General features: G+C 34.1%; 1 protein-coding gene and 1 long non-coding RNA gene across 2 annotated transcripts; one reads left to right on the forward strand and one right to left on the reverse strand.

The window, feature by feature from the left end:
• The first annotated feature begins 14,209 nt into the window (after positions 1-14,209).
• Positions 14,210-31,330, forward strand: LOC112657520 (uncharacterized). Its single transcript, XR_003135076.2, has 3 exons — positions 14,210-14,817; positions 24,300-24,353; positions 30,643-31,330. It is a non-coding gene; the product is annotated as an uncharacterized LOC112657520 (long non-coding RNA).
• A 32,210-nt stretch (positions 31,331-63,540) lies between these two features.
• RPL10L (ribosomal protein L10 like) lies at positions 63,541-64,668 on the reverse strand. Its single transcript, XM_025443685.3, has one exon. The coding sequence runs from the start codon at positions 64,610-64,612 to the stop codon at positions 63,968-63,970; it is 645 nt and encodes a 214-aa protein (XP_025299470.1). The 5' UTR covers positions 64,613-64,668; the 3' UTR covers positions 63,541-63,967.
• Positions 64,669-72,089: the final 7,421 nt, after the last annotated feature.

Consider the following 72,089-nt stretch of genomic DNA (forward strand, 5'->3'; position numbering starts at 1 on the left):
TCCCTTAGTATAATTAGCACCATCTAAAAATTTTTAAAAAACTATAGAAACTATATTATTCTTTAAAATTGAGAATAAAATAAAAACACTAAAATCCTGAGGTTAAAGAATGAATAAATCTATAAACATGGCCCTGAACACATGAAGATATTCAAAATTCAATTATAACAAAAGGAATCAAAATTAGAACTACTCAATCATATTTTATGTATCAAAAAACTAAAACTTCAAAAGCTAGAAAACATACTTTGTTGCTTAAGTTGTAGAGAAGTTGGCACTCTTTTACCATTGGGCCCTCAGAATATTCATTGTAGTGAAGAACCCTGATTTTTTTGTGATTTTATCTATGACCATCTAATTTGCATATGCCTCACTAAGGCATCTAAAATACTTGTCACTTGCTTCTCATGAGACTATCAAAGTAATGTTATCCATGTAGTCCATACAGTGTAGTATGGAATGACAAAGCTATTGAACTACTGTTCTTTGTTTTTTAGCCATCATCTAAAAAGCATTGCCTAAACCTAAAAAGCATTGCCTAAACTTACCCCTTTTCTGCCTATCAGGTTGGACCCTTAAATCCATTTCTTAACTGATTACTATCATTATTCTTTCTTGGTCCTGGAGTGTTATTTGCTTCATCATCACTATTTCCATAATACTTTAGCATTTTATAATTATTGTTTTTGTTTTATTTGCCTTTTCAATAACCTGGTTAACCTCTTTATATGGCTAAATTCTTCATATTAAATTCTCTCTATTACAATATCTGATGTATTTCCTGACTCCTGTATAGATATTGACTGGCACAATCAGGAATGATAACACATTACATTCTTTTTAAAACATCAGTCCATAAAGCCAAAGTGCTACAAATAAAATGGAACAGTGGTAGAAAAGCAATTATTTTCAGATTATGCTAACCAATAAATGTAGAATAATGATGCATTATAAAAATTACCATTTGCCACTGCCACAGTAATAACAAATGTAGAGAAATATCATTAATAAATATTAAACCACTAGATACAAAGCTATTGAGTTAGAGGGTTTTTGTCATTTTTCAAGATATCATTTGGTAGATTATGTGTTATATAAAAAGAGTTAAAGTTACCTTTTCTATGGATAGATTTGGCATATACCACCACAATGGGACTAACTGATATAATGTACTTCTTGATATGTCTCCTCCTTTTTCCTTCTTTTTTTAAAGATTTACTTATTTATTTGAAAGAGAGACAGTGTGTCCATTGGGGGGAGGGGCAGAGGTATAGAATCTTCAAGCAGACTCCCTGCTGAGCACTGAGCAGGTTACCTAACACAGTGCTCAATCCCATGACCCATGAGATCTCAACCTGAGCCAAAACCAAAAGTTGGCACTTACATGACTGAGGTGACCCTGTCTCCTTTTCTTTTCTTTTCTTTTCTTTTCTTTTCTTTTCTTTTCTTTTCTTTTCTTTTCTTTTCTTTTCTTTTCTTTTCTTTTCTTTCTTTTCTTTTCTTTTTTCTTTTCTTTTTTCTTTTCTTTTCTTTCTTTTCTTTTCTCTTTTTTTTTGAAGATTTTATTTATTTATTCATGAGACACTCACAGAGAGAGGCAGAGACACAGGCAGAAGGAGAAGCAGGCTCCCCCCTGGTAGCCTGATGTGGGACTCAATCCCCAGACCAGGATCACACCCTGAGCCAAAGGCAGATGCTCAACCGCTAAGCCCCCCAGGCATCCATCTCCTCCTTTCAATGAGAAGTTCACAACATTACTTATTTTAGCATTTTTTGCCAAACTCTTCAACCTTAATTTAGTCATAAGGAAATAACCAAGCAGTTCTAGATTAAGGAATATTTTATTTTAAAAATTGTACAAATATTCAAATAAAAAGGAAGGAAAACTTTTTTTCTACTAAAAACACACTACATTCAAATGCGATGCATTATCTTGCTATATTCTGTTACATTTTAGATCTAAAATACATATAAAGAACTTTGAGCAATTTGAGACACTTGAAAACAGATTATTTGGCAATATAATTGTGTCAGTGCTAAATTTCTTGGGTATGATAATGGTATTATGGTTATGTAGAAGAATGTCCTTGTTCTTAATTAATACATGCTGCAAAATTGATTATAATGATGGCTGCAACTTACTTAGAAATGATTCAGAGTGATCCTGGGGTCTTGGAATTGAGTCCCACATTGGGCTTCCTGTGGGAAGCCTGCTTCTCATTCTACCTATGTCTCTGCCCCTCTCTCTGTGTCTCTCATGAATACATAAATAAAATCTTTAAAAAATGGTTCAGAAATACACATATATTCTACTCATACATACATATATGAGTACAATATAGTGAAAGATAAAATAATGTTGCAAAAATTTAATAATTGATAAATCTAGGTTAATTTTATATGCATAATATGTTTATTTAATTTTTCTGTAGATTATAATGATTTTTCATAATAAGTTAGTGTGGGAGAAGGGCACAATGTGATTTCATTTCAGATTTTTTTAAAGATTTATTTATTTATTCATGAGAGATACAGAGAGAGAGAGAGTGAGGCAGAGACACAAGCAGAAGAAGAAGCAGGCTCCGTGCAGGGAACCTGACACGGGACTCCATCCGGGGTGTCCAAGATCAGGCCCTGGGCTGAAGGCGGCGCTAAACCGCTGGGCCACCCGGGCTGCCCTCATTTCAGATTTAAAGGATAGGTCTCACTATAGTGTTATAATAAAATTTTAAAGGACCAAAACTGAAAGTGGAAGGCTAATTAGATGGCTATTTCAGTAATCCCAATGACATGAGCAAGTGGCTTGGAATGGCATGGTAGAAGTTAAAGTTGTGAGAAATTGTAAAGTCTTGGTCAATTTAGAAGATAAATCATTGGAAAATAAAATTAGAAAATAAAATCTCCCAATACAGAAATCCTCCCCACAAAGGTAGTGGAGAAAAGAAGCAATTTATTATTGAATAAGCATTAAAGTAGCATGTAGTAATCTGCTAAGCAATCTGCTAAGACATTGCAGACAGAAAGACATCTCACTTTTTTTTTTTAATTTTTATTTATTTATGATAGTCACACACAGATAGAGAGAGAGGCAGAGACACAGGCAGAGGGAGCAGCAGGCTCCATGCACCGGGAGCCCGACGTGGGATTCGATCCTGGGTCTCCAGTATCGTGCCCTGGGCCAAAGGCAGGCGCCAAACCACTGCACCACCCAGGGATCCCTCACCTTTTCATATATTAAAGAAGACACAACTCATTACATATATGATCTCAAGACAAACAATAACTAATCTTTAAGTAAAAGGACTTGACAGCAGCATTGGTCACATATAGTTTACCCTAAATTTACCTGGTAATCCAGATGACCATCTATGTTATTAATCAGCCCTACCTAGAGGAGATAAAAGATTCTTCTATCTTTATGACAGGAAGTAGTTTTGCAACTTGAACAATGTGTCCACTGAAGTCAGACTCCTAACTTCCCATAGAAATGTTACATTTCAAAGAGATGGCTCCTGGGTCCTAAAAAAATATATTTCTGGGTCATAAAACTGATAATAGGCTTATATCTAGTTTTCAAAATATATATATATATATATATATACACATTTTTTTTAAAAAAAAGTAAGGTTACAGGATTTTCTGAAGGAAATGCTCTAAGAAAAGTGGTGGAAATGGAAGAAGTCTCTTTTCTGACTTTCCATAGGGTGAATTAAGACTCTGCTTTTTTCATTTTTGTTTGTCCTTACAGTGGCTTCCAGGGTTTAGTACTAGATTAAATGTAGGAAAAGAGAGAAAAGAGGAAATAAAGTTCTAAGACTAAACAACTGAAAGAAAAGACTTACTTAGATGGAGAAAGCTTGAGGAGAAGCAGAATTGGGGAAGGGGTTTTGGTGTATTAAGTTGGAAATGGCTTTTGTACTTCCTAGTTGTCATGCCAAGCAGACAGATAGGTATATAAGTTTAGAATTTAAAGGAAAGGTCTGGTTTAGAGTTGTAATTTTTGGGTCTTCACTGTATAGAAGGCATTTAAAGTGGCTAATGAGACCAAAGCCCATCAGCCACTTGATCTATATTCATTAGAGATCCAAAGTCTGCCCTGAAGCATAACAAAGGAAATGACTGGGGAGATAGTAGGAATCTGTGTAAAAGAGACTGTGAAGAAGTAGTCTGTGAAGTAAAGCAAAACAAAACAAAAAACCTGTGAAAGCAAGCATTCTGTACAGGAAGTGAAGAATATATTTCAGGGAACAGATTGATCATGTGTGTCAAACGCTGCTAAATCAAGCCAGATGGAAACTGGGAAATAAGTACTGGATTTATCAATGTGGAAGACATTGGTGACATCCAAAACAACATTTTTCTGTGGAGTCGTGAGGTTGAAAGCCTGGCTGGTATAAGTTTTAAGAAAGAAGGGGAAGAAAAATTAAGACAGTGAATATAGAACTACTCTTTCCAAGGGAATTGGTGTAAATAGGAGCACAGATGTGTAACTGTAGTCAAATGGGAAATAAAGCATATTTTTTTGAATGGAAGAAATTGAAGGATATATGTATGCTGGTGGAAATGACCCAGTGAAAAGGAGAAGCAATCAGTAATACATGAGGGAGAGGAATTGCCAATCAATATTCTTGAGTAGATGAGAGGGCGCAAGTCGAGGAGTTGGTATAAGAACAGTGTTCATCTATGGTACAGAAAGGAAAGGGCACAGATGCTGATTGGTAGCTATGATGGTGGGAATTTAGAATATTCTCTTTTGATTACTCTATACTCTCAGAAAAACTGCAAGAGGGGCACCTGGGTGGCTCAGTCAGTTAAGCATCTGCCTTCAGCTCAGGTCATGATCCCGGGGTCATCCTAGAGGGAGTCTGCCTCTTCCTCTCCCTCTGTCTCTGTCCATCACTCGTGCTCACTCTTTCTCTCTCAAATAAACAAATAAATAGAATCTTTTTTTAAGAAAGAAAAGTTTAAAGATTATCACGATGGAGTGGGGAAAGTGTGAGCAGTTAAAAAAAAAGAGCAGAAAGTGTGTGTAGCTGTCTACGAAAATGGGAGAATATTGAATAAGAGTATGCTTGCTGGGCAGCCTGAAGAGCTCTTTGAGGCTATTGCCCTTGAATGTGAAGCAAAAGCATTTAGCATGGCTGTGTGTGTGTGTGTGTGTGTGTGTGTGTGTGTGTGTGTTTCACCTTAAAGATTGAGGGTACAAAATGGGTCTTCTCCCTCTGCCAAAACAAACATGACAAGACAGTTGAGAATATGTGTAAGGGGGCTATTATAGTAATTGGCCATGGAATTTAAGCTGGCTTAGGAAGGAAATGAAAAGGTGATAAAATCAATGGGTTATAGTTATTGAGGACTATGCCATCAGAGGTTGAAGAATTTTTTTTTTGAGGTTGAAGAATTTAATATAGCTCTGGACACTTGAGATTGCTTCCATAAGGAACTCCACAAGATAAACCCCAGAACTAATATATACAGTAGACATATTGAATACTGGAGAAGATCAAGAAGCCATACAGTGTTGGAACAGGTAACAGTTCAATTTTTTCTTGATTTCAAAATAATTGCAAAATGTAAACTTTTATACTGATTACAGTTTAACAGTTTATCCTTCATTGTAATTGAATTATGATTGTGCCCATTGACAGTTATATCTAATACAATAGAAAAACTTGTACACGTCAGTTGTGATGTAGCCAAAACAGTTATTTTATTATTTAAGACATTCATGTGAATAATTCAGATAGCTTTTTCATAATAAGCTGATTTATATTTATGTCAATATTATTTTCTGAATAAATAAGGAGCAAAGGCCTTTAAACTTTATGACCAAAGTTTACATTCAAGAATTTTTAAAGTAGTATTTGCCAAATTTGCTATAGTAACAATCTGCCAGTACAAGATTCCCTTCTCTCTTATTAGGTAAGACTTAAAGGAAAAAATCCTCTTTGGAACTAAAGTTCAGGCAGTAAATATAAGCTAGTTCAAAATTCCTCATGAATCATGGCATATTTCTGTAAACATCAGGCAAGCATGTTAGGGAGGTATTAGTATTACTGCATAAACTAAAAATTACATGAGCTTTGACTTTGTCTTGGATTATTGGCTTTTTCTGTTACAAAAGGAAAATAAATCTTTTCCTGAAGATAGTTGGAATTGAAATAACCTAAATATATCATTGTTTTCTGTAGAATGGGATTAATTTATAGACCTGCAGCAATGTGGTGGAACTATACCAAGAAACTAATCTAATGTCTATAATTTTCAGTAACGATGACAACAACAACAGCAACAACAACATTTGAAATATGGTATCAGACTGCTGGGTGTGGCATGTCAGAGGGAGGCATGGGACTGATTTGTGTTAGTGTCTGGGTACTGGCCAAATAAGGAACTCAAGTGACTCTTGGGAAGCCAGTTAGGATATGTTCTTCAAAACCATGAAGGTGGGACACCTGAGTGGCTCAGTGGTTGAGTGTCTGCCTTTGGCTCAGGGTGTGATCCTGAGGTCCTGGGATTGAGTCCTGCATCAGGCTCCCAACAGGAAGCCTGCTTCTCCCTCTGCCCATGTCTCTGCCTCTATCTGTGTGTCTCTCATGAATAAATCAATTTTTAAAACCTAAGGAAAAAAAAAAACATGAAGGAGACCACAGATGAATCCATCCAGGATCTTTGCTCTCAGGAATTGATCTTACTGATATTACCAATTGTAATATATTTTACTAAGTGAAAACTGCCATAACTAGAATGTTATTACATGACTGGGTCTTTCAAACATAGAGTGTCACGTTAAGGATCCCCAGCATTTGTTTATGTTATTGTGGTTAAGTAAAATGTATTTGAGTATTCAGATAAGTGTCAGAAAATAATTTGTAGGGAGTTATTTTTGTTAATTGTGTCATGGTAGAATAATATATTTTTAAAGAACCATACATAGCTTAAAAAAGCCTTCTCTACAAAAATAAAATTAATTCCTTTTCTCATGAAACAAACATTTATTGTCAACCCAATTTGTACAAGAGCCTCACAATAAAATTCTCAAATCTGGTGTCTTAACTTCACTGAAAATATACATCTGTGTATACATTTTATTTATTTATTTATTTTTTAAATATATATTTTTTAAGATTTTTATTTATTCATTCATAGAGAGAGAGAGAGGGAGAGACACAGGCAGAGGGAGAAGCAGGCTCCATGCAGGGAGCCCAATGTGGGGACTCGATCCCGGGTCCCCAGGATCACACCCCAGGCTGCAGGCAGCACCAAACCACTGTGCCACCAGGGCTGCCCTGTGTATACATTTTAGCTACAGAGACTTTCTTAGCCACGGGAGAAAGGAATGTGTTAAACACTATCAGTGTTTATATTCCCATGACTTTAGGTAGTAAGAATTCCCAAATCTGGATCCACAAGCCAGACATTGCCACTGAAATTGAAACAATCTGCCCGACATTTCCACTTGAATGTCTAATTGAGACCATACATTCAATGTTTCCAAAATAAACTGATTTCATCTACCAGAACATGTCATTCTTCCCACCTTTATAGTTCAGTAAATGATCCAAGGTGCTTGTTGCCTCCTTGCCCTCACTTTCTGTAACCACCAGATAATCATGACATCCATTCACATTCATCTCAAAATCACCCAACTATTTCCCTCTCTATAGTTCCACACCATCTTTTCTTGGACTATTGTAGAATTGTCTTAACCAAACTTATTTTCCACTTTTGCTTCTACCTTTCAACCTTTCTTCCATAGACCACTCAGACTGATCTTATTAAAATGTAAATCTAATCATGTCTCTCCTCGCTAAATCCTTCAGTGACTTCCAATTACACATTGAGTAAAATCCAAACACTGTGTTGTGGCTGCAAAGTCTCTGAATTACTTGGTCTTTGCCCATATTTCTTACTTCAGCTCCTTTTACTCTCTCCTAAAGCACTGATACCCACTCTATTTACTACTAGGAATCTTCCTTAAATGTGCCACTGCTGTACAGACTCTGAACCTTTGTACCTGATTCCTTGAAATTCTTCTCTCAGCCTATATGCCGTTTAATGAATGGCTTTCTTTGGTTGTTACAGAATTTACATCAATTTGTAAGAATCTCCTCTGTTATTTCATTATTTATTATACAATAATATGTCCAGTAAGATTGCAGGATCCAAGAAAACAGGAACCTTGATTGCCTTGTTTATTATTACCACCAGCACAAATAGTTAATGATTTTTTATTAGAATAGTAATCCAAATACTTCCATTATTCCTTATTTTTTTCAGTCTCTACTTATTTAATAGAAAATACATATTTACATGTATTATATATGGGTACATAATTATAATCATAAAATATTATAATCAGTATGTAGAACTTTTTTTTAACATGATATTTTATATAGACATTTCCAGTATCATCGTAATTGGTTCCATTTAATAAATAGGTGTTGTCTACCTACCATGTATGAGGCTTTGTATTAGGCCCTAATAACAAATATAATACAGTATGGTCCACCAAAATAATATTAGTGCTTATATTTTTTGAGAATTCATAAATTATTTCATTCAACTTTTCTGCATTTATTCTTCATAGTTTATTTATTGTTTTCATTCTAGCTGTTTTTATTTTTTTAAGAGTTTATTTATTTATTCATGAAAGACACAGAAAGAGAGAGAGGCAGAGACACAGGCAAAGGGAGAAGCAAGCTCCCCACAAGGAGCCTGATGCAGGACTCCATCCCGAATCCCGGGATCACACCCTGAGTCAAAGGCAGACACTCAACAGCTGAGGCACCTAGGCGTCCCATCATTCTAGCTGTTTTTAATGATAAAATCATTTTTGTATTTACTGATTGTAAAAAATATTAGATGCTTATCATGAAAATTAAAACAATCAGATGTGTATGTTAAAGAACGTCAAAAGTTCTACATATTCTGTATCAACCAGAAATTACATTATTTTGGTTTTATATCTTCAAATCCATTCATCCTAGGCCCATTGCTATATAATGTTTTAAACTTGTAGTATATTATTGATATCTTTCCATGTCTGTACATGTAGTTGTAACTGGATTTTAATAAAAGCTGTGTAGTATTCTATCATTAATTATTTCATTTATTATTTAATCTAGCCACTATTGATAGGATTTTGCAAAAATAACAAGTAAAAGTAAGTTTGCACAATTCATCAATTATTTTTGCAGGATGAATTCATATCTTTGATTATCTTTTTTAAATCCTTGCTTTATGTTTCTTTGTGCAATATGAGTCACTTGTTTCATGTCATAAATGGATTTTATACTTGTCATGGCTAAGTGACAATGAATAATAAATATGTGGGCAAAAATAACATTACTTATCTGCATTTAAGAAATCCAGTTATTGCCAAGTGTGTCCACACTCTTACTGCAAATTACTCAAGTTCCTTGAGTTTCAGGTCATCTGAGCCAGCCAGGGCAAAATGATAAAGTAGATAAAATTTGCCTTGATGTAGAACTCCTCCTTCTCCTGCTGTTAGTAGGGCTTCTGTCCTAATTAATGAGTCATGTTTTTTTAAAAAAGTATTTAACCTCTGTACATTTGTTGTAACTACACATGTTTGGTAGTATTTCCTCTATCATTTCCAGTCCTTTGTATTTATTCTCTTTTCTTTATATTTTCTCTTTTCTTAACTTTTTTCTGATTTGACAATTTTTTTCTTATAATTTTTTTCTCATTTGATCCTTATTACACTTGTTTTCAACTATTGTACCAGAATTTCTTACACTGCTATTGTTCAAAAATGTATTCCAAGAGTATGTTTTTCTCAATCGCTTATTCTGGATTAATTTTGTAACATTTTGACCACACCAAAATCCATATTCAATTATTAAATTATCTTCTGCACTCTGCTTCAACTCTCTTTCTCTGGAGACTACAACTTTTATACTGGCTAAGTTTAATGTTTCTGTTTTGAATCTCCATTTCATTTCATGAGTCTTCTGTTTTTTTTTTTTTGTTATCTGCTATGGTTGTAAATGATACACTCTACCAATAATCTATATCAATAATTGGATTGCAATCTATATCAATTGAAACCAATAATCTATATCAATCTATGTCAATAGTTTTCAAAATACCTTGTGCTTCATAATCATGTCCTGAGATTTTTTTTTCTAAAAATACATACAACTGACATATCCTGAATCTGAACCAGAAAGCTCAGAGAAGCCCATGATCCAGTATATTTTGAGAATTCTTGTGCACACCTCTGATTAAGGAAAGCTGGATCATATTGACATATTGATGGCTTCTTTGGACTCCCTCAGCAATTGTATAGATCACGAGTTCATTGATTTTCCTTTGTGGGCTTTAAAACCATTTCATCCATCTTCAGGGAGCAGCAATGAGTCTTGTTTACTATTAAAATTCAATTTGTTCAATATCCTTTCCTTAATAAGTAAAACAGGGGAGAAAATACCAGTTAGGTCCCCTGGTGGCCAAGTTCTAAGAAATTTTCTAAATTCATTTAGTTTTCTCCCTGCCAACCCCCCCCCGCAAACACCTATGGTCTCTGCTCTGGTGTCCTAGTGATTGCCTTCAGTAAGAGCTGTACTTATCATGGGAAAGTTATACTAAAAGCTGATCGTCTTCATGGCTTTCACCGCTGAGTGTTTCAACAAGATGAAATTGCCTCCTCACCTTCTTTCATTTTCCTATTAGCAATATTAGGAGCTTTTAACAGCTAATTCCTTACTTTACCTTTTGAGAGGTTCAATAAAATCTGAGGATGCATTTGCTGATGTCATACAATATTCTTCAGCTTTTCACCTCCTAATTGTCACGGATGCTTATGAGGCCATAAGCCCACTGGAAGTGAGACTACCTTGTATTACCCATATAATTGAAAAGAAAAAAAAAAACAAACATACAACCAATCGTTTAAAAGAAGAAAATAAAATAACAAAGCTGGAGCCCTCTTTTTTTGAGGGGCTTTCACTGTTTAAATAATTAACATTTTATATAGTGCAGAATATACATAAGTTATTTATTCACATCTTATTATTGGCCATTTGAGTGTGTTTTTTAAAAATATTTACAGTGATAAATACCTCATCTAGGAATGTTTTAATATAATAAGGGACAGAGGCAGTGGAGGATAAATTCCTTAGAGTACATTTTCCAAGTAGCATTTTATTAGTGAACTATGTGAGTGATTTTATAGCTCGTATTACATATAATAAATTTGCTCTCCTAAAAGACTAAGGCAATTTACTATCAACATACAAGTACACTTATTCTTCCATATTGCAACACTAAATTTTATATAATTTACTTCTATATTTTAATAGGTTTGTAATGGTGTCTGTACTTGACCTTTATTGCTTTGAGCTATCCATTTTCCTTCCCATTGTTCTAGCAATAGTCAGATGTTTTGCAGAATTCGTCTTCTACTTTGAGTTCATGTGGTCTTAGAAGACAGACCTACTACTGGCTCTTTCCTAAATATTAAACATTAAGTTAAAGTCTAAAAAATGACTTCAGCTGATTCATCTTGACAACTGCACACTCTGGTAAGATTATTCTTTACTTTGGACACCTAGATCCCCTGAGCTGCATTACTCTGCTTATGCTGAGCCTGTGTCAGCAGCTTTTCCTTTGAATAAACAAATATTTCTCTGAATATAGAAAATAATCCATTATTCACTTAAATTTGTCAGAGTAACTTTCCATTGCTTGAAAGAAGATTACCTAATCATATATATATGTATATATATATATATACACATATGTTTTTAATTTGAATTGCTAATGAAGATATGAATATAATTTATATTCTGACTTTTTCACTTTATTTACTCAATTCAATTAGTTTATTTAGGGCACCTAGTGTGACACAACATTCCATTAATTTTGGGGGGATAAAAGCACTCATATGATAGAAATTCTAACTGGAAGATTGTAGGATATCTGTATAGTCAGGAATACAAATATAAACAATAATTAGCACATTCCAACTAAATACTTCTTTTTCTTTTTTTTCTTTTTCTTTTTTAATTTATGATAGTCAGAGAGAGAGAGAGAGAGAGAGAGAGAGGCAGAGACACAGGCAGAGGGAGAAGCAGGCTCCATGCACCGGGAGCCTGATGTGGGATTCGATCCCGGGTCTCCAGGATCGCGCCCTGGGCCAAAGGCAGGCACTAAACCGCTGTGCCACCCAGGGATCCCAACACTTCTTTTTCTACTTTTCAAATATAATTTGTCCTTTATGCCAAGACATTTGGACACATTTTTTACATTTTGGATAATAGCTTTTCTGTTATGTTTGTAACATATTTTTTTCATTTTCTTGCTTTCTTTTCAGTACTTGTTTTCATTATATTTTATTGTATGTATTTTTACCAGAATATAATAATGTATCACCATCCTTCTGATTTATTAAAAAATACTATATGCATCTCCAGCTGCTATAGAATGTTTTTGATAAGCTCTTTTTAACATACAAATTATATATTCATTCAATATATATAATTGACACATGGTATGATATCTCTTTCACGTTGTCTTCATTCTTACATTTAATGATGATAATATTGGTTTAATGAAACCTTCTCATTGTTTGTTTACTTTTAGTTCTTCATTTAATTTTAGTAGAAAACTTTGAATTAATATCTGGAAACATAAGTTTTTGGAAAATATAGATTGTTGCTTATTCTGTTTAAATACAATACCACACATGTTAGATAAATTAAGTTTGTAATATATTTCAAATTTTTTGAAAGGCAAGGCTAACGTAATACTCTGAAGAAAAACTTTTGCTGACTTTTCCAGTTTACTTTCCTTGATGAAAATTTTATTGAAATACCCCACAGGGACTTAATTAGAACAGGCTTGTCTATATATCAACTTAGAAGTGGTGTCATCTTTATTTACTATGTTAGTATTTCAGCAAGAATCAAAACTTCCACATTTATGCATGTCTTTATTTTTACTTCCTTCATTGGTATTTTATAATTATCTCTGAGTAAATAGCCTAGCTTAAGTTAATCTCAGACTATTTTTGTCACTATTGTATATAAATCCCCTTTTTGTCATATTATTTTCTTGTTGCATGTCACTTGCATACAATGATACATGTGCTGTGATAAGAAGTGATGACTAAAACTACAGTGATAATCATATTGCAATACATAAATGTATCAAATCAGCATATTGTACATCTTAAACTTACACAATTATTACATGTAAATGATATTTCATTAAAAAATGTGTCCCCAAAATCATCATTCCAACATTTTCTCCCAGTGGTACTCTCTCGTACATATTTTGAGTCACAGTCAAATTTAACCAATTGTTGCTCTTTCTTTCCCAAAAAATTTGAACAAAAATAGTCTTGAAGATTCTACACCTGCTGGTACTTTTTCAATCAGCATATAGATAATCCTCAAATATTTTTGTGGGTGATCTGTAATAGGTGATCAACAAATGGCAAAAACATTTTAGAAAGCCTGAGCAACTGCTCCTTCTTTTTACATTACTTTTAAAAGTAGTCCCATTATTCCTGGAATCTACCCATATTTAGAGAACAATGTCATAGAAATTATTTAATATATGGAATACACAGTGGCAATGAAAATATCCCCTTCCTGAGTAGGATATTGAAGCACTTTTCAAGTAAATAAATCCCAACCTACAGCAGCACTTCATTAGATCCACACCTAGAAGAGTCCAGATTTTCTTTAAAAATAAGAAAAGTTTATAAAGTATCACTATCTGAAATAAAAAGGGTTATATCATCTGTGCTATGCTTAGAACAAGTCTAGTATTCAGTCTGGAAATTCTGCAGAAATAACATAATTTAATCCCCCACAATTGTAAACTATGAGTAACAGTTTGGGTGCATTTCAGTACTTCAAGCAATAAAGGAAGAGAATTTTAAAACACTCATCAGAAAATCCCAGGTACAAGATGTGGGATGTGCACAAATTATGGGAAAGACATGAGCCACTTTGTTGAAACCCTATTTCTATACCATGTGTCAGTTGTGGTGTAGGTGCTAGAGGATAGGTTCACTGAATATACCACCATGTTTTTCTTTCTCCAATTTAGGTTCCAAACAGTGACAAGTGAAGTTTGGTATGGGCCAACTTTCTTCTCACCAGAAAAGTTGGTAACAAGGGAGATAAATTGGAACTTGAGTGAACAATCTCATAGAACACAGTGGAACCCTGATACAGGAATTCCAATACACCAGAAAAGCATATGGGAAGAGGGATTTAAAACCAGCAAACAACCACTCAGTGAGAAGACAGATTAACTCATTTTAGACATACCAACTCTCAGAAAGATTTACCACCCACACATCTTTTCTTAATAAATTGCTAGAAGATACACAGCATAATAAAGGAGTAAATCAAAAGAGAGAAAAAGACAGGATTTAGGAAATAGTGAATCCTTGCCAAAAGTCTCGTAAACAAAAGTCCCAGAGCCAGTGTGATATATAGAATAATTAAAATGTTCTTGATTACCATTATCATTAATCACCATCATTAGTACATAATAGCAAACATTTATTGTCCATTACTGCATCCAAGACACTGTTTTACATGTTAGCTCATTAAATATGCACACATTCCTATAAAGTAAATACCACTGAGGGTATGAAGCTAGCCTTCCCCGCCCACCCCCCAGAAAAAACAACTAACAAATGGGGGCGATACATTGCCAACCTAGGCAGTCTGATGCCAGAAACCACACTCTTACCAGCTAAGTTCCATGATGCCCTCATCTACATCATCCAGCAGCTGGCATGTTATTTAGATTCATCAAAAGTCACCTAGGGTAAGTAAGTACTCCAAGAAAAAGGAATAATAAATAAAATTATCTGGGGATCCCTGGGTGGCGCAGCGGTTTGGCGCCTGCCTTTGGCCCAGGGCGCGATCCTGGAGACCCGGGATCGAATCCCACGTCGGGCTCCTGGTGCATGGAGCCTGCTTCTCCCTCTGCCTGTGTCTCTGCCTCTCTCTCTTTCTCTCTGTGTGACTATCATAAATAAATAAAAATTAAAAAAAATTATCTGAAAAGCTATTTATCATATAACTCTGGTTTGGAAAAATAGAAGTCATTACTTTGAAATAATTTGCTTATCCAACTACACAAACAGGTTACCCATGGGAAAAATGTATTTTTTTCATGGCAGGATCAAGTCTCCCATACACTTGTTTCCCCAGTACTTGAAACGTTAACATTATGCAGTTTTTAGGTCTAATTTATGAGACTGCTATGAGTTGTTGTTTATACCACCCAATCACTAAACTCTGTTGTGTGCATTCAAGACCTACCTTACAATCTATATAATAATAAATTTATATGATATCTATAATGAAATACCACCTATGAAAAACATTTAGTTTTTCATTGATTCAATATAAAGCTATATACGATACATGAGCTAGCTTTGTGGTGCTTTACCATAAAAGTATTGTCATGAAGGAAACAGTTAATTTTGTAAATTTGTTCAGAAACTAATTTATTTTGCAAATAAATTAAAACGGATTACACAAATAATCAAAACACAACATTGATACTAAATAAGAAGGGGTAGCTAAGAAATTGGGATAAAGATCAAAATGAAAGTAGAAAAAAATTTTAAATGTAATGCAACACAGAAATCTGTGTGTAAGTCAGGACTTTTAATTGCTGATCACAGAAACACAGCTCAAGCTAAGTTAATCATAAATGAGAGGTATTATAAGAACAGTAGAGAAGGTCAGAGACCAAAGAAAACCAGCATTATGAAGCATCTGGATAAAGGCAGCACTGATATCCTCAGCCAATAGATCATGAGACAAGAAAACTTTAAGCACTGTCTTGAGCTCATATTTGTTTCTTTTTTATTGATATTTTTCTACAGCAATGATATTTCTCATATGTTGGGAGAATGGCTTTAGGTGGCCAAGGGTTTACATACTCACAAATCTACGACCAGAGAGCAAAGTTTTCCTACAGGCTAAATTGAAACAAAATTAGAGAAAGACCTGACTCAAAAGTTGGGTCATGCCCCCAATCATACATTCATCACTGTGACCAGGGGTAAAGTAGTAATGTTGTCTATTTTGAGTCAGATACCTTGGCAAATTATTTTGGCCACATGTCCTATCCCCATGTCCAATTCCCTTGGCCACATCTGATTTCATCTGTGGTAAAGTAGACTGTTCTGTATGGGTTCACTTTTTCTAGAACTGTTCCCCCTTGAGCAAAATCCAGATTTTTTTCTGCTTTTGTTCTCGGAACTTCCACAAAGCCATAGGAACCCATAGACGTGTGCAGCTTGGTAAGCTAGGAGAGTCAGTGTTCCAGGGAGCAATCCTCCATCAATGGAGAATGAAAGCTGATGAATAAATGCCTTAACCATCATCGGTTAATTCTTAGAAGGCCTTGTTTCTCACAGTGGTGACTAGATTAATAATGCCCTTTTATGTTGATCTTTCCTGATTCAGTTTTACCATTTCCTCATTCTAGCTTCATGATCACCTCCCAAGTAAACAATCTGTACTTAATCATTACCTCAGGCTTTTCTTTCAAGGGAATCCAAACTAAAATGTCCATCCTTTAATCAATTATTTTATCCAGGAAATTAGTTTTGTCTTGCTTCTTCATTAGATCACTGACCACAACTTAAAAAACAAAACAAAATACAAAACCAACTTGTTCCCTTTTACCTTTGATGCAGTTTTCATGTCTTCTCTATTTTTATTGTCTATTTGGATGATTTCATGTAGGCTCATGTTATTAAAAATCATTTGCGCTCTAGTGATTACTAATTTACATTTCCAGTGGGGACTTTTTCCTCCTTGTTTGCCATAAATAAGCCACCATATTCTGAGGATATCATTGTTCAATCATTCACTTCTAATAAGTGTTCCCTAGAATCACATTATCAGAGAAGCCTTTCTTGACTATCATATGTAACAGTTTCCCATATTCTTTTAGCTTCTTTAGTAAATGTCATCACACTTATTACCACTTGGCATATATATATATATATATATATATATATATATATATATTTTGTTTGTTTGTTTGTTTGTTTTTTCTTGTCTTTCATTTGTATCTAAAATGTAAGCTTTGTGAGGGGAAGGGATAGTCTGCTTTGGTTAGTTCTATAGATACAAGACCTATAAGAAAGTTTGACATAGAGGAAACTCTCAGCTTATATTTGTTGAATGAATGAAAGGAGATGAATGAAAAAGATGACACTTCCAGTTCAGTCCACATTACTAAATTAGTGAGCTACTAGGGAGGAGAGGAGATTTCTTTAGATGGAATCTGGGATGTTAGTGATTTGGGTAATCAATAGAAACCAGGGTGAGCAGAGAAGCTTTCTGCTCCCCACTGGTATATACTATAGTACGTTATTGTTTCTAGAATTGAGTTATAAAGGTGACTCTGTTTTTCAGAATACACACACACACACACACACACACACATTGTATACAATGTCAATGAGGTAAAAGAAATGAGAGACATGAAAAACACAATAAATTTTGGCTTGAAAATGGATAAAATGGACCAAATAAAGAGGATATCATGTAGTATACTGAGAACTGCCTTCAAAAACATAATTACAGTAAAGGTAGCAAATTTTTATTTATTATTTGCATCTTATTTATATATTATATACATATATGTCAATAATGCAGTGTTTCCGGTGATTCCATTTTTGAAAGTTTTTTGATAAACTTTTTTACAAATGTGTCCCTTATAATTCATCTGAATTAAAAATTAATCATTGCTACAAAGATATTAAGGAGAAAACTCAGTGACTGATGGCAATTGAATGTACTGAAGAAACTATTATAACTTTCAAAAATTAAAATTTAAAAATAAATCTTCTTTCATAATATCTCTACATTCCCTACATCAAAATTTTGTACCAACCCATTGGATCATTATGAAAACTGGATTAAAATCCATCCATCTTTTTTATTACAATTCAGAAGTATTTCTCAAATCAAGAAAAATTTAATAAATCTTTACTGGACTTAATAAAAGAACAGAAGATTTATATATCTAATAAAAAATTCATTCAGTTCCAACAGTTTTATTTAATTTGTTTCCATATGTCTTATCACCTGTTAGATATCATTTTGTTTTTCAAAATACAAAGAATAGAAATCACTTCTAAAATAATTTTTATAGGAAAAAATATATAGATTTCTCAAATATTCCATGGGTCTGTCCTTTTAAAATGTGGTGGATTAAAGAGTGGCTTGCACAATCAAAAAGCATCAGGGGAAGATCTTCTTGGCTGCTGAACTTCAAATCAATTTTGTGATTTTAAGAGTCTTTTACTCAGAAAACCCACATAGGGTTTTCTCTAAAGGGTTCCAGACAATTAAGAAGGAGTTAAAATTAGACATTTCAAAATGGATGTGGAATTCATTTCTGTAGCTAAACTACAGAATTCACACCTTAGTTTCTTTTTGTTTTTAGGAGCAAAAAGGCTACTTTGCTGATTAATATTTCATAGCATGTCAAATTATGTTGTAATCCTTCCTTTCTCAAGGAGAAATAAGTGTAGTTCTCATTGAAATCTCTTTTGAGTATTTATAGCTAATCAATTAAGAATTAAGACCAATTAAAAAAGAATCTTTTAGGTTAGCCACTTGCTAATAATTGGGATATGCCTACTTTGAATATAAGTATTTGAAGATTTGAAAAATAGGGATAGTTTTATTTCAGAAAGATAATATTAGATGACAATGGAAATATGAATCTCTCCCAACAAATTATGCTCTCCTTTTGAGGACCAGAGAGAGGTTTTAAAAGTAATATGGAGCACAAAATAAATGAAGTTAGTACTGACATAAGCTTTTTTAAGTCACAAAGATATGTACTCCAGCACTTATCAAGAGCTTTATGCAGTAACTACCCTAGCACCATACTGGAAAATCTTTATTCTAGTCCCTTTTCATTTTAACTAGTTATGTGACCTTAAACAAACTATTTTTAATGTTTTGAGGCCTTATTTTTCTTTTTTGTGAAATACCAAGAACTTTCACTAAGATTTGTTCATATTTAATAATGTCATTTGTTTCAAAATTGTAATACATGTTTCCCTGCCAGTCCTTAATTTTGAAGTATCATATTAAACGTGTAATACTGTTAATATGAATGCTTTCCATATATTCTAAGCTCAAATAATCATAGGACAGTTGGCATTGTCAAAATATAAATGTATGCAATAGACCTTTGTAATTCATAAAAAGAGCAAATGGACACTACATACTTTATTTAATAAATTATTATTTTCACCCTATTTGTTAATATCTATATATTTATGATAATACCAAGATGACAAAAGAAAATCTAAGCAAATCTAAATACCAGAACTTCAAAAGAAAATCTAAAATAGTTGGGCCACATGATACTTTCTTTCCTGATACTGAGTTTCTTATGAACTGCATGTAGCTCAGTTTCATTAGGTAAGTCTTTTTTTTCCACTCAGTAATAAAAGAATCTTGAGGGAATATACAATTTCCTTAAAATTTATATCTGGTCTTTTTTTAAAGACAAGTTTAAGTCGCAGTTTATGTATCAACTTCAAAATAGCCACTGCTTGTCTTGTATCACATTCTGTACAGCTCATAAACAGGGCCCAACTGTAGAATAAAATTGCAATGTTCAGATTTGTTTATATCAGTTGCACTAATAAAATCTTCTAGTATGTATAAAAGCATTTCTACCACTATATCACTGTGTTCAGATCGTCAGTAGTTGTAAAAGTATAAGGAATGAACAAAAAGATATTATAGCAGCAGAAGAAATACATACCTTCTAAACTCATTTTAAGTCCCTGGTATGATGGAAAATAAATGCAGGTCAGAGAACCAGATGGCCAAACAGGCTGAAAAGAATTAAAAAAAAAACATACCTCCTTGTATTTATGCATGTCTCATTTTCAACTATTATAAACTTAACCTATCCTTATCCTTTGCAACATTAGTCTTCCAACTGAATATCTTTTCATGACCAAATTTTTTACTTGCTTTAAGTGTTGTGACATGTTAAAGCAAACAATTATATCATTACCTTAGTCCCAAGAGAAGTTTTCTTCAGGACTTTTTTTTTAAACAGGTGAACACAAAACCCTGCCCTTACAGAATGTATATTCTAGGTAGGGAAAAAATATACATATAAACCTGACCAAGGTGGCCTTATTGTTTCCCTCAGCTTGACTAATCTTTAGACAGGATTCTTTCTTCCTTTAAGTCCTGACTGACTTCTCATTCAGGGCTTTTCTGAATCCAGATGGACTAGACGCAGACATTCCACTCCTCCTTCCTTCTTAGGGTATTCACTTTAGAAAACTTACTATAAATTCTTTACATTCCCATTTGAGATGTAAATCTTTTTAAAAGCTGGGGAATTGTGCAGTCCCGGTGGCCCAGCAGTTTAGTGCCACCTTCAGCCCAGGGCGTGATCCTGGAGACCCAGGATCGAGTCCCGCATCGGGCTCCTTGCATGGAGCCTGCTTCTCCCTCTGCCTGTGTCTCTGCCTCTCTCTCTCTCTCTATGCCTCTCATGAATAAATAAATAAAAGCTTTAAAAAATATTTAAAGGGATGTGTAGACAAATAATAAACTGAATTTTTAAAAAATAGAAGCTGAGGAATTTTATAATTGAAAAGGACTATTTTTCTAAAGGACCTGGGAACCATCATCATAATCATCAAGGAAAATAATGCCCTTGTCTTCTCATGTCTCTGATAGGGTAGGAACCTATATTGAGTGGACACTTTGCTTCAAGTTCTAAAACTACCTCCTGTCATAAAGATATAAGAATTTTGACTTATCCTTAGTGTAAAGTCAATTAACAAACACAAATAGCCTATGACCCTTTCCATCTCAGCTCTTAAAGACTTTCAGCCCTTTGTTCCAATGGCATTCAGACAGTATCCTGGTCCCATCTCCTATTACAATAGCCTTGAAATTAAGTCTTTCTTACCTATTGAACTTTGCCCAGTGCAAATTTTGTTCTGACAAACTTAAGGATGTACTGTGGGGTAAAAAAGCATAAAACAAGACCTAGGTTACTCGTGCTGGTGCTGTGAGGAATGCCATGGGGAAAAGTATGCCTTTAAATTTGTAAGCAGAGTAGTCAACATAAGCCAAAGATAAGAAAAGATTCGAGCAAACTCTTGACAAAGACTTGAAGGTGAGAAGTAATACTTGTGGGAGGAGTCTTCCAGATAGATGAAACAGTAATTCAAAGGCCCTGAGGTATGAGTGAAGAACTGTAGAATGTGGTCATAGTGAAGTGTGGTCAGTGTAGTCATAGTGCAATGACAAAGTGACAAGAGTAGAAGAATCCAATATGAAATCACATGGCTAATGATATAGGGCCTTATATACTATATTAAGGACTCTGCTTTTATCCCTAGAGAAAAGGGGGAACCACTGGATGATTCTGATGTAGAACAAGTAATGATCTGACTTGTGTTTTAAAAAAAAAATGTAGCTGCCATATTGAAAACAGACATTCAGAGATAAGAGTAGAAGCAAGGGTACCAGTTATAAGTTTATTGCAATAATTTAGGAGAGAGAGAGAAAGAGAGGGAAAGACTCTTGAAGTAGAGTAGAGATGATGAGAAGAGTTATTCTGGATATATTTTGAATATATTTTGAAAGCAGAGTCAATAGCATTTCTTACCATTGGGTTATAAGAGTAAGACAGATGTTAAGGATAGATTGAAGTGTTGTTATTATATTTTGTTTTTGTATGTTTGATTTGTTGGTTTTGATGTTTTGTTTTTGTGTATTCATTCTTGAAGCACTGAGTTTCCTTAACTGAGCTGGTCAGTTTGAAGAGAAAGTATAGGATTTCAGTTTTGAACTTGTTATGTTGAAATATCTGTTTGATTACCAATACTTGAGGAACCATAACTAAATGAAAACTAGAAATATCAATTTCAAAATGTTAGCTATGACAATAAACAGAGGTTATAAATGAAAAGTTGTTAACCCTACACATAGGACAAAATATGGGCCTTATAAAAGTTAATATAAAATTAAATGTGCACTTGTGCATGTATAATTGCACCAATACCACCTTTCACTAGTCTGAATGAAATCTATAAATAATATAATCTGCCTTTATGATTAAAATATAAAGCTCCAGTGCATGTACTTTAAAAGATAATCTCAGTATGTAATCTTCTCATCATAATGTTCTATCAAAGTACTAAATAAACTAAAAATAAATAGGCTATAAATACTATATTTTACAATAAAATTAATTAAATTCAAAGATTTCTCTGGATTTTATGTGTCATACAAATTTAAAACACTTGGTTCTAAGTGTGTTAAAGCAAACTTACATTTCTCTGTTAAATATTTTCGGTAGGATTTATTAATGTTCTTCTTTATGAAAATTTCCTCTGCAATCCTTTATTTAAAAAGAGTTAATGATGTATAGTTATGACAGTATATTTTAAAATAATGCTAGAAAGAAGACCGTACTCTGCCGTGGAGAATGTATAACATTGCTAGCTCCTGCCCACTAAATGCCAGTTTAAGTACCTCACCTCCATTACTGTATGCACCAAAATGTCAGTTGTAAGTACCTCACCTCCATTACTGTATGCACCAAAATGTCTTCACACATTTTCAGGATGCCCCCATTGTAACAATTCATATAGATGAACACAATAGAGGTCTTTTGTCCATTAATCAAGGGAAGAAATTCAACTAGTCATATAAGTGATTGCCAGTTGAATATCTATTACTTTGACAAAATGTAGAAGAGAAGACATGTAGTTGAATACTCAGTTCTTTTACCTAAAGTTGTCAAAAAATATTTCTGATTTTTCAACCAGAAATGTTAATCTATACATGTATAATTTAATTTACATAAAGTTCATAATATATCCAATGTAATATCTTTATTATTGGTACTACTACTGGGCCACAATAGCGATCATGCAAGCATAATGGAAGGTAATATTCTTCATCTGGGGACAAAGAATATAAGATTAATGTTAGTTAACATTTATAAATCACTTGCTTTATGAGAGATATTCTACTAGATGTTTTGCATATTTTATCAGTTGGGGTCCCAATATCATGGTTGAAACCAAGGAACTCATCTCAATGATAACAACTCTTACCATATCCTCAACTTAGAAGAGCCACAGAGCTTTTCAAGGATGCTTGTGCATCCTTGTTTCCTACTGCTATAGTGAAGGGAAAGTTCCTGGTTTCCCTCAGGGTATATGGTATATAGTAAATCTACAGAGTGGATGTGATAAAATCCAATTCTACATTTTCATTTTTTAAGCCTTTGGATTATCCCCTCTTTAGCGTGCCAGAGAAGTGTTGGCATCTTAACCTTATTAATATTAGGCCCCTTTGACCCATGGTTTCTGTCAAACATTTAAGAAAATTGTTCAAACCAATATATTAAATCCATAATCTCTGTTCACATGTCTTTAAATCTATAAATTGGGTAAATCAAAGGTATATTCATTCCTGCATGACCTAACATTCCCACATGTATTTTTCAGATTCTGCATATAAAAACTTATAAAGTTGTACAATTCTTCTGGGGTGTAAGATACTTCCTTCTAAATCAAACTTTACACTTGTCCTTCCTAGAACATGATGGGATCCAATCCCAGCTATACATCTGAAGGCAATGAGAGATGATGGGGATATATCTTGGGGAAAATAATTTTCTCCATGCAAGGCAACCACTTTAGGTTTGGAGATTACCAGAGTCCTATTTTTTCATTATCAAGGAGCACAGACACCAGAGAAAAAGATGTGACCCATCAGATCCTCATTGTGAGGCTATGTTACACTCTGGGAGAGGAGACATGAGCAAAGTCTCATTCTGATTAACAAAGAGATACAATGAAAGATAAAGCTGCTGTAAGTTGGCTGATGAAGTGATACTGACCAGGACTTAAAAACAGTCATAGTGCAATGACACAGTGACAAGAGTAGAAGAGTCCAATATGAAATCACATGGCTTCATGTGTTCATGTCTTCTAAGAAGACATCTTAGAAGAAGTGCCACATTTCCACTTTCTGATCTCCTTTCTGTGCCTTCCATTTGTGAAACACAGTAGGTGTGGGTGTGTTTTCCTTTTCTTGGGCATGAAAGTTCAAGAAATGTACCTTGCAGAGTTCTTGTCTCAGCATTACAGAGGATAGAATTAGTAAAACTGGAGTTGAAAGACAATAGGTAAATTACCAGTATTCTTATATCAATTAATTTTGCCATCACAACAATATGTTATTTTGATCTCCTTTTCACAGATAAGGAAAATAAGGCAAAAGGAAGTTAAAAGAGCTACCCAAGTTATACAACTGGTAAGTACAGCAGAGATTTGATACCAAGCATCATATATTAGAATGGAAACACCTAAATAGTGTTAAAATGTATACGTTTTTTGGCTCCTGACAGATTAGATGATTCCTCCAAACCCTAGGTTTAATACATACTGCACCTTGGTTATAATTGCTTTAAATATATTAACCTGGTTGATAACCTGACTTATATAGTTGATCATGCATTTGGCATATATCATATTAGTGCAGAATAATACAGAAACTGATTTTTTTTATTTATTTATTTATTTATTTATTTATTTATTTATTATATTTTTTATTGGAGTTCAATTTGCCAACATAGAAACTGATTCATTTTAAAAGCAAACTCAAAGGTACCTGAGTTAATAATATTGTAACATCAATTTCTTGGTTATGACAATGTACTGACTGTGGAAGACATTACACTGGGGAAGCTGATTGAAGGGTACATTGGAACTTGTATTATTTTTGAAATATCTTCTGAGTCTTAAATTATTTCAAAATATAAACAGTCATTGTTTAAAAGTCAACTCAAAATCCTAAACAGTGGTTAAAAATGGATTCTAATGTTCTATGTCTAGTATGGGAATACATTTAAACATGTCTATATATAAATGAAAAATTGTAACATTAAAATCATTAAACTACTAGGTTAAAATACAATAGCAGGTGCCCTGAACATTTAATATTTAAAATTCAATACTAAGTTTTTACCAAAATCATAAATCTCAAAATAATTCTGACAGTAATTGCTACCGCATTTCACTGATAAGAAAGCTGAGTTTTTGAGACTCAAAAAGCTTTCCTAGCTGAGAGTAGACAACTGCAAAATATCAGAGTGAAAGCCCATGCCATTTCCACTGTAAACTATTGAGTCTGACAACATTTTACTATATCTTGTTTTGAAGAAGTTATGTTGTCTAGCTCACCATTATTGACATTTTCCAATTTAACTCTATACTATTTCACCTTGTTTATCTGGAAAACAGAGGTGAAATATTCTACAATATCCACCCTGTTCCTTGTAATGACTCTATATTGTATACTTAACTTGCGGGTTAATAGCTGGGAGGAACCAAAAACGAATAATTGCTTAAGAAATGTTGGGACCTCAGGAGTTCTTGGAGCATGTGTTTTGTACTCTCCTCTCCCTATAAATAAATAAAACCTCTAGGACAAATACGCACCTTTTGCTCAGCACTATAGTTTCTATGCTTAAGCATTTGTCCATATGTTCTCACAAAGGATGCCACCTCCACTGACCTGAAATCAATGACATTGTCAAACTACTCATTTGACAAATTAACTATCACTAGCATGTTTGTGTTTGACAAATATACTGTATTGTCTCTCTTGTTGTCTATGTAGAAATACATATTAATTTATAGGTTACTCAAAAAGCCGTGTAAAATTTCATGTCAAAGCAAATTATTTAGATGCTAACACTGAATTTAAGACTTTGATTAATTTTTCAGAGGATTTTTTTCAATGACTAAAGGTTCTTCTATTGAAACTAAATTCTATATAAATCAATTTCTTTTCTTACATTTTTATCACTGATGATTGGCTCTGAAAGAATAAAGTAAATTCCATTTGGAAATTTATGGTAATTTCCCTAATTATTATGTTTCATTTCAAAATTATAAGGAAGGAATAGAATTCTCTAAGGTTTTATTATCACCCAATTTAAAAATACTGCACTAGGTAATACCTCATGGTCATATGCTCAGGAGTGTGTTACATACTCATTATATCCATTGCATCATTTATGTTGGCTGGCTTTTGCATGTTTGATAATAAAACTATTGCACATCCATAATGGTTTTGCACTTTCCAGGAGTGATCAACATATGATGGTACTAAAAGATTTAATGTCCCTTCAGAGATTCATAATTTGTACTTGTATAGCAATCACAGGTAGAAACAGGAAACTAAAGCTTAGAAAAGATAAATAGTAAACATTATACTAAAGAAAATATGGGGCCTGCTTCTCCCTCTGCCTGTGTCTCTGCCTCTCTCTCTCTCTGTGACTATCATAAATAAATAAATAAATACCTAAAAAAAAAAAAAATTAAAAAAAGGGATCCCTGGATGGCGCAGCGGTTTGGCGCCTGCCTTTGGCCCAGGGCGTGATCCTGGAGACCCGGGATCGAATCCCACGTCGGGCTCCCGGTGCATGGGGCCTGCTTCTCCCTCTGCCTGTGTCTCTGCCTCTCTCTCTCTCTGTGACTATCATAAATAAATAAATAAATACCTAAAAAAAAAAAAACTAAAGAAAATAAACATATGGGAGTGTGTTGTGTTTGTGTAAATATAACCCAAACTTGGCCTTGTTCATATGTCAAAAAGAACTTAGACATACCTTAATGTAACTCCCACATCTATTTAACAAATCTAGCTTTCCTAGACTTTAGTTTCCTTGTCTCTAAAGTGGAAACATCAGTTTTATCTTCCATGTAGTATTCTTTTGAATACTAATTGAGATACCAAATGTAAGGTGTTTACCATATGATGAATTCAATAAACTACTATTCCATACATTTCTTTCTATACTAGCCTAGAGGTTAAGAACATAGACTGTGGATTCAGACTGCCCAGACAAAATTCCTGGCTCTCCATTTACTAGCTTTATGACATTTGGGCAAATTGCTTAAACTTTCTATGCCTTAATTTTCTCATGTGTGAACAAACTACATCTTTGAGGATTAAATAAATTAACATATGTAAATTAGATTAAAGAGTTTGTTCTCTATTAAGCACTAGAATAAGATTTTGTCAATATTTCTTTTTCTACTACTACTAGCACCACCATTGTAATCATTAGAATCAGTTTGTGGAAAGAATGGTGATACTCACCATCTTATCTTTCTCATCTCCTCAATCCACTGCCATCCATAATTAGCATCTCTTTTTCAATACTTTCCTATTCAGTGCTGTTAGGATGATTTTTCATTCTCCTTTCATAAAATCCCGTTGTCTCCTTTCAGCTTTTATCTTAGTTAAATTTGGTGATACCATTAGTTCTGTACTCACTTTTTTCCCAAAGTACTTGGTATTCTGTTATTAGCTGCCCCCCCCCTTTCCCCTTCATGCTGAATATTATTACTGGGCAATCTCATCTATGCTTGGGGCCTCACCATCTAACATACAAATGAATACAACTAATCCACATCTTTCTCTCTCTCTTTCTAGTCCCACCATAAATGTCAGGGCCTCAGAGATGCCTTTTTATATTTCCCAGATGAAGTAGGCCTTGCAATTCTGTCAGAAATTTTATGATGTATAATTATTTTAAAGCTTGAAGGACTTTTCTCAAATTCTATGTTCACTATCCTGCCTTCACTACTAGCTTGTAAACTACATAGGGTTCCAAGCCTATCCAACTCACCAGTGTATTACAGTGCCTTTCAGCATCCCAGGCACGTTTCTGACATTCAATTATGTTTGTTAACTGATCATCGAACTGAATCTTGAGTTCTATAACTGAATATCTACAAGTATTTGCAAATATCAATCTGAGTGTCCCAAAAGCCTAAAAAGCATAAATCCAGAAAGCAAATATTATAGTTGTTTTTTTTTTTTAATCTCTATAAGCTCTTATGGACTCATTGCTTGTGAAATTATTTGGGTGCAATAAATTTCCTTTGCAACTTCTCCAGAAATTCTCTTGAAGGTACAGCCTAAGCAATAATAATAAATAAAAATTTTAGAGTAAACTTAATTTCCCATTGGGCTATTGAATGAATGATTGCTATTACTGATTTTTACTTCATATGTAGTTTGTTACATTCAAGTATTTTTCCTTTGCTGTGCTATGAATAGTCCCTTTATAAACATTAAGGCTTCATTACAGATGGCAGGAATAGTACATATTTAGCAAATTTCTGAATATGTACATGGAACTATACAAACAGAGGTTCATTTGTTCATTTATTTTTGAAAAACATATGATAACAATAAAAATGTAACTTCTGTTTGGAGCAGTGTCCTGAGCTCTTATACTTCCCTGGCATCTGAGGACATTCTACTATGTTCACTGCTTATTCTCCTATCATCTGTCTGAAAGGTTAAGGATCAGCCCCAAGTTGTCTACCAACAGACCTAAGACTTCAGCTTCTGAAACATGAGCTATGAGCTGAAGTCTCCACCTTTCTTTACAACCTGAAATATACCCCAAATAGAGTTGAAGAGAAGAGATTCATTGTCTCATTTGAAATATCTCCATGTTGTATCTGCCTTTTGGTGCAGAATTTGCTTCATCATGGCTTTTATGGACATTTGTAATTTGACTGACTCCAACTATGCACATTGTATTAAAGACATATCTATTTCAAGAGTCCATATGGCTCTTCTAAAGAGAAATTTCATTTTTATTATCAGCATTGTCATCTTTGTCAAAAGGTAAAGGAGTTTCTTTTGAATGGTTCCCTGCTATGCATTTAAAAGTATATAAAGTGTATATTTCCCTAGCCACTTAAGAGTAATGTGTGTTTTTTAAATAGAGGAATTATTCCTAGTATAGCAAGAACATAGAATTTCAGGGCTCTAAGCTACGTATGAGGCACAAGTTAGCGATATCAATCATTCATTCAATACTCCAATGGGAAATTAGGTTCATTCTAAAAATCTATTATTTATATTGTAATTACAAGAAATTTTCTGGCACTGAAATAATTGAACAACCACACATCGAAATGAGGGAAGAGTGTTCATTCACAATGAGAGTTACTTTTTAGGAACATAAAACCAAAGAAGCATAAAATAAATATTTTTTTATGGGAGACCATTTTCTTGATATTACAGACCCCAAGCAAGACATTCTCAACTTTTCTTCACAAAGTAGTATGATTCCAGAAATTTGACTGTCAATGTCACAGTAAAGAATGATTTTGCATTATTTCTATAGTTTCACAATTAGTCTGCTTTGATTTTTGATATATATATATATTGAAATCAATATATATTGACCATATTTTATTGATATATATAGATATATATGATTTTATTGATATATATATTGAAATCAATATATATATATATATATATATATTGTTTTCAATGACCATATTTTATTTCTTTCTTCATGGTACTGTGTGTGCCTGGTGTTTGTTGTTATATCACTTCAACTAGTTTTACTCTGAAGTGTATTTTGATCTAGGTTAAAAAGAAATTCAGGTTAATTCATTTAGAACATATTCTTTCAAATTTTGGAGTTAGGAAGATATGAACCTTAAAGTTTTCATATTTACATTGATTGCTTTTAAATTTTCTCGTAAAAACCCAGAGCTGTTTTCTTTCACTCAGCCTGGTCTCTCTCAGGACTCTCCTTCCTGCCAAGATCAGCATGTTTTTTTGGATGCTATTAGCTTGCAAAGCTAAGGCATTTGGGATTTACTGGAAAATAAAAATAGGCTTGAACTTGTTCATATTCACCTGCTGTTCTCAAGATGAAAACACCCAGGAAAGCAATTTGGAACTGCAAAAAACTTTTTTTTTTAATTTAGGGAAATTATTATATTTAATGAAAGTATGTCAGCTCAATTTTGCACCAGAGAGAGAGTACCCCCCGCGCTTTGGAGAATCATGACTTGGTAGAAGCCTAAACTTTTCTTTGTTTGTTTAATTGTTATTATTTTTAACTCACCAGTCATGTATAAGCTTAATTTAAGAATTAAACAACAATATAAAGAATATCTCATTTTAATTTTCCTCTGTACTGAGACTTCTAAAAATTGTAATTGACAAAGAGGATCCTGAAAGTTTTCATGGGGTAAAAACTGACAAGATTCTATTGCTTACTTTTGATAAAGAAACAAATATCAAGTGTTTCACATTTATTTTTGTAATTCTGAATATCATTTTATACTTTAAGGGGGGAAAGAGAAACTCTGCAAGTTAATAACTTTTTTCTTCTTTTGTGCAAAATTTTAAACATTGAAGAGGTACAATATACTACAAAGAAGTCAGGAATGACTGTTTCTTTGAGTCTTCTTAATTTTTCTCTCCAAAAAATTCCCAGTTATATAAACTGTAGAGGTGAGAAAATATTGCTCCTTTACATTTTAATTTTTTTTTTTTTTTTTTTTTTTAATTTTTTTTTTATTTATTTATGATAGTCACAGAGAGAGAGAGAGAGGCAGAGACACAGGCAGAGGGAGAAGCAGGCTCCATGCACTGGGAGCCCGATGTGGGATTCGATCCCGGGTCTCCAGGATCGCGCCCTGGGCCAAAGGCAGGCGCCAAACCGCTGCGCCACCCAGGGATCCCACATTTTAATATTTTGAATTAGGTTTCCCAGCATTGTCCAGTTGAAACCAGTGATCTCGAAGAAACAACAACAGATTGCCTCTCAAGCCTTTCTTCAAACAAAATCTTTAGAGAAACCAAATACAAAGATGTCAGAGTTTCATGGAAGAGAAAAGGGCTTTAGTAGACTTTTCACCCCTTTGCCTGGTACCTATGCCACCTGGAGCTGTTTCTGCACCTCCAACAACCTCCAGGACTTCAGAGCACAGGTCAAGAGAAAGCAACTCTCACTTCTCTCAGAGGTGGCCTGCTTATCTTTATCTTTTTTCATGCATGTGAGAGAGATTTTGTCTTAGATATACCAATACCTTTTAGCTTCCATGTTCTAACAGGGCCAATGATAGCACTGCAGTAAGAATGTCATCTGCCTACACTCAGGCTCCATTGCTTGAAGCAACTTCTGTTTTGGATTTTGTATTTCAGCCTTGCATATGACTGAGCTGTAAGAGCACTTATTTTGCTGCTTGGCATGTTGTTCAATGGCTCTCCAGCAATCAATACCTATCTGCTGGGAGTTATTCAAGGCTTTGCCCCCTTTTGTTCTATTTTTCCATGCCTGGACCTTGATGAGATACATGTTGTCCAAACTACACTACATTGCTTAACCACAAGAAAGTATTTTATTCATGAAGAGGCCTGTATAAAAGCCATGAAATAAAAATGTGAGTAAATTTAACCCACAGCTATGGCAAATGTTTTTTCTCAATCACATACATCTGAAGCAAATATATATGAAGTCTTTAATTAAGTATTTCAATTTGCCACATCGCTTGGTATGTATAGTTGGGTTAAGAAATACTCAGAGGATATTTAGATATTCTTCTGATCTTTAACAAAAAATAGTTTTATGTATCATATCATTTCATAATATGAAGGGATCCCAACGTATCTGTGATTTTTTAAGTAAACCTGTATTAGAGTTTAAAATAGGGACATCTGGATGGCTCAGCGGTTGAGCGCCTGCCTTCGGCTCAGGGCGTGATCCCGGAGACCCAGGATCGAGTCCCATTCGGGCTCCCTGCCTGGAGCCTGCTTCTCCCTCTGCCTGTGTCTCTGCCTCTGTCTCTCTGTGTGGCTCATGAATAAATAAATAAAATCTTAAAAATAAATAAAGTTTAAAATACATCCATCTCCTTTCAAGGAAAGAAAATTCCTTGTATTTGAAGTATTGTATAAAGCCTATGTAAAGTCAACACAGACTATATTAAAATATTTTGCAGAATATTCTCCCATGGGAATTGGAAAATATATTATTTCTGGGAACCACAAAGACATATTTATATACATCTAAAAATAGTAAATTGAAGCAATCCATGTCTAAGAGTGAGTACTACATCTTTGAGCCACTCAAGTTTGGACATATTGAGTCACTTTCTCTTTCTCTTAGTCCAAATGTATGTATATCTGTTTATTCACTTCAGTTCAACATATATGTTCAATTCTCAATCAATTCTGCATTCTCTTAAAGTCAATGCTTTCCATTTTTACATAATATTTTTCTTATTAACTCTTGCTTGAACTATTGTATTAACTTATGATTAATCTTGTTCCACATAGAATTTATCATCATCCCTTTATAGCTAATAATTTCTTAAAGCATACCTATGATCAAAGTCATACTCTAAGTCAAAAGGCTTTCTTAGTTTTTATGACCAATAGAATAAAACAAAATAATCTAGTCCCAATCCCCTCCTTCTATCATGTTTGCATAATTGCAATAAACTCTTCACCAACACTCACAGAGCTAAGTACTGTACTTGATCCAGTTAGATCTTGACCACTTGTCTTAGCTATATATCTTTAATTTAGAGTACTCTTTTTTTCATCTCCAGTGCCAAAATGAAACCCATCCTTGAAGATCCAACTCACATTCAACATCATGCTTTAAGATTTCCATCTTTATCTCAGCAGAAACAAAAGAAGCAAATCAGGCTATTCTCTGCACTTTATCTGAAATATAGAATTTGTCAAATTACGTCATGTATTCACTATCTGCGTATATGTCTATTTCTCCATAGTAAGCTATAAATTCCTCAAGCATAAGAAGCATGCTTCATTTATCCCTGTGTCCTTGCCCAGCAGAGTTCTTAATAGGCATTCATAGGATGTTTGTTGAGTTGAATTATTTAATGGCTTATAAAATGTCCAAAGTAGCATGGTGCCTGTAATAGTTTCTTCCCACCCATTTTAAGTCCACTTAATTAAAAGTGATTTACCATACCTTAGGGAATCTCTCTTGGTTTCATATGCAGTTTCCCCCTGAACTCACTCACTTGTATCTAACTGAAATCTGCTTCATATCCTTTACTTAAGGTACCACCACACCCCTTCAAATCTCTTTGCACTTGCTGCTTTACATTTTCCTTTCATTCCCAAAGTTTCTGCTCCAGCCTCATCCTTCATTCAAAAAGCCGTCATTGGGTCATCTGTGTCATCCTTTTCTCATTTCTTCATACATACACACGCACACACACACACACACACACACACACACTGCCTTTTGACAGACAATGAACTTTGATCATTGCTATGCTTTAAGAAATTGTTAGCTATAAAGGCATGATGATAAATTACATATGGAATAAGATTAATGATAATATAATAGTTAAAGCAAGAGTTAAAAAGAAAAAAATATTACTTAAAAAATGGAAAGCATTTAGTGTAGCCCATTTTATTCCTTTTGTTATCATGGTATTGCAGAGCAAAAACTCTCAGTTTTTTTCTTTCCTATGGAGGGAAAAAACAGTTCTTTCTTACTGTGTGTTTTTTCATCTTTTGTGTCACTTTTGCTTTCACAGAGACCACTTCACTTCTGACACTTTGGTCACTAAATGCATGAAAGTTTTTTCTGCATCAACAAGCAACTGTCGGACTCCAGCTGGGTGTCCTACACTTGAACTCAATTTTGATACTATCTACCTGGAAATAACATCAGATCTCACAAGCAAAAGGTTCTCTCCTGTCACTAAGTGTGCCCTCCCCCACATACCTCCTGCCACACACACACACTTCAGACACCAGTCACAAGCCCAGGTTATCACTTTTGTTTCTGACCAAATAGCTATAAATCAGAGGTTCCCTAAACCTCCTTCTCAGGTTCAATTAATTTGTTAGATGGCTCATAAAGCCCAGGGAAACACTTAAGTTTACTAGTTTGTGAAGAATATATAATACAGGATACAAATGAACAGTCAGATAAAGAGATTCCTAGGGCTGTCTGGGAGGGTCCCAAGCACAGGAGCTTCTATCCCCGTGGAACTGAGGTGCATCACTCTCCCAGCACGTGGGTGTGCTCACCAGCCTGGAATTTCTCTGAATCCTGTACTGTTGGGATTTTTATCAAGGCTTTCTCATATACGCATGATCAATTATTAACTCCATCTCCAGCCCCTCTTCCCTCTCTGGAGAATGGCGATTAGAGCTGAAATGCCAAGCTTCTAATCATGGCTTTGTCTTAATGTTGACCATTCCTCATCTAGGAACCATTCCACAGCCTAAAGTCATCTCATTAGAATAAAATGCTCCTGGTGTTCTTATCATGTAGGAGTTTACAAGAGTTTATGAGCCCTGTCTCAACAACAGGGTCGACGACCAAATATTAGAACAAGAGATGGTCCTAGAGTTCTTATCACTTAGGAATTTATAAGGGTTTTAGTAGCTCTGTGCCAGGAATCAGGGCAGAGACCATGATATATGATATATGACCATGATATATATGGTCATGACCATAAAATACAAATATTTATATTTTACATTATCTTTACAGGTACTGACTGGGTATTTTAGCCAGGAACTACGCTGGCTAAAAATGTTATTTCTTATAGGAGTAAGATTAAGGAGAAACATATCCTGATTCTTAGTTATTTAGAAATAAAAATAAATTCCAAGAAAAACAAGCAAGTTTGACCAAGAGAGAAGTAATCAAGAGAAAGTATTGTTCCACATTCAATTACCATGCATCACTTTTTAGCCAGTTTTTTCCATGTCAGAATCTTTATCTATTTTGCCTTTGTGATCTTTTAATATTTCCTTGCCTGGTTAAGAATATACTTCATGTTTTCACTTGTTCTCTTTCTTTTCAAATGTAGATTTTTTTAAAAAAAATAAACTAATTTTGAGGAATGTCAGCTCTCCCTAAACTGATGCTTTGCATCCTTTATATTCTATTTCATTCCTAGAAAGAAAGTTATAGGGAAGATATAAATCAAGTATGCCATGAAAAAAATGGTTAATTTAAGAGGAAATTCCTAAAGTTTTGTACAAAGTGAATTTCTGAACATCAAACACAATAATCTTCAAGTAATTTTTGTAATTTCCAAGCTGAAGAGAAAGGACATTTTTTTTAAATTTTCATTTATTTATGATAGTCACAGAGAAAGAGAGAGAGAGAGAGAGAGAGAGAGAGGCAGAGACATAGGCAGAGGGAGAAGCAGGCTCCATGCACCGGGAGCCCGATGTGGGATTTGATCCCGGGTCTCCAGGATCGCGCCCTGGGCCAAAGGCAGGCGCCAAACCGCTGCGCCACCCAGGGATCCCAGAAAGGACATTTTGTATTACATTCCATCTTGATCATTCTTACCTCTACTTCTAAAGTGGACCAGATTATTAGATGGATGTCTTTATAAATGTGAAAGAGGAAATAGCTATGTGGTTCCGTTGAACATATAAATGGCTAAAGGGCATGTTTGGTAGTAACTATGTTTTGATTGAATATTTGTGTGCTAAATACAGAAAGTAGGATGTGGACAACAGGTCATAAAAACCACACGATAAAATTCTGAGTAGTGGGACACCTGGATGGTTTAGTTAAGTGTCTAACTCTTGGTTTTGGATGGGGTCATGATATCAGGGTCGTAAGATAGAGCCTGAGTCAGATTCCATACTCAGCACAGTCTGCTTGAGATTCTCTCTTTCCCTCTCCCTCTGTCCCCACTTCTGCTCTCTCTCTCTCTCTCCCTCTCTCTCTCATAAATATATATATTTTTAAAAAATTTAGAGCAGTAATTTGTGAAGTCTGATGTAGGCAGGTAAATAAAAAGGCAGAGAAATCAGAAGACATAACTGATGGGAGACAAATAAAAAAAAAAAAAGCAATTGACCAAGAAACATGAAGAAAACAGAAGAAACTTAGGTAAGTTAGAGGGAAAGAGAGAGATCAATGTTTAATTAGGATAAATTTGAAAGCATGTTTAGGTAAGGTGGAGTGGAGTAAAAAAATCAAATAATAAAGATAGAGTCAAAAAACAATATTCATTGGAAGAGGAAAGAAAATACAAATGACAATTTTTTGCACTTATAGTGAGATGGTGAGAGATAAATACGAATTAGTTATATAACTCACCAAATGAAGTGAGCAATATCATTTTTATTAATCAATTTTTGAGCATTCAGTAAAATCTGAGAAGGCAAGGTTAAAAGCAATAAGTAAATGTTAAAAGAGAATAAATGTAACTCCTAGTTAGCTTTTATTACGTGGTAACAAAAGAAATAAAATGAAAACAATTCCATTAAATCAGAGAAAGAGAGAAGTATAATGGAAGAAAAGGAAGATGATCAAAATTTGAAACTCCTAGACTAGAAATAAGTATTTGAGAAATTGTTGATTTTCAGGAAATACTTTATACAAATATGCATTTATGAGATTTTTAATAAATATTACTACAGAGAAGCAAGGCAAAAGTAACAATATCAGGATAGGAAGCGGGGATTGTGACCATGAGTATGAGTAAAGAGGAAAAAATCCAATGGAATAGTAAATATTTAATATGGAAAACCACCTAAAGAGGAGAATAAGAGTTGTGTTACAATGTTCCTTCACAAATACTCCATGAGTGACAGCAATCGGAAAATACTATTCTTTTGGGATATTTTAATGAAGCCTAGTAAAGTAAAAAGACTGAAGTCTGCAATTATATCTAATTTGGCCCTGCTACACAAACTTGAGCTGAGGGCGGATGGCACAGCAAACATAACAAAAAGAAAAACAAGAGGATGTGGCAAAGAAAATAATAATTAGGCACATGTAAGCTTAGAGGGAAAGAAAAAAAGATAACTCTTCAATACTCGGCAATTTTGTATCCCAGCCACTAAGTATTGGCTAAAATCTTCCATTGAAATTCTGGCCTGCACCACTTTCTTCATTGCAAGCAAAGCCATTCATCAGTTCTTTCATGCTGGTTCAATTAAATCCTATAGTGCTCCAAGGCAATGTAGCATCAGCTCTGGTGAAGAATTTCAATTCTGTAAACAGGCCTGTAAATATGCTTCTGTGGATAAATTGGCCATCAGGGTGATAGAGAGTAGCAAACGAAAATGTGTGATTACAGCTAGTTTTAGCGTGCTAGAAAGCTGCTGAGCCATTAACTGTGCGCAAGAACAATGTTTTTTTCCTCCTCTGCTTATCTAACGGTTTTGCTGTTTCCATATTAGCTATCAAATACTCTTTGTCTGATTGATATTTCTCACTTAGTTACTTTCGTAATGACCTTGACCTAGATATTTTTTGAACTAAAATCCAATTTACCACTCAAACCCACCTTTGCAGTAGACCACTGTCACCATACTTCATCCTTCTAGGCCCTCCCATCTTAGAGGTACAGAAATACAGGTTGCGTGTGTGTGTGTGTGTGCGTGCATGCAAAAAGGTGACTTTCTTAAAGCATGGGGACAGGACCCATGGGCAGAAAGAGATGCTGCCAAAACAGGCTGCCTTTATATTTTTGTTTTTAACCCTCAGATTAACTATAGCATCTATCTTCACTTTTTACTTTTTCCATTTCAATTCCCTTGTTTTTATAAAATAGTTGCACAATCAAGTATTTTTTGTAACCTGAAAAAAATATAACTTAAGGGTTTTAGCTAAAATATGTTATAGGCAAAAGCCATACTTGACTTCAAAGGAAATGTTTTCTTAAAAACAGTAATATTGTTTTAGAAGAAATCTATTATTTCACTCTATCAAAAGTTCTTTCCTGTACTATACTAGCGATGTCAAAAACTTGCAGATAAGAATTTTGATATTAACAGAGGGAACAAAACTTTGTGCACTGAAATTTCTGATACTTATTTAAATTTATAAAAACGATGGAATTTGTTTTGCCAAAAGAGTTAGATGCAGGATTTTTTATGTTCAGTGAAATGAATAAGATGCTAAAGCCTTTGAATTTAAGAGTTTGCATTAAAGTTTCCATTAAAGGCAAGTATGTAATTGCTTTTACATCACTAATCACAATATACTGAACTTTAGATTTTCTGTTTCACAGATTTTTTTCCTTTTACAAAATTCATGTGAAAGTATTTTGTGTTGATATTGTAGGTGAAATCTGTAAACCAGATTTCTATAAACTTTTGTAGCCACTCCTCACTGTCATGAACATCTCGTCGCTATTTCATTTAATATTAGAAATCACGATCCTGCTCACCTAAAAATGTTGTATGTCTACATTGCATTATTCTTTCAATTGTATGCTAAGAGATGAGTAGAGAAGAATCAACTCTACTGATAAATTTTGCTTAAAAGTAAATATGTTTGGACAGTTGGGATTAATATTCTTTATTCTAAAATCAGCAGTTTTAATTGTAAATTTCACTTGGGTCACAGATTGATTTCTCAAAGAGTCTTGTGAAACAGTTGAAAAATACATAAATATATTCTTTTTAACAAAAGAAGTAAGTGGGGAAACGTTTTAAAGCAGAATAGCTCTTGAAATAGATGAAAAAGTGATTTTGAGAGTCCAATATGGTAATGCAGACTAAATTATGTTCCCTTTTTTCTTGACAGTTAAATCTGAGATAATATCTCAGATTATAATGTACTTCCCAGAGCTGTGTATCTTTTATACAAAGTGGAGGTAAATGTGTTTCCATTCTTTATATAAACTGAAGTAACTATATCCTAATAATGTGTATTTAAAAATATGCCTGAGTCAAATATGAGGTTTCCACAAATCCAGGATAGTAATTTTAAAAGGAAATCTTATTAGATTTTTTATCAGAACCTCCTTTGAGCATTCCAAAATTTTTCTATTTTATATTGTTGTTAACATTCACATAATTCTTAGAGATAATTGACCAAGAGGCCTCATAATACAGTGCCAATATTGGCACAAACTGCAGGATAGTGTTGAGGTGATCGGTTCGTTGGACCTCAACTTGGCACATTTAGATCAATGTGCTTATTAAAAGGTTGTTTAATGAGAAATAGGTATTCTTTCTAAACCTTGGTTATTTACTAATTCTCTAGAGCGTTAGTCACCTCACTTGTGAAACCAAGGATAATGGTAATAAGTAGTTCATTGGGTTAAGTAACATCAGACATAAAACATCTTAATAATAAATATTTATTATTTATTTTTATTATTATTAAGATAATTATTAAATAATAAAAATAATTTTAATAAAATAGTAAAAAATTATTATTAAATAAAATTTAATTATAAATGATCCACAAATGTTAACCACCTAACAAATGTTAACTACTAGTGATAATAGTAATAAATCACACTTATAATCCCATTGGTTTGCCTTGCAATGTCTTTCCCTTTGTGATATTGGTGCCATCTCTATGAAGCAGTATACATGTTTTTAAGAAAATGGAAAATTTCAAATAAATGCTTTGATAGTCTATGTGAGAGATTGAAACACTGTATACCATGGGCCTAATCTGACTTGCAGCTTGATTTTGTGAATCAACTTTCATTCTGTCACAGCCATGCCCATCTGTTTTTGTATTATCTATGACTGCTTTCCCACTACAGTGGTAGTATTGAGTAGCTGCTACAGAGACCATTTGGCCCACAAAGTTTAAAATATTTACTATCTGACTCTTTACAGAAGTTTGCCAACCCCTGGTCCATATCATGTTAAACATTTGGATTTTTTTTTAAAGTCCATTCTTGAAGAAAATTTTGATTTATATCTCATTCTCCCACTTTCACCCTATCTAATCCATCATCATGTTTTGTAGAACCTAGCTCCAAAAAATCTCCCCATACTCTTCACTCTTCTTTATATTACTGCCCCTATTCTAACCCAAGCCATTTTAATTAGTTTTCTAGTGCTACTATAATAAACTAATAGCACACATTTATTGTCCTAAAACAACAGAAACTTATAATCCTATAGTTCTGGATGTCAGAAATCTAAAATGGGTCTCACCAAGGTAAAATCTGCTCGAGAGCGTAGATTAGTGGTTGCCTAGGGCTTGGGATTGGCAGCTGTTTCCCCCAACGCACCCAAGTCTATGAGATAATCCATTTTCTAGACCTTTCCAACTTCTAAAGAGTCCCCTATTTCTTGAAAGCTAACAATGGCCAGTTAATCTTTCCCATGGAAAAGCCATCTCTCTGGTTCTGAATTTTTTGCTTCATTCCTCCTCATTTATGGCTCATGTAAGAATACTGGATAACTCAGAATAAACTCACGATCTTAAATTCAAATAGTAGCAATCTTATTCTATCTGAACTTTATCTTCTTCCCATTTAACATAAACTATGTGTTTGCATAATTTAAAACTTACTAACAGGGTAGATCTTATGTTTAGTGTTCTTATCCCAAAATAGTAAAAATAAATAAATAAATAATAAATAAATAAATAAATAAATAAATAAATAAATAGGAGGAAACTTTTTGGAGGTAATGGACAGTTTTGTGGCATAGATTGTTTTGATAGTTTCATGTGTATACATTTATCTCCAAATTCATCAAGTTGTATACATTAGTTATATACAGTTTTTTGCATGTCAAAAAATTTTAATAACATATAGAAGGTTATACATAAATTTATCATATGACCCTGCAATTCTATTCCTAGGCATATACTTAAGAGAAATGAAAACATGTGACCACACAGAAACTTGTACACAAATATTCATTGCAGCATTTTTATTTGTAACAGCCAGAAATCAAAACAACTTAAATGTCCATCAGCTAGTTAGTCAATAAACAAAATGTGGTATATCTCTATGGTGAAATAATATTCATTAATAAAAAAGAAATGAAGTGCTGATACATGGTACAACACGTATGAAACTTGAAAATATGCTAAGTGAAAGGAACTGGACACAAAAAGCTACATATTGTATGATTTTATTTATACAAAATATCAAAAATAGGTAAATCTATATACATAGAGAAAGAGAGTATAGATTAGTGGTTGCCTAGGGCTGGGGGTGGGGACAAATGCTGAGTATGAGGTTTTCTTGGTGGTGATGAAAATGTAGAGTCGATGATGGCAGTGGCAGCATAGCTCAGTATATGAAACATCACTGAATTGTATTTTGAATGTGTGTATTGTCCAGCATGTGAATTATATCTCAAGTTGTTATTTTAAAAAGATTAAATTATGAATAAAGTTTGTTTTTTTACTCAGGAAAAAAATGTCCATTTAGGGACATAAAAATAATAATTTGTATGTTGAATTGTGTATAGTTAATTCTCAGTAAATATCAGGTACTATTATATTATTATCATTTTCTCCAGTAGTACTAGACCTCTATTTTTGTATTCAAAGATATAGAAAGACCCAGGAGCAAGGGAAAGGGGCGAACAGGGCACTAATAATTATTTAGTATTTAATGATCACTGTATGAAGCACTTTACAAGGACTATCCCATTTAGCTTTGTTTTCAGTGTTTCATAAGAAGAAACTAACACAGGGTGCCTGGCTGGCTCAGTCTAAAAAGCATGAGACTCTTGATCTCAGGGTCATGAATTCAAGCCCCACATTGGGTGCAGAGATTACTTACAAATCAAATCTTTTTTTTTTTTTTTAAAGAAGAAACTAACACTTCAAGAATTTGTTTAATTACAAAGTGGTAGAGATGAGAAGCAAAATCCATGCTCTCTCAACCCTTGCACTATTCTGCACCCAGAAACTCATGAACTCTGTGCATATGACCTCAGTTGCCTCATAGGGAAAAAAAAAAGAATGGATTTTGAATTTTTAAGACAACAAACAAATACATAAACAAAGCCAACTATGATATGAGGAAATGAACTCAGGCAGAAGGGTATTAGATGTATGCTAAGTAGGTAGTAGAACCCACTCTTACACACTACTAAAACAAATTAGAAAAATTGGTATTGTCAGTTAACGATGACTTATAATAAAATTCCAAAGTGGCTTATAATTTCTTCCACAAAAACCTTTCCTTTAAATAAAATTAAAATGTCTTCATTTCTAAAAAGGGCTTTCAAATAATGATAAACAATGTGAATAATGGTCTTGAAACAGAAACCCTACAATTGCAGCAAGAAGGTATGCCAACCATTCAAAAAATGCTACCTCTAAATGCCCAAGTTACAAATTCACATGGCAATCATACCATAATGGGTATCATATATGTTCTTAAAATACATGATTTGTCAAGCAAAGAGGGGCTTTCTATGCTTCTTTGGCCCTGAGCTACTGACGTACTACAAAGTCTTCACTTGAATGAGGAAACTTCAAGTTTGAACAGGCTTATGAGAACAAAGAATAAAATGAAGTTGGACATGCTGCACAATGAGTGGAGCATAAAATGTAATAGAAAAAGACTAATATGGGTTCCAGTGATTTGAAAGGAGACATAACAGCAAAAAGGAAGAAAAATAACATTGTGATGTTCATTAAACATAGTCATCTGGGGTGTTAAATGTGACAATATTGATCTTCTAAGTGAACAGGACAAAAAGACTGATGTTGCTGTAGGTAAAATAACTGTTTCAATGTAAAACAACACATTGTCTTTAGGACAAAATTCAGCTTTATGAGATTTGCTTTTATGGACACTCTTATATGAATATTTAATTTGTAAATATCCAAGAGCAAGGAAAAACATCCTTGTCTTTAGACGTGCAAACTCTCCCTTGTCAAGCAGCATTTCAATTGACTTCCCTTCCCACTGTGGAAGAAGTTCATTTTGCTTCCATTTATACATTCATTTTAATATTATTCCTGATCTATAAATGTGTCTGTTCCTTAGATTCTCTTTTGCAACCATTATAACGTTTCTTGGTTTCTGCATTAAGAATTAAATAATATATTAGCATGCACTCATATTTCTATCTGATGGGAATCAAAATAGTTTTACCTTTTTTGAAAACCATCTCTTAATATTGATGTCACATTTTACCATACGAAACCATTTTGGTTTAACTAAATCTGCTTATTTTTTCTTGCTCAAAACATTTCCTCCTGTCTCATCCTTTAAGGCATGCATGTGTGTGTGTGTGTGTGTGTGTGTGTGTGTGTGTGTGTTGTGGAAGACAAAATGCACTAAGGAGATGATTTCATTTCATTCAGGGTGTTGCAGTAGGGGGAACATTCTTTAATAAGAAACATTCAAGGAAAAGAAAGAAGGCCTGTGGTTTTATGGGGGCAAGTAAGCAATGGAATCATCAATGTTTTATTTACATAACGTAAGAATAAACAAGTCCACGTAGTTTAATAATTATAGATACAAATATTGATAGAAAACTTGAAAGGAAAGGAATTATTATAAAAATCAGGATGGAGCATCTTTAAGGATGAAGGAAGAGATGGGATTTGTTAATGATAAACAGATCGTTTCTAAGGCACCAGTGCTTAGATAATTTCTTGATCTGGGTGCTGTTTTCTTTTTGTAATTAGTCTTCAAATTCTGTATATATTTTTATAATCCTCTATGAATAAATCCCAATTAAAAAAAGGTAATTTCATTTTAAAGTATATACTATTAACTTTTCTAGCACCATACATTGAATAGTCTATCATTTACTCAGTGATGTCACTTTTGTAATATATCTATCATTTATGTAACCGAAAGTAGATGCTAAATTCAACTGATGAACTTGATAGTAAGTGAATATCTGGTACATATCCGAATCAATAAATATCTCACAATTAGCTCTATAGAAAAATGATAAAAGACAGAAACAGTTTTTCACAGAGGAAGAAAAACAAGTGCCCCCAAACAACGTATATAATGTAATTTTAATCTGATGAAATCTAACATTCATTCCTTAAGAGATTATTTCTTTTTTTTTTTTAGATTATTTCTTTAGAGCAATTTTATTTTTTTTCTTTAGAGCAATTTTAGATTCACAGAAATATTGAGCAGAAAGCACAAACATTTCTCATGTACTTCCTGCCTCCACATGCATGCCTTCCCCCATTACCAACCACCGAGTAGTATATTCATTACAATTGATGTATCTGCATTGACACATCATATAGCCCAAAGTCCACAGTTTACATTATCGTTCACCCTTGTTATTGTATATCCCATGAGCCTGAGCAAATATAAAATGACATGTTTCCATCATTATGATATCACGCAGAATATCATCACTGCCATAAAAATCTGTGCTGGGATGTCTTGGGTGGCTCAGCGGTTGAGCGTCTGCCTTTGGCTTAGGACCTGATCCTTGCAACCGGGATCGATTCCCAGGTGGGGCTCCTTGCAGGGAGCCTGCCTCTCCTTCTGCCTATGTTTCTGCCTCTCTTTGTGTCTCTCATTAATAAGTAAAAAATATTTTTAAAAAATCCTCTGTGCTCCACTTATTCTCCTTCACCCCAACTCCCAACCCAAACCCCAGGCAAACGATTTTTTTTACTATCCCCATATTTTTTACTTTTTAAATGTCATATAGCTGGTATCATACAGTATGTAGACTCTTCACATTGGTTTCTTTCATTTAGTATTTAGGCATTTAAGTTGACTCCATATCTTTTCATGGCTTGATAGCTCATTTCTCTTTAGTGTTGAGTGATATTTTTTTAAATATGTGTTGAATGATATTTTAATGCCTGAGTGGACTACAGTTTTATTTATCCATTTACCTACTGAAGGATATCTTGATTGCTTCCAAGTTTTGGCAATTATGGCTATAAACATCCATGTTCAAGTTTTTTGTGTGAATATGTTTTTAACTCCTTTAGGTAAATACCAGGAAGTACAATTGCTAGAAATTATGATAAGAGTATGTCTAGAATTGTAAGAAACCATTAAACTGTTTTCCAAAGAGACTCTATGGCTTCACATTCCCACCAGCAATGAAGATAGTTCCCATTGCTCCAATCTTTACCAACATTTGGGTCAGTGTTCCAGGTTTTAGCCATTCTAATAAGTGTGTAATAGCATCTCATTGTTGTTTTAATTTGCATTTCCTTTGTGACACATGATATGGAGTATCTTTTTATAGATGCTTAATTGAAACCTTTATATGTTCTGTCACATTCATTCTTGATAAAAACTATCTTGGAATAGAAAAGAACTTTTTAAATCTGATATGATATATCTATTGAATCACACAGCAAATATAAGCCAAAGGTAAACATTAAAATCAGACCACAAAATCAAGGACAGAATTAAGGTGCTTACTCTATTGAGTTATAAGCCTATGAGACTTATAGATTCCCTTGACCCTCTTCTTCCTCTTGATTAATACTTCTCCATTTTCAGACATAGGAAAAATACCACAAAGCATTAGACATGGGATCTGGCTTCCAGAACAGCCACCAGATAATATAAATCAGAAGTTCAATCATTAATGGACCTTGGCCAATGAAAAGTGGGGGACAGAAAGGACCTAGAGAGATTCTCTTTCCCCTAGAGAAGATTCTGACATGTAATTTCTCCTTCTCTTAAATAATCCTGCTTGCCAACCTAACAAATATAATGAACAATCTGCTAGGTTTCCTTGTGGCTTACTGTAACACATTATATTTATTGGTTTTTTGTTGATTAGCATCTTATTTACTTCATTTCCTTTTATTTGTCACTCTTCCATTGTGGGCTTTCACCTTATAAAAGGAGTACCCTCTCAAGCTCTACTTTGTAAAGGACCTGAACTAAAGTATCTCCCCCCTCTCTGCTTCTATTGCTTCTATTTAACATCATATCGAAGCCTCTAGTAAGCATAATAAGAATGGAAAAATATATAAAGACTGGTTTGTTTATAAAGCTATAATAATTTGCAGAAGATATGACTGTCTATATACAAAATATAAAAGAACCAAAGGATAAATCATTAGAATAAACATAAGACTTTAACAAGGTTATCTGTTAAAAGATCAGGGATCCCTGGGTGACTCAACAATTTGGTGCCTGCCTTCAGCCCAGGGCGTGATCCTGGAGTCCTGGGATCGAGTCCCATGTCAGGTTCCTTGCATGAAGCCTCCCTCTGCCTGTGTCTCTGCCTCTCTCTGTCTCTCTGTCTCTGTCTCTGTCTCTCAGGAATAAATGAATAGAATCTTTTAAAAAAATCAATCTATAAAATTCAGTTGTATTTCTCCATATTAGTAATGAAAGATTAGAAAATGCAAACCATAGGATATAGGTGATAATAGCAATAAAAGCATGTTTTCTTGGAATAAATATGATAAATCTTCTTAATAGAAAAATCATAAACCTTCATTGAATGACTTTAAGAAAATCAAAATAAAAGGAGATATACAGCCTGGAAAAAAATATATAACATATGTGTTTGTTTATCTTGGTTATAGATTAAATGCAATTCTAATCAAAATCCCAACATGTTCTCTTTAAAATTGCTAGCTGATTCTCAACTTAATGTGGAAGTGCAAGGGTATTGAAAAAGGGAAAAACGTGAGTGGAGGAGACCTATAAATACCAAGATTTATTATAAAGTCATGATAACAAAGATAGTTGGATGGACCAGAAGAAAGAACTCAGAATTAGGTACCTCAATTAATGGAAAAAGATGGACTATTTAGAAAATGGTACAGGATAATTCATAATTAATAATTTAAAAAATTAGATTCCTCTCAGATTACGCACAGAAGCCAACACCAGATAGCATCCTTTATTTCATTTTTTTAATGTTTCAAGTTTTTATTTAAATTTTAGGTAATTAATATGTAGTATAATATTAGTTTCAGGAGTAGATTTAGTGATTCATCACTTACATATAACACCCAGTTCTCATCCCAATAAATGTCCTCCTTAATGCCCATCACCTATTTAGTACATTCTCCCACTCAGTTTGTTCTCCATAGATAAGAATCTCTTGTGATTTGCCTCTCTAATTTTTTCCCTTTCCCTTATGTTCATCTGTTTTGTTTCTTAAGTTCCACATTTAAGTGAAATCATGATATTTGTCTTTCTCTGACAGAGTTAGTTTGCTTAGCAAAACAACACTCTTGTTTCCATAAAAAGCTAAAAATAGAACTACTTTATGATCCAGCAATTGCACAACTGAGTATTTATCCAAAAGACACAAAAATACTAACTCAAAGGGATACATGCACCCTGATATTTGCAGCAGCATTAACAACAGTAGCCACATTAGGGAAAGAGCCCAAATGACCATTGACTGATTAATTCGTAGTTTAAAAATGAAGACAAACTTATAAAACTATTAGAATAAAAATATAGAATATGTTTATAACTGAGAAATAAAAAATACTTCTTTAGAAAATATAAAAAGTGAAAACAATAGAGGAAATGATTGATAAATCTAAACACACTAAACTTTATTTTATTTCATCAAAAATTCCATAAAGAGATTGAAAAAATAAGCCACATATAAGCAGAAGACAAAGTAAACATAGAAAATAGGTAAAGGTCTTATATTTTGAAAAATCTAAATTCCAAGGCAAAGCACAGTGTTGCAGAACACTTGGCAATAGAGACTGTCATTTCACAGAAGAAAAATGAATGGCTAAACACATTTAAAAAGATGTGAAAAGCTCCTCAGAGAAAGGCAAATTAAAATTATAATTCCATACCATTTCAAAATTATAAGATGGTCTTAAGGTTTAAAAAGTCAAGGTATGATTTGAACATTTGAGAATGGGAACTCTCATATAATGCTGGTGGAAGTACACATTGAAATGTTTTTGAAAATAACAATTTCACATTATCTGGTAAAGTTGAAACGATCTATTCCTTACAAATTTTTTAAATTCAAGCATAATTAATGCAGTGTTATTTTAGTTTCAGGTATACAATATAGTGATTCAACAATTCTATACATTGCTCAGTGCTCATCACAATAAGTGTACTCTCAATCCCCTTCACCTATTTTGCCCATCCACTCACCCACTTCCCCTCTAGTAACCAACAGTTTTTTCTCTGTAGTATAGAGTCTGTTTTATGGTTTGTCCCTTTTTTTGTGGTTTGTTTTTTTTTGTTTCCCAAATTTCACATATGAGTGAAATCATATGGTATTTGTCTTTTTATGACTGACATTTTATTTAGCATTTTTTTATGGCAGAATTAAATTACATTGTGCATGTATACCACCTCTTCTTTATTCATTTATCTATCAATGGACTCTTGGGTTGCTTCCATAATTTGGCTATTGTAAATAATGCTGCAATAAATACAGAGTTGCATATACCTTTTCAAATTAGTGTTTTCATATTCTTTGGATAAATACCCACTAGTGCAATTATTGATCATATGGTAATTCTATCTTTAATTTTTTTTTCTATCTTTAATTTTTTGAGGAAACTCCATACTGTTTTCCAGTTGGCTGTACCAGTTTGCACCCCCACCAATAATGCCTGAGGGTTTTCTTGTTTTCCACATCCTCATCAACACTTGTTTCTGGTATTTTTTATTTTAGCCATTCTGATAGATGTAAAGTGACATCTCACTGTGGTTTTGATTTGCATTTTCCTGATGATGAATGATCATGAACATCTTATCATGTATCTGTTGGCCATATGTATGTCTTCTCTGGAGAAATGCCTATTTATGTCTTCTGCACATTTTTATTTGGATTATTTGTTTTTTTGGTGTTGAGTTGTATAAGTTATTTATATATTTTAAATACTAATCCATTCTTGGATATGTTGTTTGCAAATATTTTCTCCCACTCAGTTGTTGTCTTTTAGTTTTATTGGCTATTTCCTCTGACATGCAGAAACTTTTTATTTTGATGTAATCCCAATAGTTTATATTTGCTCTTGTTTCCCTTGCTTTAGGAGACATTTCTAGAAAAATGTTGCTATGGCCAATGTCAGAGAAATTATTGCCTTTTCTCTCCTGCAGAATTTTTATGGTTTCAGGTCCCACATTCATGAGTTTGTTTGTTTGTTTTATATGATGTAAGAAAATAGTCCAGTGTCATTCTTTTGTGTGTAGTTGTCCAGTTGTTAGAACACCATTTACCAACAGGCTGTCTTTTTCCCACTGGATAGTCTCTCCTGCTTTGTCATAGATTAATTGCCCATATAATCTTAGGTTCATTTCTGGGCTCTCTGTTCTATTCTATGATTTATGTGTCTATTTTTGTGTCAGTATAATACTGTTTTGATTACTATAGGTTTATAGTCTATTTTGAAATCTGGGTCTGTGACCCTTCAGTTTTCTTCTTCTTTTTTTTTTTTCAAAATTGTTTTGGCTATTTGGAGTCTTTTGTGGTTCCATACAAATTTTTAGATTATTTGTTCTACATGTATGAAAAAATGAAACTGGTATTTTGATAGGGATTGCATTAAATCTGTAGATTGCTTTGGATAATATGGACATTTTAAAAATATTTGTTCTTCCACTCTATGAGCATGGAATATCTTTCCATTTATTTGTGTCATCTTTAATTTCTTTCATTAATGTTTTATAGTTTTCAGAGTAGGGTTGTTCACCTCCAAGGTTAAGTTTATTTCTGGTATTTTATTATTTCTGGTGCAATTGTAAGTGGGACTGTTTTCTTAAAATATATATAACAATGCAACAGATTTCTGTATATTGATTTCGTATGCTGTGACTTTACTGAATTCATTTATTAGTTCTAGTAGTTTTTTGATGGAGTCTTTAGTGTTTTCTATATATAGTGTCATTTCATCTGCAAATAGTGAAAGTTTTATTTCTTGCTTATCAACTTTTGTTTTTCTTGTCTGATTGATGTGGCTAGTACTTCCAGTGCTATGTTGAATAAAAGTGGTAAAAGTGGACACCCTAGTCTTATTCCTGACCTTAGGAGAAAAGCTCTCAATTTTTCTCCATTGAGGATAATGTTCACTGTGGGTTTTCATATATGGCCTTTATTATGTTGAGGTAAGTTCCCTCTAAACATACTTTGTTAAGTGTTTTGTTTAATATTATGGATGGTTGTTATACTTTGCCAAATGCTTTTTCTACATCTATTGAAATGATAATATGTTCTTTTCCATTTCTCTTGGTGATATGCTGTATCATGTTGATTGACTTGTGAATATGGAACCACCCTTGTATCCTAGGAATAAATCCCACCAGATCATGCTAAGTCATTATTTTAATGTATTATTGGATTTGGTTTGCTAATATTTTGTTGAGGATTTTTGCAACTAGTTTCTTCAGAAAAATTGGGCTGTGTGTTTTCTGCAGTGTCTTTCTCTGGTTTTGGTATCAGGTTAATGCTGGCCTCTTATAATGAATTTGGAAGCTTTTCTTCCTCTTCTATTTTTTGGAATAGTTCAAGAAGAGGTAGCCTATAAAGATGCTTGTATCTTTCTTAAAAGTGTACCAATTATAATGCCTGCTTCCCAAGTGTTACCTGTCTCCATATTCTATATAGTGTTCTACTTTTCAGATGGAACTGGAACCTCAGTCCCATGATTCTATTCCCAGATTTCATTCTATATCAATCTGCTACATCCCATTACATACAGGTATTCAAAATATGCAGATTTACCTAATAAAATGAACGTATTTGATCTAATAGCATATCCATCTTAAGAGAGAATACAATTTAACTTCCACATATCTACTTCATATTTTCATGAAGTTTTAACATGCATTAGTTTCTGGTTAAAATGAGCTTCATTATATTATTCACATAGCATTTTGCGTAAGACTCAAGTCCATTATTGTAATCAGTTAGGAGTAAGCCTAACCAGGTATTCTATAAATAATTTCTAATTCTTTTTTATTACATGGTAACATTTTAGCAGTATAGTAATTCTTGTTCTTGAAGTCCAAAACTTAATGCTTAATTTGTCAAATATTACAAATTTTTAGACAAATGGTTCATATGTAAAAGGTTTTGAGCCAGAGAAGTAATTATTTTTTTCTTACTCTCTTAACTGATTGGCATGTGATTAAAGGAATGGAATATGAAACTACTAAATTTGCAAAACTGTTGACTTGCTGATAATCTCAAATATGTGTATAAATGTGTGTGTGTGCGTATATGCACAGAAAGACAGAGAGGGAGAAGATGTTTACAAATAAGAATCTAGCATGAAGACTTATTGTAATTTTGTCTAAGTTAGTTACATGGGTGGAGCTGAGTCCAAAATGAAGACAGTGCATAGGCTAGCACTCTTTATGATCTTATAAATGGAACTCTATGCTTTTTTATGGCTTTAATTTATACAATCCATTCTTACATTTTAATATACCTCTTAAAATGCATGATCATGGATAAAAATGCTTTCCCTAACTTAATCATAACTTTTCATATTTCATTAAATCTAAAATAATATATACTAATATGTTGGTATAATTTATAAGTTGGAAATAGTAAATCACTTTGTTACCTTTTATACTTCTATAAAAATAATTACTTTCTAATATTCCTTTTCTAATACATACAATCACTTATATAATTAAAATTTTATCTAAATGTTTTAAGCAATATATTTACAGGTAGTAAAAAGTTAAAATATGGCCAAATGGCACAAGCTGCAATAGTTATTTCATAGAAATTATATGTGTCTTCAGTAGAAAATCAGAATTAACCTACCAGAGAATACAGACTATGATGGCTATTAAATATTTTCACACTTGGATTCAAATACTTCATCATTGTTTGGCTTAGAAAAAATAGGTACATGTATATTTAAAACATGAATTTTAAAGATATCATCAACAAACTTTGATATTCTGCGATTAAATCTAGGTACAATTTAGATTTCATTTCATAGCCAGCATCATTAAAGAACATAGCTAGTAATACAGTGAACTCTTTTCAAGTTCTAATAAACCAATAAATGATGGTAATAATAAATAACATTCATTCAGAGTGTACTACGTCCCAGAAACTGTGCTAAGTGCAGGTTTTTATCATTATCATAATATCATTTTATAGTAGAGATTGTTTTGAGGGTTAAGCAACTAAGCCTCTGAACATTTAATAAATTGCTCAAGGTGAACGGGAAAGTAGAGGGCAGAACCAGGATCCAAAAAAAGTATATATTCCAAAACATTTGCTTTTTTCAACAACTACACCAAAATAATTTTCAATATTTTCCTGATTTTAATGATCATTTCTGTATTAGCTACAGTTTGTTTAGGGATGAGAAGTACAAAGAGTAATATACACTAAGAAATGTATTATGGAATTAGACTTTGCAGAAGAATAGTAGTAGCTGGGAAAATAGTCCTTTTTTTTTAAATTTTATTTATTTATTCATGAGAAACACACACAGAGAGAGAGAGAGAGAGAGAGAGAGAGAGAGGCAGAGACACCAGCAGAAGGGAGAAGCAGGCTCCATGCAGGGAGCCTAACATGGGACTCAATCCTGGGTCTCCAGGATCACACCCTGGCCTGAAGGTGGCACTAAACCGCTGGACCACCGGGGTTGCCCCTGGGAAAATAGTGGTGGGTGATCAGATAAAACTCACCAACCAAGGACAATGAAGAAATTTACTGGACACTGTTGTCTTTCTCCTTGTGGTGGATCTGAAGTCACAACGAATCAGAAAGTCAGACATTTGGGGGGAAAAATCTAAATGCAAAGTGAAGTATGGATATTTAGTAGAAAGAAGGAAACAATAAGTATTGGTTTGGAAATAAATGAAATAGAGACTAAAAACATGATAGCGAAGTTCAGCAAAATCAGGAGGTAGTTCTTCAAAAAAGATAAACAAAATTGCTAAACCTTTAGCCAGATGCATCAAGAAAAAAAGAGGACCCAAATTAATAAAACCAGAAATGAAAAAGGAGAAGTAACAACTGACACCACAGAAATATAAAGGACTCTAAGAGACTACTATGAAAAAGCATATGTCAACATATTGGACAACCTAGAAGCAAAAGAGAAATGTGGATATACTTGATTCCACAGGTCAAATGGAAGGCACAAGGACAAATTAATCCAATGGACAATTTGGAATCCAGGTCTGTCAGTGCATCAAACTCTAACAATTGACTGAACAAAAGCCTGTGCATTTCAGCAAAGCTGTACACAAGCCTGGTCTGGGTTTCAGAGTAAGTAAAAAGCAGGATCTAAAAGAAGCTGGAGGAACTGATGTTGGGTTGCTGCCATCCATCAATGAGGTGAGTCAGCAGATCAATGACAACATTAATGAACCACAGTGATGCCTGGGGCTCTGCACCAACTTTGTGATTATAATTTTTGTTGCTTCACTTCTGCCTTTCAAACCCCATGCAAATTTCCCTTATGATCAAGCACCCTACAAAGGAGGGAATTCTGGGAGACGTTTTCAGCTTATGTACGATAATGCAGTAAAAAGCCATCATGTTGTGCACAGTATTTTATATGTAAATTTTGGAAGTGGGCAATGCCATTGGAAAGACTAATATTTATGAAGTCAGTATATATTAATATGATTTGAGGGTTAAGTTACCATGGTAGTTTTCAAAGGACATAGATCAGATAAAAAAAAATATCACAAGGCTTCCACTTAAGTAAGGAAGACCATGTATTTTAAGTGACCCTTCTACTAAAATATAACTAGATTCTCTCTGTTCTTACCTTTATTTTTTTTTTATTTTTTTTTTATTACTTTTTTTTTATTTTTTTTAATTTTTATTTATTTATGATAGTCACGCAGAGAGAGAGAGAGAGAGAGAGAGGCAGAGACACAGGCAGAAGGAGAAGCAGGCTCCATGCACCGGGAGCCCGACGTGGGATTCGATCCCGGGTCTCCAGGATCGCGCCCTGGGCCAAAGGCAGGCGCCAAACCGCTGCGCCACCCAGGGATCCCTGTTCTTACCTTTAACTGCATTCCTGAGATTACTAGAAAATAAAGAAATCACCAAGAACCAAAAACAGAAGAATCAATAGCAAGTCAAAATTGGAGCAGAGAACTGTGAATGGTTAGCACATGCAAAAGGAGTATATTTTCCAGCAAATACACAACAATACATAATCCTCACAGGACCTTGTGCAGAGCAAAAACAGAAAGTTCAACCTGAGAACTCCATGTTCTTGATACCTCATGACAAGAGAAATTGGTTCCAGGATAGTAACATCCCAAGGAATAGGCAAAATCCACTATAAGTCCTCTCTGGTAGAAAAATATCCAACATATGCTTTGGTATACCACAGAATAATTCAAGCAAAAGATAATCCAGCGATAAAAAAAGAATTATTTTAAAAAAATGAAACAAAAAAGAAATCAAGCCACTATAAAATAGGAATGGAAACAAAACCACAAATAACAATTTTAAAACCACCCATGATCTCAGATTCTGTGAAATTATTAATTATAAAGTAATAATATATAAAAATCATGAGGAAATAAATATTAAAGAACAAGGGCAATGAAGGGTACCTGGGTGGCTCAGTCGGTTAAGCATGTAACTCTTGGATTCTTCTCTGGTAATGATCTCAAGGTCAAGGGGTGGAGCCCCACATTGGAAATGTGGAAAAGAAATGTGGAAAAAGAAAGAAAAGAAGAAAGAAGAAAGAAAGAAAGAAAGAAAAGAAAAGAAAAGAAAAGAAAGAAAGAAAGAAAGAAAGAAAGAAAGAGAAAGAAAGAAAGAAAGAAGAAAGAAAGAAAGAAAGAAAGAAAGAAAGAAAAGAAAAAAGAAAAGAAAAGAAAAGAAAGAAAAGGAAAAGAAAAGAAAAGAGAGAAAAGGAGCAATGAAAAAAAGTAGCTCTTTTAAGAAACTAAGTATAGCTTCTGAAAATAAAAAATGCAATTGCAGAAATTAAAATCTCCATGAGTGGATTAAGCAACAAACCAAAATCAGCTAAAGAAACAACAATGAACAGGAAAATAGATATACAGAAATTATTCAAATGCCCTGCAAAGAAACAGATATGGAGAGGCGAAAGAAAGGTTAAGAGACATGGAGGATACAAAGAGATCTAACATATATTTAATCTGAGTTCCAGAAAAAAGAGAATAGTGAAATTAGAACAGCAGTATCTGCAGAAATAATATGAGAATTTTCCAGATTTGACAAAAAGGTAGAATCTCTACAATCACATATATAGAAAGAAGAGGTTACAGCAACCAGGATTCACAGCCCTTAGACTGATAATAGAAGACAAGGGACCCACTGGCATCTGTATCTGATGCCCATTTAGGCCTGAAACTCCCAAGTGGCTGTACACTGGTGGGAGGAAGTGAGCCCCAATCCTCTTCTCTGATGATGCTTTCTGGCACACTGCAGTCCATGAATATTCAGTAGAGAATGGCCCATGAGTGGTTTTCATGGTGGATTTGTGGCATCATTGATTTCATGCTCTAACACCTGACTCAATGGAGAGGTCTTATTTGGGATTTTTATATGAGTATTTTTATTTGAGTGTGTCTTTCCTTCAGTTATTGGTTATTGTAAATGGAAAGTTTTCTACTTGTATTTCCTTAGCTATTTCTTCTTCTAAACATCTGTTTCTGCATTCCCTCCTGCCTAATACTGCATTACTTTGCTCTGTTGTGACAAGAGATTTGGTGCCTCTGCTGTTTATGTCATGTTGCTACTTGGTATTTTCAGTTCTCTGAAGAGCAGCCAAATGATTAAAAATAAAAATAAAAGTAGAAATACTACAAAATATATAAAGAGTCAAGATATTTCCATAATCATTAAATAAGTTAAATCAATAGTTAAAATCTTCTCCCAACACACACACATACACACACCAAAAACCATCAGGCTCTGATGGTTAAAAGGGAGTTCTAATAAAACTTCCTGAAAAATGATTTCAGTCTCTTCTAAAATAGAAAAAAGGGAATATATATTAACTCTATATATGCGGCAAGATTGTCCTTGAAACCAATACAATAATAATAGTAAAATGGCAAACTTATTTCAGCAGAGTATAAAAAATTACACAAACAAATTAGATTTGTTCCAGGAATGCAAGGGTGGTTTATCATGACAAAAATTACTGTAATACATATTATTTAGATATTACTATAGAAAAATTTAATGTCATCTGATACACAAAGACATTCAATATATTCAACTTCTAGATTTGAAAATAAAACAAATTTTAAAAACTAGCTTTTGCCAAAAAGAATGTTTGTGAAGCTTCTATTAGTCTATAAAGAGTATCTGTTAAATACACAGGAATAGCATCTTTACACATTGAGAAATTAGAGGCAATTCCTTTAAGTTCAGGATTAATTTAAGAATATTATTTGCTCCTACTATTTCTATTCACATCATATCGAAGATTTTCGTACAACAATAAGAAGAAACGTATTAAAATACAAATATTGGAAAACAAGATACAAAACAGGTTAATATTAGCAGATGATAGGTCTATGAGTACACTTAAAATGTAATAAATAAGATGATTTCAATGTCAACGAAAACATAAGGCATCTAAAAGCAAGTCTAGCAAAAGATGTACAAAACAATAACAGAAAATTATAAAAATATATTGGAAAACATTAAGGGATACTTAATAAACTTAGAGATTTACTTTATAGACAGGAAGACTCATTTTCATAAGGATGTTATTTCTAATCAGATTACTCTCTAGGGTTAATATGAATTCAATAGAAATCATATTAGGAATTCTGAAAGCACAGTTGAGTGTGGTGATTTGACAAGTTGTTTATCAAATTTATATGGAAGGAGAAAGCTGCAAGATTAGCCCTGACAAACTAAAGGTAATGAGCTACAAGGACTTGCTTTATAACATAGTCGCTTAGTGACTTTCTATCCCTTTTGCCATATTTTATTAGTTAGAAGCAAGTTACAAGTCCTACCTACACTCAAGGAGAGATTATATGTGGACAAGATACATCTGGAGGTAGGAATCAAGAAGGTTACCTTAAGTTCTGTCTGCCACAGATTTGTCCATTCTGAATTGTGAATAAATAAATATCATACTCCAAAATATAAATTAGAACAACACTAATATGATTAAATATCATCTAATCTGAGTACCCTCTAAGGCTATCCTTATTTCTCCCCTGGCAGGCTATGTCCCAGCCATAAATCACTGGCCTTTATTTTTGTGCTTTAGCATTCCCTTAGAAAACTAGATTTATTCTGTTTCTTTGTATACACACAATATTTCCTCTAGTTTTGCTTGTTTTGAGCTTTTAAAAAGAGTTTTTAGAGTCTTATTTTCTTTTTTTCACTCAACATTTTGTTTCTGAGACTTATATGTATGTTGTTGGCTGCACCTGTAGGTTATTTATTTTCTTTCTTTATAATTTCTCCCATTGTAAAGCTACCCCAATAGATATAATCATTGTCTTCTTTATGGAAATTCATTTTCTTCTTTTTTTTTTATTAAGAACAAGGACATGAGGGCTCTTACATACATCTCTTGGCCCATATGATCAGAGTTTTCTAGCATAGATACCTGAAAGTGGTATTATCGGGTCTTAAGACAAAAGCCTCTTAAATTTATTATGCAATCTCAAATGATTTTCTGAAATTGGAGTGTCTATAGACCTCAAATTCACAATTCAGTAAATATTGACAGTATTTGCTACGTATATATGTCATTAAGCAGCCCTTAAGAATCAGGTTTCCAGGGGATCCCTGGGTGGCTCAGTGGTTTAGTGCCCGCCTTTGGCCCAGGGTGTGATCCTGGAGTCCTGGGATCAAGTTCCACATTGGGCTCCCTGCATGGAGCCTGCTTCTCCCTCTGCCTGTGTCTCTGCCTATCTCTCTATGTCTCTCATGAATAAATAAATACAATCTTTAAAAAAAAAAATCATGTTTCCAAAATCCCAACTTTGCTTTTAGATAAAGTAGGTTTGGGCTTTATAGACTGTTATATTTTGATAATTTCAATTTTTTTATATCTTCAAAAATATGTGAAAATTATATTTTCATCAATAATCCAGTTTTGTGGGATGCCTGGGTGGCTCAGCGGTTAAGCGTCTGCCTTTAGCCCAGGGCGTGATCCTGGAGTCTCAGGATCGAGTCCTACATTTGGCTCCCTGCATGGAGCCTGCTTCTCCCTCTGCCCTTGTCTCTGCCTCCCTCTCTCCATCTTTCTCTCTCTGTGTGTCTCATGAATAAATAAATAAAATCTTTAAAAAAAAATAATAGTCCAGTTTTGTCTCAAACATCAGCGTGCAATCACAGAGTATTGGTATAAATTGAAGGAGTCCATTGTATGTATAAATCAGAGCTCTACCAACTGGAGAGATATATATGTAAAATTTGATTAGAACCACATGAACATGAGTTGCAGTAATGAGAATTTAAATTATGCTTATATCTAAGGTGTTTATATGGGATAGAAAAGTAGAGGGTCCACAGTTAAGTTGTAAAGAGGCTTTTTGAAAGTGGTTATAAAAGTTTTGAGTGGGACTTTGAAGTGTCAATGTCTTCTAAGTTTTGGTAATTCAGGCATTTACTAGAATGGTTTGTGGAATTTTTTCGTTAAAATGATTATATAACTGGTTTGACAGGACAAATATTCAAACGAATATGAAACTTTTATTTTCCAAGAAATAAAAATTTCCTGTGCTCCATTTCCTGTGTTGTTTTTTAGTAACATGTTTCCTAAATATAAGTCTCATCCATAACTTCTCACTTTTAATTATTAAAATTGTCACCTATCCTATTCAAACCTCCTGTCTGTTCCTTTAATGTAGCCTAGACTAGTAGTTTCAGCTTCTTAGAGCAGGGAGAAGAAATCATCTGCTCTTATTCCCGTCTTTTCCTCCCCTGTCCCCTAAGATATAGATAGATGATAGATGATAGATAGATAGATAGATAGATAGATCCATTTGATAGATATAATTGAAAACAGAAAGTGAGCATAGACAATATTCTTTATGTTTAAATGACTCCAAGTCCCAGGAAACAGGTTCCCTTTCAACTGTTGCTGATTCCCTTTATAATGGTAACTACTTCCTGATCCTCAAGATATCTGGTGCCCAAATGCTGATTCTCATGGGGTCTTGTTGCAAGTTCTTTAGAGGGTACTGGAGTTCCCCTCCCTATTTAGTCCCCTTAAGGGAAATCTGTCTAAATAATGGCTCTTTCTTTCCTGGATAAGTTTGCCCAAATAGTTTCTTGCTGCTACAGCTCCTTCCCAATAAGCAATGCTCTTGGGAATGGGGGAATAGACTCATCAATATTGCTTAAACTTAAAGCACTAGAATGGCACCACAGTAAGGGAAATTTAAGTCATATCTTTAATATGCCAGGGACTGGGGATGAGGGCTGACTCCTGACACTGTTTATCTTAGTTCTGGCATATCCTTCCTGTCCCCACTACCAGCATCATCTTTTTGTTGTTTTTCTTATTCAATGACTCTTAACATTTAGGCAAAAGAAAAATCACCATTTATTAACAAATCAATGCACTGTCCCCTGTTCCCCTCTACCTACCCAGGGAGGAGAAAAAATAGTTGCTTCTTGAAGAAACTTGCACTTTCCAAAAGGCACTGTACTCTTTCACAACCTCTTATATTTCTCTTTACCAGTGATCCAGTCAACTTGGGACAACAGAGAGTTTCGTGAACAGGACCCTTGAAGAGTTTAGTAACATAATTCTCAAAATATGATCGTTTCTACTATAAACATGGTCCTATTCTTTAAATATTTGGAGCACAAAAATATCTTTTGACCATTTACTCTCAGAAGCCTATTTAACTTCTATAATATGCAGAATTAATTATTTATAACACAATAAGAATGATTAAGATTCTGTATGGACACAAACACAAAATTGTTGTTTTTAGAATTTATATTAAAAATTCTTCATTTTGGGTACATGGGTGGCTTAGTAGGTTAAGTCTCTGCCTTTAGCTCAGGTCATGATTTCGGAGTCTTGGGATTGAGCTCTGCATCAGGCTACCTGCTTCTCTTTTTCCCTCTGCTTGTGCTCTCTCTCTCAAATAAACAAATAAAATATTTTTTAAAAAATCATTTTGGTAGTTATAACAATGTATTACAATTATTAGAGATCCACACCAATAAAGGATAACTAGAAATTATTGCAAACATGAGGAAGCATATTTTTTACATGAATTACTTTAAAGTTTCAGAAACAGATAATCTTTACTACAACATTAAGAGGATTTTGGGTGAATAAACTGAAGTAAAACAGAATCAAAGAATCTCTTTGCCACCACCTAATGAAATGGATAATATAGTAAAAGAAATACAGCTAAAAGCCACCAAGGAAAAGGTCATGTTATATGCATATTATGAATTTAGGAGAAAAAAAATGTCATAAAATGAAGATGTATCCCTATGGAATATCCCAGAGCTTTAAAAAATAAAAGAAAAGTAAAGATCTCCTGCTAAATAGTTTTAGTATAATTCTATATCTTGAGGAACGGGGAGAAATAGTACATTATTTAATGACCATTTATGAAATGCACCTTTTCAAAACTCTCCAAACTCCCAGAAACATTCCTAAAATAACATGTGACTTAAAAATGTCTCACTTACAGTTACCCAAGGGAAAATCATATGAAAATCCATTGACAGGTGGAACCCCAATTGACACCAAAGAGGCTCATGCTTGGGGTCAGCATTCTCCAGCATCCATCAAAGGCTATAATTAACTCCAAGTTCCCTCCTTTCCCTAGCTTCTCATCCTGAAGCAAGGCAAGAGCTGGTAGCAAAATCCAGCTCTCAAACTATGGCACCCAGAAAGAGGATTCAGTAAACAAAAAAATAACAAAAACGTTGTGAAAGCATGACTAGAGAAATTTACCTACAACCTTTCAGGTTAAATAGAAGGTTTGCCAGAACAGTCTATTATCACACATCAACATTGTAAAAATAAAGGCACGATAGTCATATGAACTTTCTTTTGAAAAAACTGAGAAAAAGGAGGAGAAAAAAGAAAGAAGAAATAAATACTGAATGAAAAAAGTAGGTAAGGTAGATAAAAAAAAAAAATCCAATCTGTGGGGAAGAAAAAGGAAATAAAGCAAATCTCCATAAGTGAGTAATAGGTAAAGGATAATGGGTAGAGTACAATTACATTTTTCAAAAGGAGTTCCAAGAAGAGACAGCCAACTAGAATAATATAAAAGTGGAAATTACAAAACTAAAGATAAAAAATAACAAAGACTCAAGTCAGAATATTGAATCCAATTAAATATAGAACTCAGATTAGACAAACTGGAGGGAATATGTTTGCAAAATAGAATATTAAAGTTATAGATCATGAAAAAATAGTAACACTACAAACAGCAAAAATCAGATGCTGAGAAGCAGTGAGGCAGGAACAAAAGGGGTAATGATAACATGAACATTAAAATAAATTAACATTGATTTTGTGTACTTAATATGTGCAAGGCACAATCCTGTTCATTTTCTCAATGAATTATCTCATTCAATCCTAAAAACAAATTTATAATCTATAGTGTCTAAACTTTTTTTTTTACAGTTGAGAAAATTAATAGTGATACTAAGTAATTTGCCCAAGTATGTGGAGAAACTAAGATTCAAATCCTATCATCCTAATGCCAGAATTTCCCTTATTATCCACTGCTTAACATGGCGATGACTTCACTTTGAATTGAGAGTGTAATTTGATTCACTTTGACTTTACTCATTATTTTCTGCATCACTTAAAGAAAGGTAGTTAGTTTTATGAAACCAATTCATTACTCTAAGAAAAACCTCAAACCTATGTCATTAATATAAAGACAGGGAATGATTGGGGCTAAATAATCTCCCAATAATCTCTCTAAATAATCCTTAGATCTGTGGTGACACCCTAAGAATCAGAAAGCCCTACTTGAATTTTTTGAGGTAGGCAGTACCACGCTGCTAAAGTGGAAATAAAATGCCTGCCAAAGTTAGTGACAGTCAATTCATGGTAGAGCTAGCGCATATTTTTATAAAAATTAAGGACTTCAGGCTAAATATGCTTAATATAATTGCATATTTTGAAGGGAGGAGAAACAGTGGTTTATATAATGACCATTTGTGGAATGTGCTTTTCAAAATAAATTGATGATGATGCATGGTCCAATTGAAGTTTTCATCATCTTCTGATTCAGTCAGTATTTTCCATAAAACCTAGAGACTCCATCAACCAAATCAAAGAGTTTTATAGGGCAATATTTATTTGAATTTAGTTAACTGTACTTGTATTTTTTTTTAAAGGGCAGATAGTTCTGTTACATTGCAGTAGTACATGAATATATGAATACATAATATGTTCCCAAATTAAATTCTCCATTTTGAATAGAAATTTAGAAATAATGACAAACTCTGCAAAAAATATAATCAAATTATCCTTCAGCTCAACTGTCTTCTTATCAATTTGTTAATAACTAAAATGACTAGAAAACAGAAAAATGCTGAAAAAACAAAACCATGGCTTAGAAAATATAATAGGATTTTTGTTTTAAAAAATGAAGGTGAAAGTGTCCTTCTATCCACATTAAAGAAATAAAATTTATATAATAGCTTATAATAGAAAATTGTAGGAAAAACCAAATAATATACCTTAATGACACCTACCAGCAGTTTTTAATGTAATAATTTTTTATCTTTTTCTTTTCACCCACATATCTATATGCATAAACAGTCTATACCAGACAAGGACATTCATGGGTTTATCCTTGGCTTCCTCCCTGTAATTTAGTGGATACATAGTTCCAAGTTTGAAGGTCAAGATGTTTGAGAAGTTTGAGATCAAAAAGAAGGATGAATAATGAAGATGGAATTATTTTCAAAACTGCATTAGTTATATTAACACAGACACTATGGGACTGTTTGTTTTGTTGTGTTTTACATTTTGATTTGAGCTTGAGCTTTTATTTTCCAAAGACAGTGTAGCAAAAAGTAAACAAGACTGGATAGGAGTCAGAAGATCTGGCTCATGTCTACTCTCATTTATGAATTGCACAGGACTTAATTTCCTAGAAAACTTCAGGAGTTTTAAAGCATCAAAGAAAACGCATGAAGGAAAGTGCCTCTTAGGCAGAAGACCCTCTCTGTATATTTGTATTATTTAGTATATTGTATACTATGTACAATATACATGTATATAATTTATGTATATTTTATTATCGTTCTCATTTATATATAATATGAAAAATATTATAGATTAATACAGCAACCTTGCTTGAAAACATACAAGTAAGACATCTCTTATAGCACAAACCTGAAAAAAAATATTGTCAGATGCAAACCTTTAGTATTGTCAGATGCAAACTTTTAGGATGCAAAATTTTTTAAAGTAAATGGAAAGACTTTAATAAGCGTATGTCTCTACACTGTTTAGTACTCCTTTTGTTGCTTTCATTCAGTGACCCTGAAAATGGTTAGTTTTTAAAAAGTGAGGGCATTGTTGACAAGATTGAGATTCAGAAAACTAAATAATTTAAAGAACCAGAATTTTAAAATGTGATACAGACCCAGAAATTTTAGCTTAGGTAGGTTCCAAAACAAAGTGCAACAAACAAAAACACCTGTATGATCAATGTAACTCTAAATGTAGGGCAAGCATCTACAGACTGCAAACTATCTCTAGGGTCCTTTTAGAGCACAGATAGTTGATTTGGTGTCATTTTCTCTTTTTCGTTGGTTCTACTGGGACCCAGATACAAGCTATGTGAACTCTGTTGTCAACCTAAGACCTTTCTGTAATAAAGAAAGGATTGGACTGTGGTCTCCTGAGTGTGAGATAATGTAAGGCTTGTCTGAGGAAACCTTTTGCAGTCATAACCAGCTGTCCAATGGCTGATAATCAGAGGTGATGTGAAATTCTAAAATCAATGTGCAGAAATGTTTAAGGAAAACATTAGAAACAAGTTTAAGAATGGATTTTTTAGTTTCAAAGAGATTGTAGTTGAAATATCGCTAATGCCTATCATTATTTTCATCCCTATTGTTTATTTTCCATAAACAATAACGATTTTTTCTCTACAAATCTTGAGGTTTTTTTCTCAAGGTAACAATGGCTGCATAATTAACGACCTCGCTAAAAACAAAACTCTTGACATATTTCCCTACTGCCCCAGGTTAAAAGTGTTTGGATTAGAACTGCAATAACTTTCTCCATAAATCACATACAGACTGTTTCATTCGCACTTGAAGGGAATTATCATGTGCGGTTAAGAACTCTGCTTTAATAGAAAAATTATTTCTCTCAGAGTCTATATTCTGAAAACTGGATAAACAATTTTAAACTATTTAACAGAATGTTTAAAAATATTTATATTTTGTCAGTAAATAAAATTTATCAAGTGAGCTTGTCGGAGAGACCAGCATGGGCAAAGGAGTCAATGCTGCCAAAGAGTTCAGGAGTGCAGAGCTCTCCACGTGTCCAGAGAGCCACGACTGGGAACGTATTTGACTCCACAGCCGTCAGGGATGAGGCGCTTCTTAGCCACTTTGTCTTCAAATTCGTTAGCATTAAACTTGGTAAAGCCCCACTTCTTGGAGATATGGATCTTCTGGCGGCCAGGGAACTTGAACTTGGCCCTGCGCAGGGCTTCAATCACGTGTTCCTTATTCTGAAGCTTGGTGCGGACGGACATGATGACTTGGCCAATGTGGACTCTGGCCACCGTGCCCTGCGGCTTCCCAAATGCACCTCGCATGCCTGTCTGGAGCCTGTCAGCCCCGGCGCAGGACAGCATCTTGTTGATGCGGATGACATGGAAGGGATGGAGCCGCACTCGGATGTGAAAGCCATCCTTGCCACAACTCTTCACCATGTACTTGTTGGCACAGATTCGAGCGGCCTCCAGGGCTTCAGAGGAGAGCTGCTCGTATTCATCAGACACCATGTGGCCGCACAGTGGGAACTCATCCACTTTTGCCTTCTTCCGACCCAGGTCAAAGATGCGGATCTTGGCATCCGGGACTCCTCGGCAGAAACGAGACTTTGGATACGGCTTGTTTTTACAATACCGGTAACAGCGCGCTGGTCGGCGGCCCATGGCGACACCAGGAACCTCGGCCCGCGTCGAAGAGAAAGAGGCGCGCGCCCCGCCCCCCGCCGTCTGCGCATGCGCCTTACTTCCAGCGCCTCTCTTCCCACGTGGGAACCATAGAGTCCTGATGACGACGTGGAGACGCTCTTTCAGGACGTCCCCACCGTAGACACAGCAACTCTATTGCTTTGTGAGTACAACTTGGCACATGCGCAGAGCGGAGAGTGGCTCGGTGTAGTTTCCCCGGGCTTGCGGCGTGACGAGTTGGGCTTTGCCACAGCAGCCGGAGAAACTTGTCTTCCCGCCGTCCCTCCTGGGCGTGGATCTTTTGCCCTAGGCTTGGTTATAGGTATAAAAGACCGACTTTTGTAGAGTTTAAATAAGGAAGCTGCCTCCGGCTGTGCAATATCCTTTGTTTCTAGTTTGTCTAAATAATTCATCTTCCGGAACTCTATTTCCCACTATTTATAGATCAATTGCTATTTCTCAAGGAGTATGTGGTTTTCTTTTCTACATAAAGTGGTTTCTTGGCATAGGCTGTCTGATAAGGTTCAAAAAAAGAGATTAGAGTGGGGACAGACACCTGTTGCATATGTTGCTTGATAATTGCTTTAGAAACATTAAATTTTGGAGTTTTATTTGGCCATATAGAATGAACTTATTAGCAAAACGGCATCCACAAAATTGAAATATTAACTGAATTTTTCAACTTAAGGCTATTTTCATTTTCAAGGGTTACAATTGCTAGAAGCTATAGAAGATTAACTATTTATGCTTTATTAATCTTTTACACCTGAGAATCAGTTTTAATCCTTTTTCCCCTTTATGATAAGAGATTAAAAAAAAAACTATTATGATTGGGATCATAATGTGGGAAGGAGGAAAATGAGAGAAAGAGAATTTGCAAATACTCTATAATCCCTACCTGAATTTTTGTAGTTTTGTTTTGATCTCTTAGTGCTATTTCACAAATCCATGACATCATGGAACAAAGTCCTTCCAATGTGAATATACTCTACTCATGCTTTCTCTTTAAAAAGGACACGAATAGAGGTGCCTGGTGGTTCAGTCATTTAAGCATCTGACTCTTGGTTTCAGCCCAGGTCTTGATCTCAGGGTTGTGAGTTCAAGTCCCATGTTGGGCTCCACACCCAGCCTGGCACCTACTTAAAATAAAATAAAGTAAAATAAAATAAAATAAAAAATAAAATAGAATAAAGGAAACAAATAAGCTGTAACAAAATGATTTCTATCCTTAAAGTGAGTGGTATTTTACAAAATATCCATATCAGGAAAGAAATATTAAAACTCCCAATTTAGAGAACTTTTCCATATTATATTAAAGCTTGCTTGTGTCTCCTTTCTTTGTTTATTTCTACCTTCACATTTTTCTTAAATAGGTCCTATTTACTGTATAAGCCTGATTATGGAGAGAAAGCTGCAAGGAAGGTTGTATTGCTCACACTGATCTTACAAGTGTAGGAGAGGATTTGAATGCTCCTCAAATATGTCATCTTATTACTAAGTACAAAATGTGCCAAAAAGGAGAAGCAGAGTGAGCCCTGAGAGCCTGGGATGAAGCCCTGAGCTAGTCTGAGAAATGGACAGGAACAACTTGATCAGGAAAGAGATTTCATACAGTGGCTATGTATGTCACACAGGGCTTGGCATATGCAAAGTCCCTGAAGCAGGCAAGAACCTGAACCATTTAAGTAACTAAAGTAAGGCCAGTATAACTATGAGTAAGGGGGTGAGTGGCACATTTATGAATATAGCGTGTGTATGAGGGGGCCTTGTGTGTCATGCAAGGTCCATTTTACCAAATTAGGGATTCTGTTCTTTTAAGACCATTGAAGAGCTTTCAACAGGTTTTATCGCTCTGGTTGTATGTAACATGGTCAATATCACTCTTGTATAAAATATTGTCAATTGACTGGAAGGGACAAAAAATGGATGCAGGGAGATCAGGAAGGAGGGCTTTGCAAGACCAAAGAAAAAAAAATGAGGATAGTTTCAACATGCTTTGAATATCTTTAACTTTATAAACATGTTTGCATCTGTTTCTATTACTGCATGCCTAGAATATATCATCATTCTGGCGGAAAGGAGTCTGTGAGGTAAAACGAATATAGCCAGAATTCATGTGCCATCTCAGTCATTGGCACTTATCTAGGTCATGCTTTAGGTTTTCAAAACCCTAGAATTCTCTGACCGACAGATGTTGTGTTATCAGGGACTGTTTGCATAATCTTTTTTTTCTTAATCCAAGAAGTGAGTAATCATGCCTTGCTGGAATTGTACCAATTTTAGAACTGAAGTCCTGTATCCTCCAAAAGTCCTTAGTCCTGGGCAAAATGGAAAGGTTGGTCACCCTATCATATTTATGCCTGGGGCCCCTCGCAGTTGCAGGACAAAGTCAGAGGGCCAGAAGAAATTGTGAGAGCCATACTGGGATTCTCCATTTATATTCCTTTCTTGAGCCTTGTCAGAATTAGATGGGACCCTGTGGAAAATGCATAAGCCACACTATTCTTTTTTTGTTTTAAGATTTTTATTTATTCATGAGAGACACACACACACACACACACAGAGAGAGAGAGAGAGAGAGAGAGAGAGAGGCAGAGACACAGGCAGAGGGAAAAGCAGGCTCCATGATCAGGCCCTGGGCTGAAGGTGGTGCTAAACTACTGAGCCACCTGGGCTGCCCAAGCCACACTATTCTATTTAAATGTTGAAAGCATTACCCTTCATCAATTCCAAAAACTTGATTTTTCCCCTACCTTCCAACTCCTGACACCCACAGTGTGCGTCATGCTTAGCCAACCTTGCAAAAAAAGTCTAAAACTTGTCTGATTTGAGGTAGCCTGAAATATAGTCATGAAGATGATACAAGGAAAATCAGGTTTTCCTTATTTGCTAAATTTATTACTTTGATAAGTGCAATACAAATTTGGGAAAGGGAGATACTGGTAAAATAGAGAAGGCTTAAAGAGTAAGTAGGACATATGTAGGTGAAGGCAAGGAATAAGACAAGAAAGGAGCATGGCAATTACATAAGGCTGTTAAAAGCTGTGGAAACAAGGACCATGTCTATTTGGCTCACTGTTTTGTCACTTGTTTTTGGCAAATTGTGTGATCCATAATAATAAATGTTTGAATGAATATACATTACTGCAGTGGTGTGTTGGTAAATGTTTAACAACCTGTTCATTGGGGAGCAGGGGCAGAGAGAGGAAAGGCACAACTTCAGTGTTTACTGACTTCTGTGGTGTAAATACTTCGTCATCAATTTCAGTCACCAATGTCATATCAGTGAAGATGAAGATGGGGACATGCACACAATCAGCTTTTGTCAGCCAATATTAGCTGGTTCCAGCATGCCACCATTTAGCTGTGCATATTAAGAAAAAAATAGAAATGACAAATATGGATGGCTAAAACTAGTAATGCATAATCTGGAAAAATAAATTTGAAGATGAGTGGGAGAGATCATTTTCTAGGAGTCTTTAGAAAGGAGGCAGGTAAACATATTTTGACTTCATGATTCAGCTTTGACTGTGAAGAATTCTTTCTTCTATGGTTTCTTTTTCCTATTCTACAATCCCTATGTAAGAAGTCTACAATATTCTGTACAGGCATATCTCAGAGATATTGGGAGATCAGTTCCAGACCACTGTGACAAATTGAATATTGTAATAAAGTGATTCAAATGAGTTTTTTGGCTTCCCAGTGCATATTAAAGTTATGTTTACACTATATTTTACTATAGTGTCCTATGTGTACCCTATACTATTAAGTGTCCAATGGCACTTTGTCTAAAAAAAAGTACACACTTTAAAAATATTGCTAGAAGATGCTAACCATCATCTGAGCTTTCAGGCTATCATAATCACTGATCACAGATCACAATAAGAAATATAATAATAATGAAAAAGTTTTCAATATCACAGGAATTACCAAAATGTGACACAGAGACAAAAGTGAGCAAATGCTATTGGAAAAATGGCACCAATAAACTTACTCAACACAGAGTTGCCACAAACTAATTTATAAAAAAATGTAATATCTGTGAAATATAATCCAATGAAGCACAATAAAGCAATATATACTTGTACTTGTTGATTAGATATGCATCAAGGCAGACTTTATGTAGTTGGAATTAACACAAGACAATCAAATTACAGTGTCTTCTGCCTTCAAAGACTGGAAAGAATAGTCCTATGTATCAGTTCAATGCAGCACACTCTTTCCTTCTTTAATATCACAATACAACCATTTCACAAAGAGCTAAACCTGGACTTCGTTCTGGAAGAAGATAATTGGAGTCTAATATATTAATACAAATATACAAAAAAAATACAAATATACTAATACTGACATGCACTCTGGATGTCTTCTCCTGCTGCTGGAACCATCTACATTGCTAATCGCTGAGTCATTATGTAGTGTCTCATCACTTGGTGTTTGAAGGTGTATTGTAATTAAGAGATCATGTTCCCACTTGGATTCTCAATGAGGTGTGGAGCTTCCACTGATGAAGAACAGTCATTTTCACTTGTGTCTCTTAGTAACTTCACACAGAACTGTAATCTCAAAATTTTTGATAGCCTAGATGAGCAACTTGATATTTTCCTAGAGTTGAGTAGTAAAAGAGAGTCATGGTTATGGCTGACTTTTCTTCAGTTAGCTGATTGTGTCTATTGTTATGGCTAATGAGTGGTCATGCTGCCTGTCTCTCATGTACCTGTTTCACAACAGTTCCCTTATCTTTCGTCAAATTCACATTGTCTGAATATAAGTATAGTCAAATGATTTTAAATGTTTAGTCCTAGGGGTCTAATGCATTTTCTTTTTTGGATGACATTTCATTTTGATTATTCTTTTGGGGGGAAATTTTTTTTTTTTAATATGGGAACTGAGTATATACAGTTACCTTCTTGCTTTGGTAGTATAGCATGAGTTCCTCCTAAAAGAGGGAGAAGTAACACATAAATATGTGCATTAGAATTTGATTGAATTTTGTTTGTAAATTTTTACTTGTTTACTCGTTTAGGTTTCATACTTCTACCTTAATCAGTTTTATATAGTAAGTAATTGATGTGTAGATTTTAGATAAATATTAAAGTAATGCTATCTAAAGATATAATTTCTATTAAAGACGAATGAAGATACTGGGCATCCGGGGTGGCTCAGCAATTAAGCACCGCCTTCAGCCCAGGGCGTGATCCTGGAGACCCGGGATCGAGTCCCATGTCAAGATCCCTGCATGGAGCCTGCTTCACCCTCTGCCTGTGTCTCTGCCTCTCTTTCTCTCTCTGTGTGTGTCTTTCATGAATAAATAAATAAAATCTTTTTTTAAAAAAAGAAAAAAGAACAATGAAGATGCTATAATAAATCATAATAATAAAAATGCTACACTAAAGATAACTCAATACAAAGAATCTACATATGTATTTAAAAGGACATGGTCCAATATGAAAACTCTGATCTGGGGTTAGGGTGCTATGTGTGAGGCTTATCCTCCCATATATTGAATGCATGGGCTTTCTGTGCTTTAGATTTAAGTCCCTGTCCATTTATGTAGAAGCCATAATGTTGTGAGCAATGTAATTATTTCGCCTACTGCCCAGTTTTTTGCCAATGATATGAAGTATACATGGTTTACTAGGTTTACAAACATACATGAAGCAAATATTTAAATAAACGTTGATGTTATTTAATCATGTATGCCATAACATCCAAACATATTTTAGGTTAAATAAATCTTGCATGTTTAATGGACAACCCCTTTATCCATGGAATAGATTTTTTTTTCTCAATGAAAGTGAACAATCAACCTTGGGAATTAGCTGTAAAGGTTCTTAATTATGAAACAAGTAGTCTAATTAATAAAACACTGACTTTGGAAGGTTTCTTTTTTTTAAAGCTTTACCTCATCTGTCAAAAATTTTAATCCATTCACATTTTGGTGTTCCTCTATATCAGCAAATACTGAAGACTAGATCAGAAATAAAATACCATACTGTTTGGGATACATGGCAAATCACTACATTATTGATCAGCTTAGTCCCTGTGCAAAGAATTTGGCCTTGCCCAAAGCTTCTGGGAAGTAATATCTAGGGTCTACTCTTTGCCTAGGGAATTTGGCAATACTAGATAGTCTAACAATTTGATTGAGTTTGAGGGCTGACAATTCCAGAAGGGCCAACAATGTGAAGCAGGTCTTTGGGTCAGTGGTATTAGTTGACCTGGAGACTTACAATTTATCATGTGCACAATCAATTATGGCCACATAATCAATTCTCAGTAAAAACTCTGAACACTGGGCCTTGAACAAGTTCTCCTGGTTGGTTTCTATACCTATTGTCACAAGTTAATGCTAGAGGAGTAATGTATCCCAATTCAATAGGGAGAGGACAATGGAAGCTCCATGGTTTGGTAATGTCTCAGACTCTACCCAATGTACTTCTTTCCTCAGCTGATTTTAATCCGTCTTCTTTCCCTGTAGTAAACCATAACCATGAACATAATTGCCTTCAGTGAGTTCTGTGAGTCCTTACAGCGAATTATCAAACCCAAAGTTGGCTTGAGGAATCCCCCAAATTTATAGTTGATGTCAGAAATGAGGAGAATCTTGAGGACTGTGCCTTCTAACTTCGAGGTTGTCTCAAACTCTCTGTAATTTCCATCCTTCAACCCCACAAACCTAATAAACCATTTATAAATGGTTACAGCACTGCAACATAAAGAAGAATGTAAGTCTAGTTTATAATTCCTAGTAGAGTTGAAATATGAAAGTCTAACAATAAGAACTAAAGATTGTCTCAAAAAGTCCTTGTTTTTCTTCTGCTTAAAAATATAACACATAGGGACACCTGGTGGCTCAGTAGTTGAGTTTGCCTTTGATTCAAGGCGTGATACAGGATCTTGGGATCAAGTCCTGCATCAGGGTCCCCGCAGGGATCTTGCTTCTCCCTTTGCCTATGTCTCTGCCTCTCTCTGTGTGTCTCTCATGAATAAATAAATAAAATCTTAAAAATATATAATGTATATTTATTGAAAAATTAGGATATGTACATGACAAAAATATAGAGATATAGACAATTCAATATTTGGACATGTTTTCTTTTAAGAATAAATGTACTTCATATTATTTTAATAATAGCAAAATACACTTTATCACATACTTTCTCAAATATTTAAAAAAAACACTTATCTCTTTGGCCACATATCTTTGTATCACAGTGCTGGGAGAATAGGCACATGATGTAGGCAGAATATGCTCAGAAGCAATTTCAACACCAGAACAATTAGCAATAACTTACCTTTATACCATGTAACCACAAACCATATAAATATACTCTACTAAGCCCATATTAAATGCGATTTCTAATAACTTTCTTTTAGCCAGATCCTCGTATTGGCAAGGCCACTCCAATGTTGTCTGATCTCAGGGAAAGTATAAAAGACGGGAAATAGAAGT

The sequence above is a fragment of the Canis lupus genome, chromosome 8 (genome assembly GCF_003254725.2).
Source record: "Canis lupus dingo isolate Sandy chromosome 8, ASM325472v2, whole genome shotgun sequence".
In the NCBI taxonomy this organism is placed as follows: domain Eukaryota; kingdom Metazoa; phylum Chordata; class Mammalia; order Carnivora; family Canidae; genus Canis; species Canis lupus.

Excerpts from the sequence above, each read along its gene's own strand:
- RPL10L (XM_025443685.3), bottom strand. The coding sequence starts at position 64,612 with ATGGGCCGCCGACCAGCGCGCTGTTACCGGTATTGTAAAAACAAGCCG.